Raw genomic sequence first — 69,654 nt, 5'->3', positions numbered from 1 at the left:
AAACTCTTATCCCTCACATTACATTATTTGTCATTTGCCTCTCGTTTTCCTGTCCCCCACTTCACCCTTGCCGTTTTATTTACCCTTCTTCTGTTCGTCTTTTCGTTTGTTTTGATGTTTTACTTTGCTCGTTTGCTCGTTTGGTTGGAATAGTTGTTTATTTATTGTTAAACAGAGAACCTAAGATCTATGGATCCTCATCCGCTTGCTAATTTTTTAAGAGATCCAATTATGATGAACCAATTGCTAGTGAGTTTTGTGCACTAGATTGTCTTTATGAAGTTTTGCTTGAAATTCGTGAATCTGAAAATTGTGATGAAATACTTTATGGAGTGATTCACGATGGATCTTTGAATAAAAATTATGATTGCAATGATGATAGTATAAATTTTATTAATGTCAATTGTGCTTATAATATGCAAAACCCTAAGCTTGGGGATGCTAGTTTTGCTATGTCTACTACTTGTTGCAATGATCATGATTGGGGTGATTCTTCATGATCTTGAAAATTTATTTAAGCCCCATGATGAATATGCGATTGATAATAGTGTTTGCAATAATATTGAAAGTGAGTTTGGAAGATTGTCAACTTTAGATCCCACATATTTGGAGAATGTTCAATCTTATGGTATTCTTGATAAAAGTGTGTTTGGAGAGGTCATGACTTTAGTTAATGTTAATCCCACTATTTTGGAAAAGTGTCAAATTTGCATACATGTGGATCGTGTTAAGAATATGTTTTGTGATAGCTATATTGTTGAATTTTTGCTTATGATCCTACATGTAATTATTATGAGAGAGGAAAATATGGTTGTAGAAATTTTCATGTTACTAAATTACCTCTCGTTATGTTGAGATTGCTATTGTTTCTTTCCGCTTCCTTGCATAAGCTAGTTTTTGCTTGCCTTGATAATTAGTTGGCTTATAAAATGCCTATGCATAGGAAGTATGTTAGACTTAGATGTGTTTTTCACGTGTTTTACGATGCTCTTTTTGCGCTTTAATTCTTATCTTTTATGTGAGCATCATTGAAATCTCAATGCCTAGCTAAAAGGGCTTTAAAGAAAAGGGCTTGTTGGGAGGCAACCCAATATTTATCCTTGATATTACTAATAAATAATCCATCTAGCTTCTGTTTAGATGTGGTTTTGTATTTTAATTAGTGTTTGTGCCAAGTAGAACCTTTGGGAAGACTTGTGGAAAGTCTTTGCGATCTTGCTGTAAAAAACAGAAACTTTAGCGCTCACGAGATTAGTTACAACTTTTTACTGGAGAGTGCTATTTAGTTGATTCTTTTTGCAGATGATTAATAGATAAATTCCTCACGTCCAGCAATTTATTTTCGAATTTTACTGGAGATACGGGAACATGTATTTCATTAATCTCATTGGAGAAATAAAATTACAATATCCTATAAAAAAAGGTGCGCTCCGTGGCCTACTAGCACGGCCAAGCTGGCTGTGGCGATTGTGTGATCTCCTGGTTCCCGAGGCCTCGGAAGACTCCCGGTTGATTACTCCCGTGGGTTGCTTCGCGAGATACCTCCGATTGAGCAGTGTGGTCGTCTTCGTCGTCTTCGCTTCGCGTTCTCCATGCATGATGATGCTGATGTTGGAAATATGCCCTAGAGGCAATAATAAATGGTTATTATTATATTTCTTTGTTCATGGTAATTGTCTATTGTTCATGCTATAATTGTATTGTCCGGAAATCGTAATATTGAAGACCACGTGTCCCTAGTAAGCCTCTAGTAGACTAGCTCGTTGATCAACAGATAGTCATGGTTTCCTGACTATGGACATTGGATGTCATTGATAACGGGATCACATCATTAGGAGAATGATGTGATGGACAAGACCCAAACCTAAGCATAGCATAAAAGATCGTGTAGTTTCGTTTGCTAGAGCTTTTCCAATGTCAAGTATCTTTTCCTTAGACCATGAGATCGTGCAACTCCCGGATACCGTAGGAGTGCTTTGGGTGTGCCAAACGTCACAACGTAACTGGGTGACTATAAAGGTGCACTACGGGTATCTCCGAAAGTGTCTGTTGGGTTGGCACGGATCGAGACTGGGATTTGTCACTCCGTGTGACGGAGAGGTATCTCTGGGCCCACTCGGTAATGCATCATCATAATGAGCTCAATGTGACTAAGGCGTTAGTCACGGGATCATGCATTGCGGTACGAGTAAAGAGACTTGCCGGTAACGAGATTGAACAAGGTATTGGGATACCGACGATCGAATCTCGGGCAAGTAACATACCGATTGACAAAGGGAATTGCATACGGGATTGATTGAATCCTCGACACCGTGGTTCATCCGATGAGATCATCGTGGAACATGTGGGAGCCAACATGGGTATCCAGATCCCGCTGTTGGTTATTGACCGGAGAGGCGTCTCGGTCATGTCTGCATGTCTCCCGAACCCGTAGGGTCTACACACTTAAGGTTCGGTGACGCTAGGGTTGTAGAGATATGTGTATGCGGAAACCCGAAAGTTGTTCGGAGTCCCGGATGAGATCCCGGACGTCACGAGAGGTTCCGGAATGGTCCGGAGGTGAAGAATTATATATAGGAAGTCAAGTTTCGGCCACCGGGAAAGTTTCGGGGGTTACCGGTATTGTACCGGGACCACCGGAAGGGTCCCGGGGGTCCACCGGGTGGGGCCACTTATCCCGGAGGGCCCCATGGGCTGAAGTGGGAAGGGAACCAGCCCCTAGTGGGCTGGGCACCCCCCATGGGCCTTTCCCCATGCGCCTAGGGTTGGGAACCCTAGGGGGGCTTCCCACTTGCCTTGGGGGGCAAGGCACCCCCTTCCCCCTTTGGCCGCCGCCCCCCCTTGAGATCCCATCTCCAGGGCTGGCGCCCCCCCCAGGGGGCCTATATAAAGGGGGGGGAGGGAGGGCAGCAACCTTACACCCTTGGGCGCCTCCCTCCTCCCCTGCTACACCTCTCCGTCTCCCAGAAGCTCGGCGAAGCCCTGCCGAGACCCGCTACATCCACCACCACGCCGTCGTGCTGCTGGATCTCCATCAACCTCTCCTTCCCCCTTGCTGGATCAAGAAGAAGGAGACGTCACTGCACCGTACGTGTGTTGAACGCGGAGGTGCCGTCCGTTCGGCACTCGGTCATCGGTGATTTGGATCACGGCGAGTATGACTCCGTCATCCACGTTCATTGGAACGCTTCCGCTCGCGATCTACAAGGGTATGTAGATGCACTCCTTTCCCTCGTTGCTAGTATACTCCATAGATGCATCTTGGTGAGCGTAGGAAAATTTTAAAATTATGCTACGATTCCCAACAGTGGCATCATGAGCCAGGCCTATGCGTAGTTACTATGCACGAGTAGAACACAAAGCAGTTGTGGGCGTTGAGTTTGCCAATTCTTCTTGCCGCTACTAGTCTTTTCTTGTTTCGGCGGTATTGTAGGATGAAGCGGCCCGGACCGACCTTACACGTACGCTTACGTGAGACAGGTTCCACCGATTGACATGCACTAGTTGCATAAGGTGGCTAGCGGGTGTCTGTCTCTCCTACTTTAGTCGGAACGGATTCGATGAAAAGGGTCCTTATGAAGGGTAAATAGAAATTGGCAAATCACGTTGTGGTCATACGTAGGTAAGAAAACGTTCTTGCTAGAAACCTACAAACCACGTAAAAACTTGCAACAACAATTAGAGGACGTCTAACTTGTTTTTGCAGCAAGTGTTATGTGATGTGATATGGCCAGAAGATGTGATGAATGATATATGTGATGTATGAGATTGATCATATTCTTGTAATAGGAATCACGACTTGCATGTCGATGAGTATGACAACCGGCAGGAGCCATAGGAGTTGTCTTTATTATTTTGCATGACCTGCGTGTCATTGAATAAACGCCATGTAAATTACTTTACTTTGTTGCTAAACGTGTTAGCCATAGAAGTAGAAGTAATCGTTGGCGTGACGACTTCATGAAGACACAATGATGGAGATCATGATGATGGAGATCATGGTGTCATGCCGGTGACGAAGATGATCATGGTGCCCCGAAGATGGAGATCAAAGGAGCATAATGATATTGGCCATATCATGTCACTATTTGATTGCGTGTGATGTTTATCATGTTTTTGCATCTTATTTGCTTAGAACGACGGTAGTAAGTAAGATGATCCCTTATAATAATTTCAAGAAAGTGTTCACCCTAACTGTGCACCATTGCGAAGGTTCGTTGTTTCGAAGCACCACGTGATGATCGGGTGTGATAGATTCTAACGTTCGAATACAACGGGTGTTGACGAGCCTAGCATGTACAGACATGGCCTCGGAACACACGCAATACACTTAGGTTGACTTGACGAGCCTAGCATGTACAGACATGGCCTTGGAACACGGAGGAACGAAAGGTCGAGCATGAGTCGTATAGAAGATACGATCAACATGGAGATGTTCACCGATCTTGACTAGTCCGTCTCACGTGATGATCGGACACGGCCTAGTTAAACTCGGATCATGTTTTACACTTAGATGACTAGAGGCATGTCTATCTGAGTGGGAGTTCATTAAATAATTTGATTAGATGAACTTAATTATCATGAACTTAGTCTAAAATCTTTACACTATGTCTTGTAGATCAAATGGCCAACGTTGTCCTCAATTTCAACGCGTTCCTAGAGAAAACCAAGCTGAAAGATGATGGCAGCAACTATACGGACTGGGTCCAGAACCTGAGGATCATCCTCATAGTAGCCAAGAAAGATTATGTCTTAGAAGCACCGCTAGGTGATGCACCAATCCCAGAGAACCAAGACGTTATGAACGCTTGGCAGCAGCGTGCTGATGATTACTCCCTCGTTCAGTGCGGCATGCTTTACAGCTTAGAACCGGGTCTCCAAAAGCGTTTTGAGAAATATGGAGCATATGAGATGTTCGAGGAGCTGAAACTGGTTTTTCAAGCTCATGCCCGGGTCGAGAGATATGAAGTCTCCGACAAGTTCTTCAGCTGTAAGATGGAGGAGAATAGTTCTGTTAGTGAGCACATACTCAGAATGTCTGGGTTGCACAACCGCTTGACTCAGCTGGGAGTTAATCTCCCGGATGACGCGGTCATTGACAGAATCCTCCAGTCGCTTCCACCAAGCTACAAGAGCTTTGTGATGAACTAAAATATGCAGGGGATGGAAAAGACCATTCCTGAGGTATATTCAATGCTGAAATCAGCGGAAGGGGAGATCAGAAAAGAACATCAAGTGTTGATGGTGAATAAAACCACTAAGTTTAAGAAGGGCAAGGGTAAGAAGAACTTCAAGAAGGACGGCAAGGGAGTTGCCGCGCCCGGTAAGCCAGTTACTGGGAAGAAGTCAAAGAATGGACCCAAGCCCGAGACTGGGTGTTTTTATTGCAAGGGAAGTGGTCACTGGAAGCGGAACTGCCCCAAATACTTAGCAGACAAGAAGAAGGCCGGCAACACCAAAGGTATATGTGATATACATGTAATTGATGTGTACCTTACCAGTACTCGTAGTAGCTCCTGGGTATTTGATACCGGTGCGGTTGCTCATATTTGTAACTCAAAACAGGAACTACGGAATAAACGGAGACTGGCGAAGGACGAGGTGACGATGCGCGTCGGGAATGGTTCCAAGGTCGATGTAATCGCCGTCGGCACGCTACCTCTGCATCTACCCACGGGATTAGTTTTAAACCTCAATAATTGTTATTTAGTGCCAGCTTTGAGCATGAACATTGTATCTGGATCTCGTTTAATTCGAGATGGCTACTCATTTAAATCCGAGAATAATGGTTGTTCTATTTATTTGAGAGATATGTTTTATGGTCATGCCCCGCTGGTCAATGGTTTATTTTTGATGAATCTCGAACGTGATGTTAGACATATTCATAGTGTGAATACCAAAAGATGTAAAGTTGATAACGATAGTCCCACATACTTGTGGCACTGCCGCCTTGGTCACATTGGTGTCAAGCGCATGAAGAAGCTCCATGCAGATGGACTTTTGGAGTCTCTTGATTATGAATCATTTGACACGTGCGAATCATGCCTCATGGGTAAGATGACCAAGACTCCGTTCTCCGAAACAATGGAGCGAGCAACCAACTTATTGGAAATCATACATACCGATGTGTGCGGTCCAATGAGTGTTAAGGCTCGCGGAGGATATCGTTATGTTCTCACTCTTACTGATGACTTAAGTAGATATGGGTATGTCTACCTAATGAAACACAAGTCTGAAACCTTTGAAAGGTTCAAGGAATTTCAGAGTGAGGTTGAGAATCAACGTGACAGAAAAATAAAATTCTTACGATCAGATCGTGGTGGAGAATATTTAAGTCACGAGTTTGGTGCACACTTAAGGAAATGTGGAATAGTTTCACAACTCACGCCGCCTGGAACACCTCAGAGAAATGGTGTGTCCGAACGTCGTAATCGCACTCTATTGGATATGGTGCGATCTATGATGTCTCTTACCGATTTACCGCTTTCATTTTGGGGCTATGCTTTAGAGACTGCCGCATTCACTTTAAATAGGGCTCCGTCGAAATCCGTTGAGATGACACCGTATGAATTATGGTTTGGAAAGAAACCTAAGCTGTCGTTTCTAAAAGTTTGGGGATGCGATGCTTATGTCAAGAAACTTCAACCTGAAAAGCTCGAACCCAAATCGGAGAAATGCGTCTTCATAGGATACCCTAAGGAAACCATTGGGTATACCTTCTGCCTCAGATCCGAAGGCAAGATCTTCGTTGCCAAGAACGGGTCCTTTCTGGAGAAGGAGTTTCTCTCGAAAGAATTGAGTGGGAGGAAAGTGGAACTTGATGACGTGATAGTCACCCCTTCCGTACCGAAAGTAGCGCAGCGCGGGAAGATGTTCCTGTGGTGCCTACACCGACTGGGGAAGAAGTTAATGATGATGATCATGAAGCTTCGGATCAAGTAGCCACTGAACTTCGTAGGTCCACAAGGACACGTTCTGCACCAGAGTGGTATGGCAACCCTGTCCTGGAAATCATGTTGTTAGACAACGGTGAACCTTCGAACTATGAAGAAGTGATGGCGGGCCCGGATTCCGACAAATGGCTTGAAGCCATGAAATCCGAGATAGGATCCATGTATGAAAACGAAGTATGGACTTTGACCGACTTGCCTGATGATCGGCGAGCCATAGAAAACAAATGGACCTTTAAGAAGAAGACGGACGCGGATGGTAATGTGAGCATCTACAAAGCTCGACTTGTCGCTAAGGGTTATCGACAAGTTCAAGGGGTTGACTACGATGAGACTTTCTCACCCGTAGCGAAGCTGAAGTCCGTCCGAATCATGTTAGCAATTGCCGCATACTATGATTATGAGATATGGCAGATGGACGTCAAAACGGCATTCCTTAACGGCTTCCTTAAGGAAGAGTTGTATATGATGCAGCCGGAAGGTTTTGTCGATCCTAAGAATGCTAACAAAGTATGCAAGCTCCAGCGCTCAATCTATGGGCTGGTGCAAGCATCTCGGAGTTGGAACATTCGCTTTGATGAGATGATCAAAGCGTTTGGGTTTACACAGACTTATGGAGAAGCCTGTGTTTACAAGAAAGTGAGTGGGAGCTCTGTAGCATTTCTCATATTATATGTGGATGACATACTATTGATGGGAAATGATATAGAATTCTTGAAAAGTATAAAGGCCTATTTGAATAAGTGTTTTTCAATGAAGGACCTTGGAGAAGCTGCTTATATATTAGGCATCAAGATCTATAGAGATAGATCAAGACGCCTCATTGGTCTTTCACAAAGTACATACCTTGACAAGATATTGAAGAAGTTCAATATGGATCAGTCCAAGAAGGGGTTCTTGCCTGTATTGCAAGGTGTGCAATTGAGCACGGCTCAATGCCCGACCACGGCAGAAGATATAGAAAAGATGAGTGTCATCCCCTATGCCTCGGCCATAGGGTCTATTATGTATGCCATGCTGTGTACCAGACCTGATGTAAACCTTGCCGTAAGTTTGGTAGGAAGGTACCAAAGTAATCCCGGCATGGAACACTGGACAGCGGTCAAGAATATCCTAAAGTACTTGAAAAGGACTAAGGATATGTTTCTCGTTTATGGAGGTGACGAAGAGCTCGTCGTAAAGGGTTACGTCGACGCTAGCTTCGACACAGATCTGGATGACTCGAAGTCACAGACCGGATACATGTATATTTTGAATGGAGGAGCAGTAAGCTGGTGCAGTTGCAAGCAAAGCGTCGTGGCGGGATCTACATGTGAAGCGGAGTACATGGCAGCCTCGGAGGCAGCACAGGAAGCAGTCTGGATGAAGGAGTTCATTACCGACCTAGGGGTGATTCCCAATGCGTCGGGCCCAATGACTCTCTTCTGTGACAACACTGGAGCTATTGCACTTGCGAAGGAGCCCAGGTTTCACAGGAAGACCAGGCATATCAAGCGTCGCTTCAACTCCATTCGTGAAAGTGTTCAAAATGGAGACATAGATATTTGTAAAGTACATACGGACCTGAATGTAGCAGATCCGTTGACTAAACCTCTCCCTAGAGCAAAACATGATCAACACCAGGACGCAATGGGTCTTCGATTCATCACAATGTAACTAGATTATTGACTCTAGTGCAAGTGGGAGACTGTTGGAAATATGCCCTAGAGGCAATAATAAATGGTTATTATTATATTTCTTTGTTCATGGTAATTGTCTATTGTTCGTGCTATAATTGTATTGTCCGGAAATCGTAATACATGTGTGAATACATAGACCACAACGTGTCCCTAGTAAGCCTCTAGTAGACTAGCTCGTTGATCAACAGATAGTCATGGTTTCCTGACTATGGACATTGGATGTCATTGATAACGGGATCACATCATTAGGAGAATGATGTGATGGACAAGACCCAAACCTAAGCATAGCATAAAAGATCGTGTAGTTTCATTTGCTAGAGCTTTTCCAATGTCAAGTATCTTTTCCTTAGACCATGAGATCGTGCAACTCCCGGATACCGTAGGAGTGCTTTGGGTGTGCCAAACGTCACAACGTAACTGGGTGACTATAAAGGTGCACTACGGGTATCTCCGAAAGTGTCTGTTGGGTTGGCACGGATCGAGACTGGGATTTGTCACTCCGTGTGACGGAGAGGTATCTCTAGGCCCACTCGGTAATGCATCATCATAATGAGCTCAATGTGACTAAGGCGTTAGTCACGGGATCATGCATTGCGGTACGAGTAAAGAGACTTGCCGGTAACGAGATTGAACAAGGTATTGGGATACCGACGATCGAATCTCGGGCAAGTAACATACCGATTGACAAAGGGAATTGCATACGGGATTGATTGAATCCTCGACACCGTGGTTCATCCGATGAGATCATCGTGGAACATGTGGGAGCCAACATGGGTATCCAGATCCCGCTGTTGGTTATTGACCGGAGAGGCGTCTCGGTCATGTCTGCATGTCTCCCGAACCCATAGGGTCTACACACTTAAGGTTCGGTGACGCTAGGGTTGTAGAGATATGTGTATGCGGAAACCCGAAAGTTGTTCGGAGTCCCGGATGAGATCCCGGACGTCACGAGAGGTTTCGGAATGGTCCGGAGGTGAAGAATTATATATAGGAAATCAAGTTTCGGCCACCGGGAAAGTTTCGGGGGTTACCGGTATTGTACCGGGACCACCGGAAGGGTCCCGGGGGTCCACCGGGTGGGGCCACCTATCCCGGAGGGCCCCATGGGCTGAAGTGGGAAGGGAACCAGCCCCTAGTGGGCTGGGCGCCCCCCATGGGCCTTTCCCCATGCGCCTAGGGTTGGGAACCCTAGGAGGGGCAAGGCACCCCCTTCCCCCTTTGGCCGCCGCCCCCCCCCCCCCCCCCCTTGAGATCCCATCTCTAGGGCCGGCGCCCCCCCACCCAGGGGGCCTATATAAAGGGGGGGAGGGCAGCAACCTTACACCCTTGGGCGCCTCCCTCCTCCCCTGCCACACCTCTCCGTCTCGCAGAAGCTCGGCGAAGCCCTGCCGAGACCCGCTACATCCACCACCACGCCGTCGTGCTGCTGGATCTCCATCAACCTCTCCTTCCCCCTTGCTGGATCAAGAAGGAGGAGACGTCGCTGCACCGTACGTGTGTTGAACGCGGAGGTGCCGTCCGTTCGGCACTCGGTCATCGGTGATTTGGATCACGGCGAGTACGACTCCGTCATCCACGTTCATTGGAACGCTTCCGCTCGCGATCTACAAGGGTATGTAGATGCACTCCTTTCCCTCGTTGCTAGTATACTTCATAGATGCATCTTGGTGAGCGTAGGAAAATTTTAAAATTATGCTACGATTCCCAACAGCTGATGGGTGTATGGGCTGTTGGAGGAATTGTTGTTGGGGTAGCATGGATCGCGCTCGGCTCGGACTTCTCGACGACCAGTAGCTTCTCGGGGTGTGCAAGGGGCTACGCCTTGCGGGAGAAATTGTCGGTAGAGACCAACGTCGGTGTACGACCGTCGCGTTGCTCATGCCAGCATGGCCTGTGTGGTCGACGCCTCGCCCCGACCTGACGCCGATTCCACGCCAGTCGGCATAGTCAAGGCATCGTCTCACGAGATCGTAGAGGAGCGTTGTTGTTGTTGAAGTTGCGTCGCCCTGCAGCCGCGCCTTGTCCTCGGGCGGCGCCAACTTGCTCGGCTCCGGCCTCCGAATGAGCGTGACGCCGGTAGCAGCGACACGGGGGTAGGAGGCCATCTTCCTCATGGCATCATGGTGTGGGACCCCGGCCTTCACTTCGCGTCCGGGCGCCGAGTGGACGTTGCCGTGCTCACGTGTTCCTCTTCAGAGCTCTACAGTAAGACGGGGTGGACAAGCAGGAGGTGCGGTGTTGTGCGTCTCCATCTTTGGCGACACCGAGCATGACGAAGTAGATCAGTATGCTGACAGGCATCGTCGGTGTCGACTTCGGATGGCATCAACTTCCTTTGACTCCGCCCTTTGATGAGCGTGTCGTGGGTGGCAGCGGCATTATAGCGCGGGGCTCCACCTTCACGAGCGGGACGCGGGCGCTGTTGTAGGGCGTCGTCTTCACGGTGTGGCGTCCTCTTTGGAACTCCGGCGTTCGCCGAGCGTCCGACGTGGCGGAGCGGATGACGCCTGGGCACGCTCTACATCTTCGCCTTTGATGGTGTATGGCGCGGCGAAACGGAAGACGGGCCGATGTCGGTGGAGTTTGTGTATTCGTCTTCAACGACCTCATCCTCGAGCGAGAGCTTCTGTCCATGTAGTTTTTTTTTTAATTTCTTTTATATGATTGGTGTGCACGCAATGCTCTCCCACCGGAAGGAATATACGTGCATGGCCCATGCATAGGCACATGCGTGGCCGGTGGCCCGTACATGAGCTTGTTCAGTGTAGCACCGTCGCGCCATGCAACAAAGTCGGCGGCAACGGACACCGTCTTCAGCGCAGCCATCTCGTGGTCACCGGCGGCATAGTGCGAGCATGTGCAGGAGTTAGCGGTGATGGGCCGCGTGATAGTGAACTCCGCGGCACCCGGCGTGACGAAGTGGAAACCAGTGGTGTGATGGAGAGCTCCGTGTCGTCCTCCCTAGCACTGGCTCGGCGACGTCGATAGCGACGGCGTCGTGGCAAGCTCCATGCCTTAGTTCACGGCACCGGCTTCATGAAGGGAGGAAGGTCGTGACACCAAACTCCGGATCTCCGCCTTGAGTAGCGTGTCTCCGGCGCGGCGAAGTGGGCGATGGGCCCAATAGAGCGGAGATGGCGACCTACGCGCCATTGACCTCCGAGGCGTCGGCCTGACAACATTCACGATGGGCGGTATCTCTGTGGGCTCCCCGTCGTCGTCCTCTACGCTGTCGTCGTGTCGAAGTGGGCGCGAGTGATGGGGGCGGCGTCAACCTCTATGGCACCGGCTTGGCGACGATGAGCTCCCGTGATGCGTCGTCCTCATTGAGCGGTGATGAGTAGGGGTGGCCACCGTGGCATCGACCTCCGTGACACTGACCTCAGTGGCGTCAGCGTCCATATATAGCGCGGGCCTGGTGAAGACGAGCTCCGGCGACGCGTCGTCCTCGTTGAGCTGTGATGAGTGGGGGTGGCTACCGTGGCGTCGACCTCCGTGACACCGACCTCGGTGGCGTCAGCGTCCATAGCGCGGACCTGGTGAAGACGAGCTCCGGCGACGCGTCGTCCTCGTCGAGCGGTGATGAGTGGGGGTGGTACCGTGGCGTCGACCTCCGTGACACCGACCTCGGTGGCGTCAGCGTCCATAGCGCGGGCCTGGTGAAGACGAGCTCCGGCGACACGTCGTCCTCGTCGAGCGGTGATGAGTGGGGGTGGCTACCGTGGCGTCGACCTCCGTGACACCGACCTCGGTGGCGTCAGCGTCCATAGCGCGGGCCTGGTGAAGACGAGCTCCGGCGACGCGTCGTCCTCGTCGAGCAGTGATGAGTGAGGGTGGCTATCGTGGCGTCGACCTCCGTGACACCGACCTCGGTGGCGTCAGCGTCCATAGCACGGGCCTGGTGAGACGAGCTCCGGCGACGCGTCATCCTCGTCGAGCGGTGATGAGTGGGGGTGGCCACCGTGGCGTCGACCTCCGGGGCATTGATACGTCTCCAACGTATCTATAATTTTTGATTGCTCCATGCTATTATATATTCTGTTTTGGATGTTTAATGGGCTTATTTATACACTTTTATATTATTTTTGGGACTAACCTATTAACCCAAGGCCCAGTGCAAATTGCTGTTTTTTGCCTATTTCAGTGTTTCGCAGAAAAGGAATATCAAACGGAATGAAACCTTCGGGAGCGTGATTTTTGAAACAAACGTGATCCAGAGGACTTGGAGTGGACGTCAAGAAACGAACGAGGAGGCCATGAGGCAGGAGGGCGCGCCTACCCCCCTGGGCGCGCCCTGCACCCTCGTGGGCCCCTCGTGGCTCCACTGACCTACTTCTTCCTCCTATATATACCTACGTACCCCGAAACTATCGAGGAGCACCACAAAAACCTAATTCCACCGCCGCAACCTTCTGTACCCCTGATATCCCATCTTGGAGCCTTTTCCGGCGCTCCGCCGAAGGGGGCATCGATCACGGAGGGCTTCTACATCAACACCATAGCTTCTCCGATGATGTGTGAGTAGTTTACCACAGACCTTCGGGTCCATGGTTATTAGATAGATGACTTCTTCTCTCTCTTTGGATCTCAATACAAAGTTCTCCTCAATCTTCTTGAAGATCTATTCGATGTAACTCTTTTTGCGGTGTCTTTGTCGAGATCCGATGAATTGTGGGTTTATGATCAAGATTATCTATGAACAATATTTGAATCTTCTATGAATTCTTTTATGTATGATTGGTTATCTTTGCAAGTCTCTTCGAATTATCAGTTTGGTTTGGCCTACTAGATTGATCTTTCTTGCAATGGGAGAAGTGCTTAGCTTTGGGTTCAATCTTGCGGTGCTCGATCCCAGTGACAGAAAGGGAAATGACACGTATTGTATTGTTGCCATCGAGGATAAAAAGATGGGGTTTATATCATATTGCTTGAGTTTATCCCTCTACATCATGTCATCTTACCTAATGCGTTACTCTGTTCTTATGAACTTAATACTCTAGATGCATGCTGGATAGCGGTCGATGTGTGCAGTAGATGCAGGCAGGAGCCGGTCTACTTTTCTCGGACGTGATGCCTATATACATGATCATGCCTAGATATTCTCATAATTATGCACTTTCCTATCAATTGCTCGACAATAATTTGTTCACCCACTGTAATACTTATGCTATCTTGAGAGAAGCCACTAGTGAAACCTACGGCCCCTGGGTCTATTTTCCATCATATTAATCTCCCGTCAACTAGCTATTTTTTTCACCGTTTATTTTGATTCTTTACTTTTAGTCTTTATCATAAAAATACCAAAAATATTATCTTATCATCTCTATCAGATCTCACTTTTGCAAGTGGCCGTGAAGGGATTGACAACCCCTTTATCGCGTTGGTTGCAAGGTTCTTATTTGTTTGTGTAGGTACGAGGGACTTGCGTGTGGCCTCCTACTGGATTGATACCTTGGTTCTCAGAAACTGAGGGAAATACTTACGCTACTTTGCTGCATCACCCTTTCCTCTTCAAGGGAAAACCAACGCATGCTCAAGAGGTAGCAAGAAGGATTTCTAGCGCCGTTGCCGGGGAGGTGTACACCAAGTCAAGTCAGGATTTGATCTCCCGACAACGAGCCATTTCTGGCGCCGTTGCCGGGGAGTCTACGCACAAGTCAAGACATATCAAGTACCCATCATAAACTCTTATCCCTCACATTACATTATTTGTCATTTGCCTCTCGTTTTCCTGTCCCCCACTTCACCCTTGCCGTTTTATTTACCCTTCTTCTGTTCGTCTTTTCGTTTGTTTTGATGTTTTACTTTGCTCGTTTGCTCGTTTGGTTGGAATAGTTGTTTATTTATTGTTAAACAGAGAACCTAAGATCTATGGATCCTCATCCGCTTGCTAATTTTTTAAGAGATCCAATTATGATGAACCAATTGCTAGTGAGTTTTGTGCACTAGATTGTCTTTATGAAGTTTTGCTTGAAATTCGTGAATCTGAAAATTGTGATGAAATACTTTATGGAGTGATTCACGATGGATCTTTGAATAAAAATTATGATTGCAATGATGATAGTATAAATTTTATTAATGTCAATTGTGCTTATAATATGCAAAACCCTAAGCTTGGGGATGCTAGTTTTGCTATGTCTACTACTTGTTGCAATGATCATGATTGGGGTGATTCTTCATGATCTTGAAAATTTATTTAAGCCCCATGATGAATATGCGATTGATAATAGTGTTTGCAATAATATTGAAAGTGAGTTTGGAAGATTGTCAACTTTAGATCCCACATATTTGGAGAATGTTCAATCTTATGGTATTCTTGATAAAAGTGTGTTTGGAGAGGTCATGACTTTAGTTAATGTTAATCCCACTATTTTGGAAAAGTGTCAAATTTGCATACATGTGGATCGTGTTAAGAATATGTTTTGTGATAGCTATATTGTTGAATTTTTGCTTATGATCCTACATGTAATTATTATGAGAGAGGAAAATATGGTTGTAGAAATTTTCATGTTACTAAATTACCTCTCGTTATGTTGAGATTGCTATTGTTTCTTTCCGCTTCCTTGCATAAGCTAGTTTTTGCTTGCCTTGATAATTAGTTGGCTTATAAAATGCCTATGCATAGGAAGTATGTTAGACTTAGATGTGTTTTTCACGTGTTTTACGATGCTCTTTTTGCGCTTTAATTCTTATCTTTTATGTGAGCATCATTGAAATCTCAATGCCTAGCTAAAAGGGCTTTAAAGAAAAGGGCTTGTTGGGAGGCAACCCAATATTTATCCTTGATATTACTAATAAATAATCCATCTAGCTTCTGTTTAGATGTGGTTTTGTATTTTAATTAGTGTTTGTGCCAAGTAGAACCTTTGGGAAGACTTGGGGAAAGTCTTTGCGATCTTGCTGTAAAAAACAGAAACTTTAGCGCTCACGAGATTAGTTACAACTTTTTACTGGAGAGTGCTATTTAGTTGATTCTTTTTGCAGATGATTAATAGATAAATTCCTCACGTCCAGCAATTTATTTTCGAATTTTACTGGAGATACGGGAACATGTATTTCATTAATCTCATTGGAGAAATAAAATTACAATATCCTATAAAAAAAGGTGCGCTCCGTGGCCTACTAGCACGGCCAAGCTGGCTGTGGCGATTGTGTGATCTCCTGGTTCCCGAGGCCTCGGAAGACTCCCGGTTGATTACTCCCGTGGGTTGCTTCGCGAGATACCTCCGATTGAGCAGTGTGGTCGTCTTCGTCGTCTTCGCTTCGCGTTCTCCATGCATGATGATGCTGATGTTGGAAATATGCCCTAGAGGCAATAATAAATGGTTATTATTATATTTCTTTGTTCATGGTAATTGTCTATTGTTCATGCTATAATTGTATTGTCCGGAAATCGTAATATTGAGACCACGTGTCCCTAGTAAGCCTCTAGTAGACTAGCTCGTTGATCAACAGATAGTCATGGTTTCCTGACTATGGACATTGGATGTCATTGATAACGGGATCACATCATTAGGAGAATGATGTGATGGACAAGACCCAAACCTAAGCATAGCATAAAAGATCGTGTAGTTTCGTTTGCTAGAGCTTTTCCAATGTCAAGTATCTTTTCCTTAGACCATGAGATCGTGCAACTCCCGGATACCGTAGGAGTGCTTTGGGTGTGCCAAACGTCACAACGTAACTGGGTGACTATAAAGGTGCACTACGGGTATCTCCGAAAGTGTCTGTTGGGTTGGCACGGATCGAGACTGGGATTTGTCACTCCGTGTGACGGAGAGGTATCTCTGGGCCCACTCGGTAATGCATCATCATAATGAGCTCAATGTGACTAAGGCGTTAGTCACGGGATCATGCATTGCGGTACGAGTAAAGAGACTTGCCGGTAACGAGATTGAACAAGGTATTGGGATACCGACGATCGAATCTCGGGCAAGTAACATACCGATTGACAAAGGGAATTGCATACGGGATTGATTGAATCCTCGACACCGTGGTTCATCCGATGAGATCATCGTGGAACATGTGGGAGCCAACATGGGTATCCAGATCCCGCTGTTGGTTATTGACCGGAGAGGCGTCTCGGTCATGTCTGCATGTCTCCCGAACCCGTAGGGTCTACACACTTAAGGTTCGGTGACGCTAGGGTTGTAGAGATATGTGTATGCGGAAACCCGAAAGTTGTTCGGAGTCCCGGATGAGATCCCGGACGTCACGAGAGGTTCCGGAATGGTCCGGAGGTGAAGAATTATATATAGGAAATCAAGTTTCGGCCACCGGGAAAGTTTCGGGGGTTACCGGTATTGTACCGGGACCACCGGAAGGGTTCCGGGGGTCCACCGGGTGGGGCCACCTATCCCGGAGGGCCCCATGGGCTGAAGTGGGAAGGGAACCAGCCCCTAGTGGGCTGGGCGCCCCCCCATGGGCCTTTCCCCATGCGCCTAGGGTTGGGAACCCTAGGGGGGCTTCCCACTTGCCTTGGGGGGCAAGGCACCCCCTTCCCCCCTTTGGCCACCGCCCCCCCTTGAGATCCCATCTCCAGGGCTGGCGCCCCCCCAGGTGGCCTATATAAAGGGGGGGAGGGAGGGCAGCAACCTTACACCCTTGGGCGCCTCCCTCCTCCCCTGCTACACCTCTCCGTCTCCCAGAAGCTCGGCGAAGCCCTGCCGAGACCCGCTACATCCACCACCACGCCGTCGTGCTGCTGGATCTCCATCAACCTCTCCTTCCCCCTTGCTGGATCAAGAAGGAGGAGACGTCACTGCACCGTACGTGTGTTGAACGCGGAGGTGCCGTCCGTTCGGCACTCGGTCATCGGTGATTTGGATCACGGCGAGTATGACTCCGTCATCCACGTTCATTGGAACGCTTCCGCTCGCGATCTACAAGGGTATGTAGATGCACTCCTTTCCCTCGTTGCTAGTATACTCCATAGATGCATCTTGGTGAGCGTAGGAAAATTTTAAAATTATGCTACGATTCCCAACAGTGGCATCATGAGCCAGGCCTATGCGTAGTTACTATGCACGAGTAGAACACAAAGCAGTTGTGGGCGTTGAGTTTGCCAATTCTTCTTGCCGCTACTAGTCTTTTCTTGTTTCGGCGGTATTGTAGGATGAAGCGGCCCGGACCGACCTTACACGTACGCTTACGTGAGACAGGTTCCACCGATTGACATGCACTAGTTGCATAAGGTGGCTAGCGGGTGTCTGTCTCTCCTACTTTAGTCGGAACGGATTCGATGAAAAGGGTCCTTATGAAGGGTAAATAGAAATTGGCAAATCACGTTGTGGTCATACGTAGGTAAGAAAACGTTCTTGCTAGAAACCTACAAACCACGTAAAAACTTGCAACAACAATTAGAGGACGTCTAACTTGTTTTTGCAGCAAGTGTTATGTGATGTGATATGGCCAGAAGATGTGATGAATGATATATGTGATGTATGAGATTGATCATATTCTTGTAATAGGAATCACGACTTGCATGTCGATGAGTATGACAATCGGCAGGAGCCATAGGAGTTGTCTTTATTATTTTGCATGACCTGCGTGTCATTGAATAAACGCCATGTAAATTACTTTACTTTGTTGCTAAACGTGTTAGCCATAGAAGTAGAAGTAATCGTTGGCGTGACGACTTCATGAAGACACAATGATGGAGATCATGATGATGGAGATCATGGTGTCATGCCGGTGACGAAGATGATCATGGTGCCCCGAAGATGGAGATCAAAGGAGCATAATGATATTGGCCATATCATGTCACTATTTGATTGCGTGTGATGTTTATCATGTTTTTGCATCTTATTTGCTTAGAACGACGGTAGTAAGTAAGATGATCCCTTATAATAATTTCAAGAAAGTGTTCACCCTAACTGTGCACCATTGCGAAGGTTCGTTGTTTCGAAGCACCACGTGATGATCGGGTGTGATAGATTCTAACGTTCGAATACAACGGGTGTTGACGAGCCTAGCATGTACAGACATGGCCTCGGAACACACGCAATACACTTAGGTTGACTTGACGAGCCTAGCATGTACAGACATGGCCTTGGAACACGGAGGAACGAAAGGTCGAGCATGAGTCGTATAGAAGATACGATCAACATGGAGATGTTCACCGATCTTGACTAGTCCGTCTCACGTGATGATCGGACACGGCCTAGTTAAACTCGGATCATGTTTTACACTTAGATGACTAGAGGCATGTCTATCTGAGTGGGAGTTCATTAAATAATTTGATTAGATGAACTTAATTATCATGAACTTAGTCTAAAATCTTTACACTATGTCTTGTAGATCAAATGGCCAACGTTGTCCTCAATTTCAACGCGTTCCTAGAGAAAACCAAGCTGAAAGATGATGGCAGCAACTATACGGACTGGGTCCAGAACCTGAGGATCATCCTCATAGTAGCCAAGAAAGATTATGTCTTAGAAGCACCGCTAGGTGATGCACCAATCCCAGAGAACCAAGACGTTATGAACGCTTGGCAGCAGCGTGCTGATGATTACTCCCTCGTTCAGTGCGGCATGCTTTACAGCTTAGAACCGGGTCTCCAAAAGCGTTTTGAGAAATATGGAGCATATGAGATGTTCGAGGAGCTGAAACTGGTTTTTCAAGCTCATGCCCGGGTCGAGAGATATGAAGTCTCCGACAAGTTCTTCAGCTGTAAGATGGAGGAGAATAGTTCTGTTAGTGAGCACATACTCAGAATGTCTGGGTTGCACAACCGCTTGACTCAGCTGGGAGTTAATCTCCCGGATGACGCGGTCATTGACAGAATCCTCCAGTCGCTTCCACCAAGCTACAAGAGCTTTGTGATGAACTAAAATATGCAGGGGATGGAAAAGACCATTCCTGAGGTATATTCAATGCTGAAATCAGCGGAAGGGGAGATCAGAAAAGAACATCAAGTGTTGATGGTGAATAAAACCACTAAGTTTAAGAAGGGCAAGGGTAAGAAGAACTTCAAGAAGGACGGCAAGGGAGTTGCCGCGCCCGGTAAGCCAGTTACTGGGAAGAAGTCAAAGAATGGACCCAAGCCCGAGACTGGGTGTTTTTATTGCAAGGGAAGTGGTCACTGGAAGCGGAACTGCCCCAAATACTTAGCAGACAAGAAGAAGGCCGGCAACACCAAAGGTATATGTGATATACATGTAATTGATGTGTACCTTACCAGTACTCGTAGTAGCTCCTGGGTATTTGATACCGGTGCGGTTGCTCATATTTGTAACTCAAAACAGGAACTACGGAATAAACGGAGACTGGCGAAGGACGAGGTGACGATGCGCGTCGGGAATGGTTCCAAGGTCGATGTAATCACCGTCGGCACGCTACCTCTGCATCTACCCACGGGATTAGTTTTAAACCTCAATAATTGTTATTTAGTGCCAGCTTTGAGCATGAACATTGTATCTGGATCTCGTTTAATTCGAGATGGCTACTCATTTAAATCCGAGAATAATGGTTGTTCTATTTATTTGAGAGATATGTTTTATGGTCATGCCCCACTGGTCAATGGTTTATTTTTGATGAATCTCGAACGTGATGTTAGACATATTCATAGTGTGAATACCAAAAGATGTAAAGTTGATAACGATAGTCCCACATAGTTGTGGCACTGCCGCCTTGGTCACATTGGTGTCAAGCGCATGAAGAAGCTCCATGCAGATGGACATTTGGAGTCTCTTGATTACGAATCATTTGACACGTGCGAACCATGCCTCATGGGTAAGATGACCAAGACTCCGTTCTCCGGAACAATGGAGCGAGCAACCAACTTATTGGAAATCATACATACCGATGTGTGCGGTCCAATGAGTGTTAAGGCTCGCGGAGGATATCGTTATGTTCTCACTCTTACTGATGACTTAAGTAGATATGGGTATGTCTACCTAATGAAACACAAGTCTGAAACCTTTGAAAGGTTCAAGGAATTTCAGAGTGAGGTTGAGAATCAACGTGACAGAAAAATAAAATTCTTACGATCAGATCGTGGTGGAGAATATTTACGTCACGAGTTTGGTGCACACTTAAGGAAATGTGGAATAGTTTCACAACTCACGCCGCCTGGAACACCTCAGAGAAATGGTGTGTCCGAACGTCGTAATCGCACTCTATTGGATATGGTGCGATCTATGATGTCTCTTACCGATTTACCGCTTTCATTTTGGGGCTATGCTTTAGAGACTGCCGCATTCACTTTAAATAGGGCTCCGTCGAAATCCGTTGAGATGACACCGTATGAATTATGGTTTGGAAAGAAACCTAAGCTGTCGTTTCTAAAAGTTTGGGGATGCGATGCTTATGTCAAGAAACTTCAACCTGAAAAGCTCGAACCCAAATCGGAGAAATGCGTCTTCATAGGATACCCTAAGGAAACCATTGGGTATACCTTCTGCCTCAGATCCGAAGGCAAGATCTTCGTTGCCAAGAACGGGTCCTTTCTGGAGAAGGAGTTTCTCTCGAAAGAATTGAGTGGGAGGAAAGTGGAACTTGATGACGTGATAGTCACCCCTTCCGTACCGAAAGTAGCGCAGCGCGGGAAGATGTTCCTGTGGTGCCTACACCGACTGGGGAAGAAGTTAATGATGATGATCATGAAGCTTCGGATCAAGTAGCCACTGAACTTCGTAGGTCCACAAGGACACGTTCTGCACCAGAGTGGTATGGCAACCCTGTCCTGGAAATCATGTTGTTAGACAACGGTGAACCTTCGAACTATGAAGAAGTGATGGCGGGCCCGGATTCCGACAAATGGCTTGAAGCCATGAAATCCGAGATAGGATCCATGTATGAAAACGAAGTATGGACTTTGACCGACTTGCCCGATGATCGGCGAGCCATAGAAAACAAATGGACCTTTAAGAAGAAGACGGACGCGGATGGTAATGTGAGCATCTACAAAGCTCGACTTGTCGCTAAGGGTTATCGACAAGTTCAAGGGGTTGACTACGATGAGACTTTCTCACCCGTAGCGAAGCTGAAGTCCGTCCGAATCATGTTAGCAATTGCCGCATACTATGATTATGAGATATGGCAGATGGACGTCAAAACGGCATTCCTTAACGGCTTCCTTAAGGAAGAGTTGTATATGATGCAGCCGGAAGGTTTTGTCGATCCTAAGAATGCTAACAAAGTATGCAAGCTCCAGCGCTCAATCTATGGGCTGGTGCAAGCATCTCGGAGTTGGAACATTCGCTTTGATGAGATGATCAAAGCGTTTGGGTTTACACAGACTTATGGAGAAGCCTGTGTTTACAAGAAAGTGAGTGGGAGCTCTGTAGCATTTCTCATATTATATGTGGATGACATACTATTGATGGGAAATGATATAGAATTCTTGGAAAGTATAAAGGCCTATTTGAATAAGTGTTTTTCAATGAAGGACCTTGGAGAAGCTGCTTATATATTAGGCATCAAGATCTATAGAGATAGATCAAGACGCCTCATTGGTCTTTCACAAAGTACATACCTTGACAAGATATTGAAGAAGTTCAATATGGATCAGTCCAAGAAGGGGTTCTTGCCTGTATTGCAAGGTGTGCAATTGAGCACGGCTCAATGCCCGACCACGGCAGAAGATATAGAAAAGATGAGTGTCATCCCCTATGCCTCGGCCATAGGGTCTATTATGTATGCCATGCTGTGTACCAGACCTGATGTAAACCTTGCCGTAAGTTTGGTAGGAAGGTACCAAAGTAATCCCGGCATGGAACACTGGACAGCGGTCAAGAATATCCTAAAGTACTTGAAAAGGACTAAGGATATGTTTCTCGTTTATGGAGGTGACGAAGAGCTCGTCGTAAAGGGTTACGTCGACGCTAGCTTCGACACAGATCTGGATGACTCGAAGTCACAGACCGGATACGTGTATATTTTGAATGGAGGAGCAGTAAGCTGGTGCAGTTGCAAGCAAAGCGTCGTGGCGGGATCTACATGTGAAGCGGAGTACATGGCAGCCTCGGAGGCAGCACAGGAAGCAGTCTGGATGAAGGAGTTCATTACCGACCTAGGGGTGATTCCCAATGCGTCGGGCCCAATGACTCTCTTCTGTGACAACACTGGAGCTATTGCACTTGCGAAGGAGCCCAGGTTTCACAGGAAGACCAGGCATATCAAGCGTCGCTTCAACTCCATTCGTGAAAGTGTTCAAAATGGAGACATAGATATTTGTAAAGTACATACGGACCTGAATGTAGCAGATCCGTTGACTAAACCTCTCCCTAGAGCAAAACATGATCAACACCAGGACGCAATGGGTCTTCGATTCATCACAATGTAACTAGATTATTGACTCTAGTGCAAGTGGGAGACTGTTGGAAATATGCCCTAGAGGCAATAATAAATGGTTATTATTATATTTCTTTGTTCATGGTAATTGTCTATTGTTCGTGCTATAATTGTATTGTCCGGAAATCGTAATACATGTGTGAATACATAGACCACAACGTGTCCCTAGTAAGCCTCTAGTAGACTAGCTCGTTGATCAACAGATAGTCATGGTTTCCTGACTATGGACATTGGATGTCATTGATAACGGGATCACATCATTAGGAGAATGATGTGATGGACAAGACCCAAACCTAAGCATAGCATAAAAGATCGTGTAGTTTCATTTGCTAGAGCTTTTCCAATGTCAAGTATCTTTTCCTTAGACCATGAGATCGTGCAACTCCCGGATACCGTAGGAGTGCTTTGGGTGTGCCAAACGTCACAACGTAACTGGGTGACTATAAAGGTGCACTACGGGTATCTCCGAAAGTGTCTGTTGGGTTGGCACGGATCGAGACTGGGATTTGTCACTCCGTGTGACGGAGAGGTATCTCTGGGCCCACTCGGTAATGCATCATCATAATGAGCTCAATGTGACTAAGGCGTTAGTCACGGGATCATGCATTGCGGTACGAGTAAAGAGACTTGCCGGTAACGAGATTGAACAAGGTATTGGGATACCGACGATCGAATCTCGGGCAAGTAACATACCGATTGACAAAGGGAATTGCATACGGGATTGATTGAATCCTCGACGCCGTGGTTCATCCGATGAGATCATCGTGGAACATGTGGGAGCCAACATGGGTATCCAGATCCCGCTGTTGGTTATTGACCGGAGAGGCGTCTCGGTCATGTCTGCATGTCTCCCGAACCCATAGGGTCTACACACTTAAGGTTCGGTGACGCTAGGGTTGTAGAGATATGTGTATGCGGAAACCCGAAAGTTGTTCGGAGTCCCGGATGAGATCCCGGACGTCACGAGAGGTTCCGGAATGGTCCGGAGGTGAAGAATTATATATAGGAAATCAAGTTTCGGCCACCGGGAAAGTTTCGGGGGTTACCGGTATTGTACCGGGACCACCGGAAGGGTCCCGGGGGTCCACCGGGTGGGGCCACCTATCCCGGAGGGCCCCATGGGCTGAAGTGGGAAGGGAACCAGCCCCTAGTGGGCTGGGCGCCCCCCATGGGCCTTTCCCCATGCGCCTAGGGTTGGGAACCCTAGGGGGGGGCTTCCCACTTGCCTTGGGGGGCAAGGCACCCCCTTCCCCCCTTTGGCCGCCGCCCCCCCCCCCCTTGAGATCCCATCTCCAGGGCCGGCGCCCCCCCACCCAGGGGGCCTATATAAAGGGGGGGAGGGCAGCAACCTTACACCCTTGGGCGCCTCCCTCCTCCCCTGCCACACCTCTCCGTCTCGCAGAAGCTCGGCGAAGCCCTGCCGAGACCCGCTACATCCACCACCACGCCGTCGTGCTGCTGGATCTCCATCAACCTCTCCTTCCCCCTTGCTGGATCAAGAAGGAGGAGACGTCGCTGCACCGTACGTGTGTTGAACGCGGAGGTGCCGTCCGTTCGGCACTCGGTCATCGGTGATTTGGATCACGGCGAGTACGACTCCGTCATCCACGTTCATTGGAACGCTTCCGCTCGCGATCTACAAGGGTATGTAGATGCACTCCTTTCCCTCGTTGCTAGTATACTTCATAGATGCATCTTGGTGAGCGTAGGAAAATTTTAAAATTATGCTACGATTCCCAACAGCTGATGGGTGTATGGGCTGTTGGAGGAATTGTTGTTGGGGTAGCATGGATCGCGCTCGGCTCGGACTTCTCGACGACCAGTAGCTTCTCGGGGTGTGCAAGGGGCTACGCCTTGCGGGAGAAATTGTCGGTAGAGACCAACGTCGGTGTACGACCGTCGCGTTGCTCATGCCAGCATGGCCTGTGTGGTCGACGCCTCGCCCCGACCTGACGCCGATTCCACGCCAGTCGGCATAGTCAAGGCATCGTCTCACGAGATCGTAGAGGAGCGTTGTTGTTGTTGAAGTTGCGTCGCCCTGCAGCCGCGCCTTGTCCTCGGGCGGCGCCAACTTGCTCGGCTCCGGCCTCCGAATGAGCGTGACGCCGGTAGCAGCGACACGGGGGTAGGAGGCCATCTTCCTCATGGCATCATGGTGTGGGACCCCGGCCTTCACTTCGCGTCCGGGCGCCGAGTGGACGTTGCCGTGCTCACGTGTTCCTCTTCAGAGCTCTACAGTAAGACGGGGTGGACAAGCAGGAGGTGCGGTGTTGTGCGTCTCCATCTTTGGCGACACCGAGCATGACGAAGTAGATCAGTATGCTGACAGGCATCGTCGGTGTCGACTTCGGATGGCATCAACTTCCTTTGACTCCGCCCTTTGATGAGCGTGTCGTGGGTGGCAGCGGCATTATAGCGCGGGGCTCCACCTTCACGAGCGGGACGCGGGCGCTGTTGTAGGGCGTCGTCTTCACGGTGTGGCGTCCTCTTTGGAACTCCGGCGTTCGCCGAGCGTCCGACGTGGCGGAGCGGATGACGCCTGGGCACGCTCTACATCTTCGCCTTTGATGGTGTATGGCGCGGCGAAACGGAAGACGGGCCGATGTCGGTGGAGTTTGTGTATTCGTCTTCAACGACCTCATCCTCGAGCGAGAGCTTCTGTCCATGTAGTTTTTTTTTAATTTCTTTTATATGATTGGTGTGCACGCAATGCTCTCCCACCGGAAGGAATATACGTGCATGGCCCATGCATAGGCACATGCGTGGCCGGTGGCCCGTACATGAGCTTGTTCAGTGTAGCACCGTCGCGCCATGCAACAAAGTCGGCGGCAACGGACACCGTCTTCAGCGCAGCCATCTCGTGGTCACCGGCGGCATAGTGCGAGCATGTGCAGGAGTTAGCGGTGATGGGCCGCGTGATAGTGAACTCCGCGGCACCCGGCGTGACGAAGTGGAAACCAGTGGTGTGATGGAGAGCTCCGTGTCGTCCTCCCTAGCACTGGCTCGGCGACGTCGATAGCGACGGCGTCGTGGCAAGCTCCATGCCTTAGTTCACGGCACCGGCTTCATGAAGGGAGGAAGGTCGTGACACCAAACTCCGGATCTCCGCCTTGAGTAGCGTGTCTCCGGCGCGGCGAAGTGGGCGATGGGCCCAATAGAGCGGAGATGGCGACCTACGCGCCATTGACCTCCGAGGCGTCGGCCTGACGACGTTCACGATGGGCGGTATCTCTGTGGGCTCCCCGTCGTCGTCCTCTACGCTGTCGTCGTGTCGAAGTGGGCGCGAGTGATGGGGGCGGCGTCAACCTCTATGGCACCGGCTTGGCGACGATGAGCTCCCGTGATGCGTCGTCCTCATTGAGCGGTGATGAGTAGGGGTGGCCACCGTGGCATCGACCTCCGTGACACCGACCTCGGTGGCGTCAGCGTCCATATATAGCGCGGGCCTGGTGAAGACGAGCTCCGGCGACGCGTCGTCCTCGTTGAGCTGTGATGAGTGGGGGTGGCTACCGTGGCGTCGACCTCCGTGACACCGACCTCGGTGGCGTCAGCGTCCATAGCGCGGACCTGGTGAAGACGAGCTCCGGCGACGCGTCGTCCTCGTCGAGCGGTGATGAGTGGGGGTGGCTACCGTGGCGTCGACCTCCATGACACCGACCTCGGTGGCGTCAGCGTCCATAGTGCGGGCCTGGTGAAGACGAGCTCCGGCGACGCGTCGTCCTCGTCGAGCGGTGATGAGTAGGGGTGGCCACCGTGGCGTCGACCTCTGGGGCGTCGACCTGGCGACCTCGACGGTGGGCGGCGTCATGGCGTGCTCCGTGTCGTCATCTTGGTCGAACCGTCGTGACGAGGTGGACAGCAGGTGGTGATGGCGACCTCCTCGTCGTTCGTTGTGACGCTCGCTTGGTGAAGACCATCCCCGGCAACGTTGACTTCATCTTCCGGTACGGCGGCTCCATCTCCGGCGGCGGTCCGATCATGCGAACGTTGCCTTCGGCAACGCTCCCGACTTATGTGCGTGCATGCTATATGCCAAGAAAAAACTAATTAAGAGATTTGTTAGATCAAAGTTTTACCCTTCGGGAAGGTGAGCTTCGCGTCCATGTTGAAGTTGTCGAGCGAGCTCCCTGTACGCCGTCCTCCTTTCTCTGTGTACACCGGCGTAGATGCCTGCGTCCTTCGTCCGGCCGGCGATCCGGCTCTGCGTGAGAGAGAGCTCTCTAGCTTTCTGCCTGCGTGCGTCTCTTGCGACTATACCTGAGTCTCGTGTGTGGATAGATGATGGATGTGATGCGGTGGATGGATGGGTGCTGGAGGTGTTATGCGATGGATGAGTGCTGGAGGTGTTATGCGATGGATGAGTGCTGGAGGTGGTGTGCGTGCGTCAGTTGCCTCTCCCCTTTCAAAATCGGATTTGCTAAAACTCATTCGAATGAGAAACAAATTGGTCTCATTCAGTTTTCTGACCGTCCGATCCACCCGCGCCACGATTCGTGCTTTGTCCTGTGGGGCGAGTTTTTTGTTTGTCGGGCCGGGAGCAACACGGGGGAGCGAGTTGTTTGTTTCGGGCTGGGCCGCCCCGTTTTTTGTTTGTGTTTGGGCCATGCTTTTAGAATGCGAACGGTCTAACCCTTTCCCATCGACTTGCAGCTGTTGTCACTCTCCTCGCGTCTCTTCCCCTTTCCCATCGGCTGCCTTCTTCCCCAGCAACGGCACTCTCACATCTGATTTCAGTGTAAGCGTGGAACGGCTTGGTGGCTTCTAGCGAGAGAGATGGCAGGGGAGGCCGGCGATGTGAGTGTTCGTCTTCTCTTCTTGTTCTTTTTTTTAGATTTGTTTTTTGCATTCTAGGGTTTGTTCCTCTGTTTTTGTTTTGAGGTAGTTCATCATTATCCTGATGGTGGTTGGGGGGGGGGGTGGTGTTTTATATGAGCGACCTACGTTAGGGCATGTTCGGTTAATCCCCACCGCAAGGGGATTGGAGAGGAATGGATGGATTTGAGGTGGATTTTGAGTTGTTGGGGATTTAATCCCTTTTCCAATCCCCTTCAAAACCCTTTTGAAATGCTATGAAACCGAGCAAGGCATTAAGAGGAATGTTGTTGAGTGTGGAATGCACACGTTTTTTTAGAGTGAAATAAAATGTTTTTTGATTGTGGCCATAGGTTCAGATCCTCTTGTTTGTTGTACTGTATGTAGCAGATAGCATCCATATTGCAGACTAGAGTTTTCTGTTTGTTCGTTTTGTTTTGTATTTCTGAATGTATCAGCTAGCATTTCAGCTTTTGTAATTTAGAGTATGTACATTCATAGCACGCACGTACGTACGGGGGAGTGTCGTACGTGCTGTCTGTCCTTGTTGTTGGCTTCACCGTGCCGCCGTGCCGTGAATCTTTCTTCTTCATTGATCTGCATCTAGCGGCTATGACTTTTCAAGTGTGCCCGCCTTGCTGGAAGTCTGCACCCTTAACTGTCAGCCACGCATTGCACGAGCGTATGTGCCGGTGCGTGCCGGTATGTGCCGGTGCGTACCGAGTTGAGTGCCACCTTCCTCTGCGATCCAGGCCAGGTGTGCCCTCCCATCACCCGCGCTTACTGAACCCAATGATATGAAACTAACCTTGCTATCCAGCCCGGTCACTTGGGTGGAGCTGGTGCACTATCCAGACCATGAGCCTTTGAAGATATCCAAGACCGGCTCCTCTCCAGCTGCCGACATTGAGTGCAAGTTCCTGCTGACATTGAGTTGTTTGTTTTGTTTTTTTTTCTGAATGTATCAGCTAGCATTTTCAGTTTTTCTAATTTAGAGTCTGTACATTCATGTACTTCTAGCTCATTTATATAGGGCAGCACTTCTAGGACCCAGTTTGTCATCTTCAGTTCCAGTCTGTGTTATCATTCATTTTCTTAGAATCGCGAATATAATTCTTCCATTTGAGATCATGGAAGTTATTTTTTTGCAGTGGGGATACTGAGATATTATATGTGTGCTTGTGGAGTTCATTCAGCAGAACTTCTGTTTGTTTGTTTTTTTGTCCTAGTATACGGTTGTTTTTTTGTTCTGTAACTACGACGCCTACCGCTTTCTCTTGAATATGATTTCACACATCGCTGTGATTCTTTATTCTTCTTTTTGGGCTTTTTTGCCTGAAGTTAGAACCATGCATCTGCGGCTGTTCTTTTTCCATCTTTCTGTTTAATCTTGATAAGTACTCTAGAATCTTATTCACACATCGTCTGGAATTTTGTGGGGCATCGGCTTGAGTCTGTATAATATCCACAGTTTAGTAAGCTGGACTTTTATGTTTATTGTTCCTGTCTGACAACGCCTTTTTTACCCGGTGTCTGATTTGTGCTGGAGCAGGCCCTTTTTTTTGTTTAGCCTCCTCATGCATGTATTTCTGGAAGCTTAGTTCGGTGATGCCCAGAGCAAGAGGGAATGTCTCAATTTTTCTCATGACCAAGTTTTTTTGCATTAATAAGTGCAGATACCAAGTGTAATTATAGAGCTTTTGCAAATTTGCTTGACTAAAAGAATACTTGTCTTTTTCTTTTTCTCTTCTCAGGTTTTGTCTTGTGAGCTATGTGGGAACTTTTGCCATGGTAGTGCTGACAACAACTTCAAGATCGACATTCGTGATGAGTTCCTGTCTAAAGCGGTAATTGGGCTGAATTTTTTTCCATGTGCAATTTTTTTTTCTTTTTGCTTCATATCAGCTTTTTCTTTAATAAGTATGTCAATTTTGTATCGCTGTTTAGAATGTCATCGTCGGTGATGACATGGGACTGGGGAAGACCATGCAACTAGGGTTTCTAGCTAACTCATTGGTTATACTGTCAGATCATTGATTTGTTTGTTCTTTCAGAATAGTTTGGTTGATTACGTCATTACTAGTTCTGTAATATCATAGTTTTTTAACGATTGTTATCCTGATTGTACAAGTTACGGTCAGAATGCTTTGCGTATTTTGCCATGGATGGTCGCGCTCTTTGTATTCAATGATGTCTTTTTTATTTTATGTACAGTTTCCTAATTATATTTTTCTTTTGTTTTTACATTTTTTGTAGACTGTCCCATGCAATGCAAGAGTCTACGTCAATGGTGTTACCGGGGACTACATGCGTTTTGAAGCCCATGGACGCAAGTACTCTGTCGACATTGTGAAGGGGGCACACAGGACCAGGATCAAGGGGAGTGGCTGGAAGAAATTCACTTCTGACTTTTCTCTTCAGAAGGGTGCTGTGGTCATTTTTGACTTGGACAGGCGTCCCCGCCAGGCATATGTTGTCGCTCAAAGTGTTGACTTGCACACAGTTGAAGGAAGCTCTTCAGACGGGGATGCTGATGAAGAGATGGTAGATGGAGGCATCTCAGATGTGGATGAAGACGGTGGCAACATAAAGATCGAGTATACAAGGGGTCTAACTCTGAATGATGCACAACAGGACATTCTCAATGAACTGGTGCTCAGCTTCAAGTCCAAGTTTTTAGGAGTGTCTTTTGTACACTGTCTTACTACAACTGACACTCAAGTTGGACAAATGGTATGTTTTGTTGTTTCTTTTTTATTAAATTTTTGCTTTTTGTGTTTACTTTATTTTGTTTATATGCATTCATTATTTTCTTAAATGCATGCAGTTTTTGTTGCGTTTGCTTCAAGCTTTTTTATTTTCATGTTTTTTGTTTTCTGTTCTTTGTTGTCGATACAGAAAGTGCCAGCGAGGGTTGCTACAAGCTTGAACATCCCTAAAAAAGGGTTGGCTTGTGTTCGTCTAAGCAGTGGGGAGGCAAAGACTCGTGTTGAATACAGCACGTCTACTGATGGACGTATAGCTTTCAACAAAAAGCAGTGGAGGCGTTTCCTTTCAAAGACTACCCTGGAAATCAATGACTGCATCTTCATGTTCTTCAAGGCCAGCAACAAGTCTTGCATGAATGTTACTGTTGTCATCAGCAAGCTTTAAGTTTCACTTTCTTTTTCGAGAAGCTATGTTCCTAGTTATGTAGTATGCTGATGCAAAACATCGCTGCGGTCTTTTGTTTATGCGGTTGACAAGAACCAAGTAACCCCCCCGGCTCGTCGTTTGCGATGTTTTATTATCTATGTGTGTTTCAAAACTATGTGGAATATGTGTTTCTCGTAATGATAAGTGATGTTATATATTTTTCATCAGTATGTTTCTTTAGGAGTAAAGGCGTTTATGTTTTTTTAATGTTTTCTTGTTATGATTTGTAACGATAAACACCCTTTGCCTGTCTGCACTATACATGCAATTTTGTTTGCCCGGTTCCTTTTTAGTAACAAAAATATTGTTTTCTCATAGATGCCTTATTTTTTGCAAGTAGTCATCTTTGAAAATCGTAGGTCTAAGAGAGTGCGGTCAAGGTCGTAGTTGAAAGTCTACCGTCTACTCACAATTTAGGGAGAGGGAGGGTGGGCGACTATGTGTTTTTTGTATGAGCTTGTTCTTTGAAGATTGTTCTTGAACATACCGAGTTTGCAACTCAAGCCATCAACTAGCAGAGTGCGTGTCTTGTTGAAGGTCCCCAGTTGTATGCGATCCATCAACTCACAACAAGGGGGAGTGTGTGTTGTTGATGGTCCCCAGTTGCAAGCCCACCATCAAATAGGAACTAGGAGGGGGATGGGGGAGTGTTTGTGTTTTCTCGAGGGGCCCCATTTTTTTGCTTGTTGATAATTGAGGCGCAACTAGGTGTGTGCGTCTGTGTCTTGTTGGTCTCCCCATTTGCAAGTTACTCATCGACTCGTAACTAGGGGTGTGTGTGTGTGTGTGTGTGTGTGTGTTTTATCGATGGCCCCCAGTTGCAAGTTGACATCGACTCGCAACTAGGGTGTGTGTGTGTGTGTGTCTGTGTTTTGTCGTGGATCCCTAGTTGCAAGTCAATAATCGACCCCCAGCTGCATCTAGAAGTGTGTGCGTGTGTTTGTGTTTTTTCAAGGGCCCCCAGCTGCATCTCAACCACCGACTTTGTAACTAGGGTGTGTGTGTGCGTGTGTCGAGGACCCCTAGTTGCAAGTTATCCATCGACTCGCAACTAGGGTGTGTGTGTGTCTTTGTGTGTTTTATTCGTGGCCCCCAAGTGTAACTGGGGCACCCAGTTGCATCTCAACCACCGACTTGTAACTAGGGGGCGTGTACGTGTGTTGAGGACCCCTAGTTGCAAGTTGCCCATCGACTCATAACTAGGGTGTGTGTGTGGGTGGGTCCCCAGTTGTAGTTTACCCAATTGAATGTTGATAATCAACTTTGCAACCACAGGTTTGTGTGTGTGTGTCCCTAGTTGCAAGTTACCCATCGACTCGCAACTAGGTTGTGTGTGTGTGTGTGTTTTATTCGTGGCGTCCAATTGCAAGTTGACATCGACTCGTAACTAGGGTGTGTGTGTGTGTGTGTGTTTGTATGCGTGTGTTTTGTCGTGGGTCCCGAGTTGCATGTCAATAACCGACTCGCAACTAGAAGTGCGTGTGTGTGTGTATTTTTGTCAAGGGGCCCCCAGTTGCATCTCAACCACCGACTTGTAACTAGGGGGGTGTGTGTTTGCTGAGGACCCCCAGTTGCAAGTTGACCATCGACTTGCAACTATGGAGGGTGTGTGTGTCTTTTTGTAAGGGTCCCCAGTTGCATGTCAAGCATCGACTCGCAACTAGGGTGTGTGTGTGTGTTTGTTGAGGACCCCCAGTTGCAAGTTCCCATCGACTCGCAACTAGGGCGAAGGGTGTGGTGTGTCTTTTTGTTGAGGGTCACCAGTCGCATGTTGACCATCAAACTCGCAACTAGGGGGTGTGTGTGTCTTTTTGTTGAGGTCACTAGTTGCATGTCAAGCATTGACTCGCAACTAGGGGTGTGTGTGTTTTGTTGAGGACCCCAGTTGCAAGTTGCCCATCGACTCGCAACTAGGGAAGGGTGTGTGTGTGTCTTTTTGTTGAGGGTCCAGTCGCATGTTGACCATCAAACTCGCAACTAGGGGTGTGTGTGTTTTGTTGAGGACCCCAGTTGCAAGTTGCCCATCGACTCGCAACTAGGGGTGTGTGTGTGTCTTTTTGTTGAGGGTCACCAGTTGCATGTCAAGCATTCACTCGCAACTAGGGGTGTGTGTGTGTCTTTTTGTTGAGGACCCCCAGTTGCAAGTCGCCCATCGACTCGCAACTAGGGGGTGTGTGTGTGTTTTGTTGAGGACCCCCAGTTGCAAGTTGCCCATCAACTCGCAACTAGGGGTGTGTGTGTGTCTTTTTGTTGAGGGTCTCCAGTTGCAAGTTCGCCATTGACTCGCAACTAGGGGGTGTGTGTGTTTTGTTGAGGACCCCCAGTTGCAAGTTGCCCATCGACTCGCAATTAGGGAGGGTGTGTGTTTGCTGAGGACCCCCAGTTGCAAGTTGACCATCGACTTGCAACTATGGAGTGTGTGTGTGTCTTTTTGTTAAGGGTCCCCAGTTCCATGTCAAGCATCGACTCGCAACTAGGGGTGTGTGTGTGTTTTGTTGAGGACCCCTAGTTGCCAGTTGCCCATCGACTCGCAACTAGGGGGAAGGGTGTGTGTGTGTCTTTTTGTTGAGGGTTCCCAGTCGCATGTTGACCATCAAACTCGCAACTAGGGAGGGTGTGTGTTTGTTGAGGACCCCTAGTTGCAAGTTGCCCATCGACTCGCAAGTAGGGGGTGTGTGTGTGTCTTTTTGTTGAGGGTCTCCAGTTGCATGTCAAGCATCGACTCGCAACTAGGGGTGTGTGTGTGTTTTGTTGAGGACCCCCAGTTGCAAGTTGCCCATCGACTCGCAACTAGGGGGAAGGTGTGTGTGTCTTTTTGTTGAGGGTCACCAGTCGCATTTTGACCATCAAACTCGCAACTAGGGAGGGTGTGTGTTTGTTGAGGACCCCTAGTTGCAAGTTGCCCATCGACTCGCAAGTAGGGGGTGTGTGTGTGTCTTTTTGTTGAGGGTCTCCAGTTGCATGTCAAGCATCGACTCGCAACTAGGGGGCCCTTAGTTGTAAGTTGCCCATCGACTCGCAACTAGGGTTGTGTGTGCCTTTTTCGAGGGTCCCAAGTTGCAAGTTGCTCATCGACTCGCAACTTAGGGGGTGTGTGTGTTTTTATTCGTGGACCGAGTTTGCAAATTGCAAGTTGACCATCGACTCGCAACTAGGGAGGGTGTGTGTGTGTCTTTTTGTTAAGGGTCCCCAGTCGCATGTTGACCATCAAACTCGCAACTAGGGAGGGTGTGTGTTTGTTGAGGACCCCCAGTCGCATGTTGACCATCGACTCGCAACTAGGGGAGGGTGTGTGTGTGTGTTTTTTGTTGAGGTCTCCAGTTGCATGTCAAGCATCGACTCGCAACTAGGGGGCCCTTAGTTGTAAGTTGCCCATCGACTCGCAACTAGGGTTGTGTGTGCCTTTTTGTCGAGGGTCCCAAGTTGCAAGTTGCTCATCGACTCGCAACTTAGGTGGTGTGTGTGTTTTTTATTCGTGGACCCAGTTTGCAAATTGCAAGTTGACCATCGACTCGCAACTAGGGAGGGTGTGTGTGTGTCTTTTTGTTAAGGGTCCCCAGTCGCATGTTGACCATCAAACTCGCAACTAGGGGAGGGTGTGTGTTTGTTGAGGACCCCCAGTCGCATGTTGACCATCGACTCGCAACTAGGGGGGTGTGTGTTTGCTGAGGACCCCCAGTTGCAAGTTGCCCATCGACTCGCAACTAGGGGGAGGGTGTGTGTGTGTGTTTTTTTGTTGAGGGTCACCAGTTGCATGTCAAGCATCGACTCGCAACTAGGGGGGCCCTTAGTTGCAAGTTGCCCATTGACTCGCAACTAGGGTTGTGTGTGCCTTTTTTGTCGAGGGTCCCAAGTTGCAAGTTGCTCATCGACTCGCAACTTAGGGGGTGTGTGTGTTTTTTATTCGTGGACCCAGTTTGCAAATTGCAAGTTGACCATCGACTCGCAACTAGGGGGGGTGTGTGTGTGTCGTTTTGTTAAGGGTCCCCAGTCGCATGTTGACCATCAAACTCGCAACTAGGGGGAGGGTGTGTGTTTGTTGAGGACCCCCAGTTGCAAGTTGACCATCGACTCGCAACTAGGGGGGTGTGTGTTTGCTGAGGACCCCCAGTTGCAAGTTGCCCATCGACTCGCAACTAGGGGGGAGGGTGTGTGTGTGTGTTTTTTTTGTTGAGGGTCACCAGTTGCATGTCAAGCATCGACTCGCAACTAGGGGGGCCCTTAGTTGCAAGTTGCCCATCGACTCGCAACTAGGGTTGTGTGTGCCTTTTTTGTCGAGGGTCCCAAGTTGCAAGTTGCTCATCGACTCGCAACTTAGGGGGTGTGTGTGTTTTTTATTCGTGGACCCAGTTTGCAAATTGCAAGTTGACCATCGACTCGCAACTAGGGGGGTGTGTGTGTGTCTTTTTGTTAAGGGTCCCCAGTCGCATGTTGACCATCAAACTCGCAACTAGGGGGAGGGTGTGTGTTTGTTGAGGACCCCCAGTTGCAAGTTGACCATCGACTCGCAACTAGGGGGTGTGTGTTTGCTGAGGACCCCCAGTTGCAAGTTGCCCATCGACTCGCAACTAGGGGGGAGGGTGTGTGTGTGTGTGTTTTTTTTTGTTGAGGGTCACCAGTTGCATGTCAAGCATCGACTCGCAACTAGGGGGCCCTTAGTTGCAAGTTGCCCATCGACTCGCAACTAGGGTTGTGTGTGCCTTTTTGTCGAGGGTCCCAAGTTGCAAGTTGCTCATCGACTCGCAACTTAGGGGGGTGTGTGTGTTTTTTATTCGTGGACCCAGTTTGCAAATTGCAAGTTGACCATCGACTCGCAACTAGGGGGTGTGTGTGTGTCTTTTTGTTAAGGGTCCCCAGTCGCATGTTGACCATCAAACTCGCAACTAGGGGGAGGGTGTGTGTTTGTTGAGGACCCCCAGTTGCAAGTTGACCATCGACTCGCAACTAGGGGGTGTGTGTTTGCTGAGGACCCCCAGTTGCAAGTTGCCCATCGACTCGCAACTAGGGGGGAGGGTGTGTGTGTGTGTGTTTTTTTGTTGAGGGTCACCAGTTGCATGTCAAGCATCGACTCGCAACTAGGGGGCCCCTTAGTTGCAAGTTGCCCATCGACTCGCAACTAGGGTTGTGTGTGCCTTTTTGTCGAGGGTCCCAAGTTGCAAGTTGCTCATCGACTCGCAACTTAGGGGGTGTGTGTTTTTTATTCGTGGACCCAGTTTGCAAATTGCAAGTTGACCATCGACTCGCAACTAGGGGGGTGCCGCGTATTTATGTGTTTGTTAAGGTCCATAGTTTTTGCGAGACTACCATCGAGCCACAACCAAGGACGAGGCGGAGAAGTTGCTTGCCGAGGATCGACTTGCAACTAGGGGGAGGGGGAGGGGGAGGGGAAAAATTGTTTTCTGTACGAATTCTTTTTTTTTTTTTGCAAGTCAACCACTGAAAATCGCAATTTGAGAGGTGCCGGTGTGTGTGTTTGTTGAGGAACGTTTTTCAACCAGTTCCAAGTTGATGCTCGACTCACATTCTTTTTTTACAACTATTTTTTTTTGATAGATTTTTTTCCTTTTTTTAATGGAACAAAACAAATGATTTTTTACTTTGTAAACAAATATTTTTTTGTATCATTTTTTTTTCTTGCATGGTATGATCTCGTGTATGTTTTTACACACAACAACCTCTTGTGTAGGAGCACAAAGGACGTTTTTTGAACTCTACTGTATTACTTTTTTTCTGGAGGGTTTTTGTGGAAGATGCCAATGTTTTTGCAATAGATAACCTCAGGTTGTGCGGCTCTGCTTCTATCTTTTTTTTGGCTGGCACTGTTTGAATCGGTGGGAGAGAGAGAAGGGGGAGACGAGGGCGAGCACATCGAAGACGATGGCCTGCGATGTCGCCGCCGACGAGCCACCCGCCATCCCCACCGCGCTCGACAAGGCCCCCGCCGTCTGCCCCGTCCAGGAGCCCCGCGCGACCGACAACTCCCCCGCCGTCTGCACCGTCCGGGAGCTCCGCGCAGGCGACGCGCCGTCCGCCATGGGCAGGGGCCCCGATCTCTGCGCCGGCGACACTGAGCATGCGGCACACGATAGAGTAAGACCAAGCCCACATCACGCTATCTCTATGATGTTTTTTTTCGTTTGCATGCAGGGTTCCAGTTTGGTTCCGCTCCGTTCAACTCCGCGCTGCGATTTCGTTCTGCAGAATGCGTCGCCTCGCCGCGATTTTTTGTGTAGGTCACGTTGGAGTAGTGGGTTGGGCAGCAGAGGGGTGAGGATTTCGATTCATTGAGCCGGAATCTCTATTTGATAGATGTCTGTCTCTGTTAGAGAAATTGTACGGCAAGTCTGAATTTGTTAGATTCAGAGTGTGGTTATGCGGCAAGGGTGGGTGCTTTTTAGGTGTTTCTCCCTATGAGGGGATTTTTCTGGTGATCAAAGTGTTTGAACAGACTAGCTGTTTCGCTGTTTTGATTGGCTTATGTTTATGGAACATTTATTTTGTCTGTGTAGATGAAGGGCTTGCACCCTAGTTGAGATGGCCGAACTTCTAGTCTGGAAGACCATGCATGCTTCTTCTTTTTTCTCAGTCAGCTCTGGGTATAACAAACAGAGCCAGCATACTACTTTCAGCTTTGATGAATTGTTCAAGCTTGATGAAGGGCTTGCACCCTAGTTGAGATGGCCTGATCAGTTGAGGCTATTTTTGGCAACCTTGATGAATTGTTCATCAAATTAAGTCATCCCTAGTATATATATATCAGTTGTCTATGCTTTGCCTTCTTCTTTTTGTACTTATTTATACCTCTTTTGTGCTTAAATAATGTTCTAATTGACTGAAACATTTTCAATTTTTAGTGAACTCTCCCAAAAAAAATCTGAAACTAATGTTCCTATGTTAATTCGTATCACTACCTTTGACTGTACAAGGAGGCATATATCAAAATTCAGAGCAGCCTTCCATTTTTTTTGTTAACTGTTTTTGATTGGCAATCAAGCAGATCATGCTAAAATAAATCTGGTCCCTTATTCAAACCAAGGTAGCTGACGTAGTCGCGTAGCGACAGTACTTCTAATTGATCAGTAGGAGTAGTTCAGCACTGGTGTTGTAACCAGATGTGTTCCATGCTTCTGGGTAGTAGTTTATGCTTTTTTAGTTCCTGATGTTTTTGGTTTAATTAGTAGTGTATTTTTTTGAATGTGCACCCTAACTTTAACTCAGTTCTTTTTTCTCAATGTTTGGTTTAGTATTTTTCATGTGTCACCATGCCACGCATTTTTTGTTTGATTTTTGTAAGTTTTAAGAATGTGCTTTTCAGGAATGTTTTTTGTCGATGCTTGATTTTGTAAGTTTCAGAGTGTGGGATTCAGAATGTTAGCACATAGTTTTTAGATGTTTTATTAACAAACCCAATAGATCTGAATGTATGACAATTCTCTTTTTAATATACACAAAAACTCAAGTTGCCTGAGTGAAGCTGAGTGTGCCTCAATGACATATAAGAGTGTCTACAAGTATGTTTATGTTTTTCCTTCAGCTTATTGCTATGTAGACAGTATATTCGAATGTACACAATTAACAAACTTGGAGTTTTTTCGCTGGCTGCTCATGTTCTGGTTTGGTGTTCCATTTTCACACTATGTCTACTAGAGACTGTTTTTTGCTGCTGCTCATGCATTTTTTGTCTAAATGTATGTTTTATCTTAAACAGGAGCTTTTAAGCAAAGATACAAATCCTGACCTTTTGGAGACAAACAACAGTAGCCAAGAACATGATTCAGGGGATGACACCATGAATGACAAACATGAACAAAGTATAGTGGATCTGACAGAAACAGACGCATCTGACGGCATGCTGTTTGACGGCTTGAGAAGAATTGTAATTATGTTTTGAACTAGTAGAAGCTAATTTTTATTTTTGTGTGTCGTTTTTTGTAAGTTCAATTTTCCGACAGAAACTTTCCATTTATTTGTACAGTTAGAGGAAAGACAAGAGAGGAAGCAGGAAAGGAGTGCTTTGAAAGAGAAAAGGAACAAGGTATGCTTTTTCGGTTTTTTTTCATTTTTGTAACTTCTGTGAGCCATAACCAATTTTTTTTCTAGAGAATAATACTTCTTATCCCCATTTCCAGAGGAGAAGGCCAGAGGAAGGAAAACCCAAACGACACATTAACAAAGAAAGAGCAACTGCATACAGCAGATTTAGCATTGGATATTTCGCAAAGATTGTTGATGTTGTGTGCAAAAGCAATCATAGGATGGAGGTTGTTAGGAATGGTGGTTTTGGATACTTGCTTGAGCTCGATGATTGTTATGTTCCATGGCCATTCGCACAGTGGGTCGCGGACAACATATCCACAAAAGATGAAGCAATTGTACTTGGTGGGAAATCAATTCCTCTCAACCCTGAAGCCGTATCATTAGTTCTTGGTATACCAGCAGGCGGAACAAAGATCACAGTGCTAGACGAGGAGTTTGGCAAAGCGGAGTTTCTATCACTGTTTGGGCTAACAGATCTTCCATCCATAAGTTTCTTCAGGAACAAGATTATAAATGAAGAGCTGCCTGACGACGTTTATCTTCGCTGCTTCTTGACTGTCGCACTAGCAACCTTCCTGTGTCCCACATCCAACACAAAGCCAAGCACCAAATATTTGGGAGCACTTGTGGATGTGTCAAAGTCAAAAGATCTTGATTGGTGCTCTTTTGTCCATACATGGAATATCACCTATGTCAAGAAGTACCAAACAGACAAGCTGAAGCAGAAACGGATAACAACCACTTTGGGAGGCTGCATTTATCAGCTAGCAGTATGCGCCTTCTTTTTGTTTTTATGAAACTTTTTGTTAATTTGATTTTATTTTATGAGCACTGTGTTCTCATCAAACATTCTCAAGGCTGCATTTGTATTTTTGTTGTTTATTTTGCAGGTTCGGTGTCTAGACTTCAACAATTTTGGATCAATAACAATTCCACCAGCACTACCCAAGGTTTGTTTTTGGAAAGGACAAACCATTAAACATTTCAGCGATATGCTAATTGGGAAAGATGGATTATATGGAGCTCTTCAAGTAATTATCATACTCTGCTATTTTTTTGCCTCTGTTTTATGCGTATCTTTTTGGTTTCTTACATCTACTCCTTTTTTATGTTTGTTTATTGTTTTCCATTTTTTTTGTCAGATAAAAGATGAGGCAGAAACTTGCTATGCAGAAACTGACGGTGCATGGGCAAGCACCGCCAAGAACTCAAACATCCAAAAAGCTCTACAAAGGGTCTTAGGCAACTCTTTTTCAGATAAGGTAAAATGCATGAGAGTTGGTTGAGAGAGCAACTTCAACAGTCAATTTAAGCTATTTTGGTTTCCCCTTTTTATATTTTTTTATATTTTTGTGGAATTTTTTTCTGCTTGTTAGATCAAAGAAGATATATTCCTCAATTTCCAGGAGCGTGTAAAAGATCAAAACCTGACCACTTGTCTGATAGCAAAACAAGTGTTGCTGGATACTTTGAACATTGTCTCTTCTTCTTTTAATGGCTCTCAACATACAGAGAAGTTAGAGTCATCCGACAAAGATAATGGGTCTGGCAGTACTATTAGAGTTGATTCTAATGGGATTGAAATTGGCAGTGGTATGTTATTACATCATTTTTTCTTGTTCTAATTCATGTTGTGTTTTCTGTAATAAGACCCCCACTATATTTGTGGCAGATCGAAGAGGCAGGAAGAAGAGAATGAAGACGAGTACACAGGAGTCAATAACTTCAACAAGTAAGTATGTATTGTTGCAAGATAAAATAAAGGTATTTTTGTTCTTATTTTTTAGTCTTTTTAAATCCACATTTTTCGTGTGTAATTTTCAGTTCATTTTTTTTCTGTACCAAATTTATGACTATGCCCATGGTCACACCTCCAGCAAAGTACACCTGAAGTTGACACACAAGGAGTCAAAGCTGAATTGCAACCAGTACCATGGAATGGTCCTATAAATGAGCCCAAACATCAAGATGAAATGGTTAGTTTCATATAAAAACAGAAAATCTAACGTTTTTTTATCCTTTTTTCTTAATTTTTTGTTATTTAACATGCAACTCTGTAAACTAATTTGCCAGGAAGTAAATTCTGAAATTGGTAAAGGATGTACACATATAGTTGGACAACCGGTGCGTGCTGAATGCATTGCACTGCAACAAGAAGCCCACGAGGTTATATGTCATGTGTTTCTTTTTTGTCAACACATTTTTTTTCTTTTTTAGCTTGGTGCATATAACACTGACACCAACCACTTCAATTTTTTTTGTTGTGTTGCAGGGAGAAAGCATGAACAAGGTTGGCCCTGCTAAACACAACCAAGACACAAATATGTTGGATGGACATAGCAACATCCTCGAGCGCAGTGTCAATGCTTGTCCTATTGAAATAGAAGCACCACAGAAAAGCACTAGCCTGAACTACATGCTATTATCAGCTAGATTGGCAAAAGCAGTGATGAGCACGACACAAGTTAACAATTCAAAGGAAGTATCCACCAGAGATGTACAGACAACATTCACAGGGTTACAACATAATACTGTTAACAACAATAAAACACAGGTACACCCCCTGAGGAATTCATTTGACGTTTGTCTTAGTGTCATCATTCAAAGACGTTGTTCTGTCTGTTCTTTTTTTGTATAGACCAACTGAACCTATGTTTCTTCTATGAACATAGCATTGCATAGACACTAGTACCATGGAGCAACGAAATGAGAAGCAAGCAGTGGTTTCTGAATGTGTGGAACATCAAAACAACATTGACAAAGGTGTTTTTCCAGGGAAAAACTTTCACACATTTCAGAATTACAAGAAGCACTCCTGAGCACGTGTTTCTTGTTTTTCTAAAGTTTTTTTGACTTGCTTTGTTTCTTCATTTACTTGTTTTTTGTTCATTCGTTTCAGATCAAAACACTGCGAATAATGTCAGCGATTACAAGAAGCGCGTTGAACTTGATATAGATATCAACATAGCACTATCAAACAGTACTGCCTACATTTTTTCATTTTTCTATTATTGATCAGACAATATTTTTTTGTCTTTTTTTGCATGCTTTTGCTGGCAGTGATTTTCTCATTGTTTTGTGCCTTTTCTCTTTTTCTTCTTCTTTTACATGACAACGGGATAGACGATAAGCAACAACATGTCAAAGAGTTACAGGACACTTTGCATCCATTAGATATTGCAAGGCAAAAGTACTTCTTCACAGATGATGCGACACCTAGCTGCAGAATTCTTCCAGACCATGATGATTGTGGGAATCAAATAATAGAGCCAGAATTGTGGCGCCCATTAGAGATGAACTCGGAAGAATATAATTCTCAAATAGAGGTAATTGTTTCTCCATAGCCCCTATTGCCTTTTTTTAGTTGTCATTTTTCTTACACACCCAATTATATTTCTACAATTGTAGGAAGCAAAGAAAAAATATCCATGCAATGCAAGCAAGGATGAGCAAGAAGTGCAAGGAGATTCCTCCATACAGTGTGCGCAGAGACAACCCGTGTCCACAGGCATTTGCAAGTACAGAGACTTTCTTCCACAGTTTGAAGAAAAGGATGGCATCATCGACTTGGTATGTCTTTTTTCCAAAAAAATTATCTTCGTTTCTCGCTTGCTCTTTTTCTGTTTTCTAATCTCCTTAGTTTTTCCTGTGTTTCATTATAATATACAACAAAACATTTTTTTTCAGACATCGCCTGTTGCACGCATGTCACACACTTGGGGCAGAGCAACAACATACTACTCCCGAATGGGCAAATGGAACAATGAGAACGCTGAAAGTCCTACACAAAAGCACAAGAAGGTATCATCATTTTTTGTTATGTTGCTTATGTTCTTATTTCCTCTTTTTTTTTTACTTTTTTTATAAATTCTGCTCTTTTTTTAAATGTGTGTGAGTCTGCCCTCTAAATGTGTGTTTTTGGTTTCTTTTTTGATTGATTGCTGAACACGTCCTCTCAACATTATTTGCCACTTTGCAGAGATATTCAACAACAGCAATTTTAGGGAAGAGGCTTTTTTCAGATGAGTTTGATGAAAATGATGAACAAGAAGGCACTAAACACCAACCAATCCCTGTAAGTGACTACCTACATGTAAATTTGTTGAACAACTTTCTTTTTTATGTAGCTCTTTTTGACACCTACTTCTCTGCAGCATCATCTTTTTTTGCTGTCACACAAACTAACCATAAATTGTGTGTGTTTATGATTTTTTGTAGGTGTCTCCGGATGTTCAAGTTTTGGGGGAAAGATCATTCAATGGTTCATGCTCTAGTATGGTAAACACGGCGGACAATTTATACAACACGAAGCTATCATTAGGCACTTCATCAAGTGGTAAAGAGAATTTGCCTCCAAAAAGGATAACACACCCAAGCAAGTGGCTCTCCTCACCATATGATCACAACGAGAGAGGACCTCTTCAGCCACATGAGATAGAGCTACACAGGGGCATAGTGGCACTAAGCAAAGTTGAACCTCACAGAAGGTTTTTTTTCTACACTTAGATTTCCCACTTTTTTCCCGTGATTAAATGGTTTCTGATATTTTTGTTGCCTTCACTAACAATACTGGTTCTCAACCACTTGCAGCAAAGTGGTTGTGTTGATTGACAAAACAAGCCTTTTCCTTGGACAACTTGGCGATTCATTTGGTGTGAGTGGTCACGTGGAAGCATATGTTTTCAATGTTTTCTGTCGGATGCTCTTTCGAGAGAATCATCCAAGGAGATCAAAAACGCACTACTTCTTCACTACACTAGGTGTAAGTACAAAGAAATTTCATATCCAAGCACAACTCAACATATTTTCAACATAGGGTTTTTTTTGTACAACACTTTACTGGACTTCTTGGGTGGAAGATCAATAATTAAATTTTGTTCTTTTTCACAAATCAGGATTATTTTCTTGAAAATTGGAAATCTGAAGAAGGAAGGAGGGAAATGAAGAGAAAAACACTTAGAAGCTTCAATGGAGCTGGGAAAGCATTGCCTCTACACGAAAGTGATCGTGTATGCTTCATTACACCAAACTATATTAATTTTTTTATTTTTGGGTTTTTATTATCCTTTGTTTTTAAAATTTTGCAATCAAATTGTGTGTCCAAAAAATGCAGATCTTCTTTCCGTCAGTACATGATGAGCACTGGTTCTTGTTCGTTGTTGACATTATAGCAAGAAAGTTTTGTCTTCCTAGATTCATATTATGAAGGGAACACACCATTCCACATCGGGATCAGAGATTTGATGGTTAAAACAGTTTTTCTAATCTTTTCTTTTTCTGTTATTTTTTAAATTAAGTTGGTAATGCAACACCCATTCATTTTTGTGTTCCTAAACATATTCATTTTTCAATTGTCTCTAGATAAACAATTTCATAAAAACATGGGAAGATTCTAATCTGAGAGGAATGAGTTTCAGAAAGTTTGGTGTAGAGTACCCAAACATGCCAAAGCAAATCGGAAGGTAAAAATAAGCTAATTTGTGTAAATATAAATTCAGAAACTACTGTTTTTTTCATTTTACTTTTTGATATTTTCTTTAATTTTTGTTGTTAAATTTTCTGCAAAAAAACAGCGACGCTTGTGGGATTTTTGCTCTTAACTGGATGCAAACTTGGGCTTCGCGAAATCCTATGCAGCGACAGTTCACAATGAACGACGTAGCAAACGCAAGGGTCAGATTTGCTGTTGACATTCTATTTAGTATTCACAACACAGAGGATCAAGGCAAAATACTCGTCAAGAACTTCGCATGGTAAATTGGTATGTTTTTACTTCTTCCATTGAAGCAAAGTTTTTCTGCTTTTTTTAGCAATGACTTGTGATACAAAATTGTTTATCTTTTTCTCCTGTCTTTCCAATTTTTGTGTATTTTTTTTTTTGCGTTTGCCACTGTAAACAAAGTTCCTTTTGTTATTGTATGTCATTTCCAGGTTACTAACTAGTTCTTTTTTTTGTACTTCTTCAGAAGGTCAAGGAGGCCAACCAACTGCAACATTCTCTGTAATGGATGGAGGAATACTACAATAAAGGACTTTAGCAAGATGATCAAAAACAATCACAAAAGTTAAACAACATCACAAAGTGTCCGGTGTACATGGAGGAACGATATGTTTTTTTCTTTTTCATTTGAAAGCAAATCCAAGTTGTATAGCAGTGTCGTAGAAACTGGTCATTAACCAGAAAACAATTTGGAATGTCCCATTTTGCTTTCAGCTCAATATCGAAACATCGGTTTTAGAGTGTTCTTTTTCTAATTTGTTTTATGCTTTTAAGTCTGATTATTTTCAGTATCCCTCTTTTTCTAAAAATTTTATGTCGTCTATAGCGGCACTAACGAGAACATTTTTTTGCCCTTGTTCTTTTGTTTCTATCATTTCCCCCCAACATTTCTTTGGTGCAGGATTTCAAAATTCTTTGGCACACGGAATCTACTTCTACACCGCAAGCGAAAAAGTGGATGAAAAAATTTCAAGGAACCTACTGTGTTAAGGTCAGTGTTGCTACCCCAACAGTAAAGCAATTTTTTCCCTGGTTTTTGTCTACCAGTCTACCAGTACAACTGAAATTTATAACTTATGCATTTCCTAAAACAGTCTTAAAATAGTAGCAAACGTGCTATCATGCATGAACAATCATAGTTCCTTCTTGTTTTTTGTTCAGTGGCTCAACAAACAACCAAAACTTGAGTGCATTTACATTTTTCCAGTCATCACTTGCATATTTTTTTGCCTTCTTGAACTTCCAGCACCCAAATTTTCATTTTTCTTTTGTTGCCTTCCTCCTCGGGTTTGCACCAGCTGGTTGCTTGCCCGTAGATGTCCCAGATGAGGCTGCAATTTTTTTCATCAAAATGAATAAAATGAACTACAAGACCTTTTTGTAATGCTGGAAAAGTTAGGTAACACCAAAAAGAGAAAAGTTTTTGATGTGAAACCTGAGGTTTGTTTGCGACTGACTTTCTCTCTCTGAGCCAAATTGACATCTTCAGTACTTGCAGTACAAGAACTTTTATAATGATCAGGCTTCCCACACCGACTGCATGTGACTTTCTGTTTAGATGCCAAACTTTCCATGAAAGTTTTGTAACGTCCTTTTTGTGGACGCCCTTTTGACACTGCAACATCAGGATCTTGAAGTTTGTCTCCATAACCATCAGGATGCGGTGCTGCATCAGTCTCTGTTGTGTCCTTGTCAACATTTGCTTGTTGCGCTTCTGCAAGTTCATCCTCTTTAGTCATCTCATCCAACCTTTGTTGCACCCTTTCACATTCTGCTACAACATACAGATATTTTCTGTTTGTTGATGCACCGTCCGAGGCCATCTCATTGAGCCTGTTGGATAGAAGGGTATACCTTAAGTGTTGACTTCCAGCAGTTAGTTCCAAAGGAACATTGAAACGGATGTCCCGTATGTCCTTTGTATTTTTTGGCCTCCACCTGTCTATGTAATATTTTTCTGGCAGCACAGGCATGTTGAGATGAGAAAGGACTCTCAAGACATGGCAACACACAATGCCATCTTTCTGAAATTTCCCATAGATACAACTGAACAACTGTTGCTGCAAGTTCACAATCACAACAAATCTTCGCGTTCTGAAATCCTTTTCAGCTAGCATTGGTGTCTTGTAGACTTCATATTTCACATTTCTCTCAACCTCTTCAACATGCAAATTCAGCACAAACTTTATATGCTTTTGGAATCTGTAAAATATCTTTCTGTTGTACATTTTTGCAGCTTGTATCTCAAGCTCACTTCGTGCCCAGAATGTCGGCGAAGTTGTTCTTGTGATAGAGTCTTGCTCCCTCTCCTTATCTTGTATGGTTTCTGAAATCTTCTGGTACTCTTGGAGGAAGCTGATCACATTGTGAGTTGACGTGATGTTGTCCTTGAAAATGGCGTTGGTGCCTTCACTACGCGCAGTAGAGTGAATGAAGGGGAAGAAGTCCGTCTTGAAATACACAGGGACAAACCTTTTCCTTTTCTTCCACATGATTTGGAAATACTTCACATGCCCAATGTTGTATCTCTGGATCATCTCTGTCCACAATTGCTCAAACTCAGCCACCGTCAGAGAGTTGTGAATGATGTCACTGAAATCATCATGCAGTGTTTTATTTGCTGCAAAAGTCCTAGTACATTTTTCCTCAGCCTTCTTTTTAATATGAAACAAACAACGCCTGTGGCAGATATGCGGGAAAACTAAAGGGATAGCTGTCTTCATCCCAGCATCCTCGTCTGTTATGATTGTGGACGGAGATTTCCCACCCATGCAATGCAAGAATGTCTCAAACAACCATTGAAAGGTGTCAGCTGTTTCATTCTCTATGATAGAGCAAGCAAACAAACAGTTCTGGCCATGTCCTGTGACACCAACAAAGGGAGCAAATGGGAGGTTGTATCTGTTTGTCTTGAATGTTGTGTCGAAGCTGAGGCAGTCTCCGTACAGCTCGTACATTTTCCTAGAATACCCGTCAGCCCAGAAAATGCACAAAACTTTACTTGCGTCATCAGAGACTTTAGTTGTTTTGAACGCATAGTAAATTGTGGATCTTCAGCTTGTCTCTTCCTGAAATATGTTAGCACCTGCATCATGTCATCTTGATTGCTCTCTTTGCCAATGGCTGTTCTAACATTGCTTACATGCTTTTTGGTGTAAGGAGTGTTCCCGCCTCTCAAGTCACTTAGGATTGCTATTATTTGTCTTGTTGGTAGCTTCACAGCATTGAAAGTTCGGATTAGGAGTTTCTCCTCCTCTGTCATGTAGTTATGAGAACGAAGGTATTTCACTTCTGTGTGAGGACTCAAATCATGGTTGTGTTGTAGGTTTATGGTTGTTATCACCCACTTCTCATCCTTCTTGGTGACAATGAGCTGAGCTTTACACCCTGTTATTGCAATGGTGTTTGCTTTTTTCTTCCTTGCGTTGCGATAGGGCTCTTGTCCTGTTTTCTGTTGCCTTGTGTCACGTCGTTTCTTCTTCCTATTCTCTTGTTCTTCTTCATCAATTACTCTTCCTGACCGATTGCACTTGAAAGTTACCCGAGTTGCTGCACTGCCTCCTTGTTTCTTGCCACAATATCGAGATGCTTTGATCACAGAAAAACCAGCAATTGAGGCATACTCATTGTAAAAGTTGTAAGCTGCATCATCTGTATCAAAGACCATGTCCACATGGGGTACGTGATGGCTGCGCACTTCTTGGCTAGCACTCTGAGCGGCTTCTATACTGTCATTTTCAAGGAATATCAGTATATCATCCTGTGTTAATTTTTGAACTTCGCCAGCTGCACCACTGTTTTCTTCTTCTCCAGCAGTTGTAACAGTAATCTCAGAGGCTTTTTGCAACAACACTGGAGAATGATCATCCTCGGAATCAGAATCATTGTCAGAAGCAATCTCATTTGACACCATAGAGCCGTTTTTGATTCCTCCTGCTTCTGTCTGCATTTCATTGTCCCAGTTCAAATCATTCAAGCTTTCTGAAAAACGGTTGTCAACAAAAGGTTCAAGCTCTATATCATGTTGGTCATCGACTCCAGATATATGCTGAGCTCCACCCCCAGTGTGTGCTTGTAATGGATCTTCTGAAGATCTACTGTATCGCCCAGTTATCATGTACATATCGTTCTGTAGAGAGAGTTTTTTTATAGTTATACACAGCAGTCAAACAATTTTTATTCAGGGAACATAGACACAAGTTTAAGCAGGAAAAAACATACCTCAGTACGAACAAGGCAATCTACTTGCGATTGTGAGGATGCATATCTAGCACCCTGAAAATTAGAACAGCTCTAGTTAGTTCTGTTTGTTTGATGTTTTTTTTTTCTTTTTTGGGTTTATTTTTGTAAGTTAATACAGTTTTTATCCACGACAAGCAAACAGGAGTATGTTAGTAGAGAACCTCTTCTTCAGCAGCAAGTAGGAGTTGCGTGTATGACATGGGGGCTTCATAAGCGACTTTGTTTGCCTGCATCATTATTTTTGCCAATTTCTTGTAAAACAATCGTAGTGGAATTTTTCTTTTTTTCTTCCATTTTCTCTAAACTGTAAACACTTACAAGGGGTTGGAGCGCAGTACACACTAGGTTGGAGTCACCCACTGAAGTATGTGGACCCAGGTTCACAGGCAAGTTTACCTGCACAAAGAAGTTTTAACATTCACAGAAATGTCTACTGACAATTTTCAAAAGCAAGGGTTTTTTTTCAAAGTGCCCAGAAATACCTGTGTATTGCCTTGACTATTGAAGATACCATACATAGCTGCACTCACTGGAATGTTCAGGGCATTCCCTTGTGTTCTGTTCATAGAAGCATGAGGAAGCATCTGATTTTGCATCCAGGGGTGTGTATGATGCAGCCCTTGGTTCCAAGCACCAGAAGTCAGCCACTGTTGCTGCTGGGTATCTTGCCCCCCCCCCCCCTGTGTTTCTATGTTTTCCACATAATAGTAGAAAAGATCAGACATCAAATTTCTGTAACCAAATAACCAGAATAGTACAAGCAAGATTCAGATGTTCATTAAAATTTCATTTGCTTTTTTTGTAGGCACTAACCTGAGAACCAAACAGAGAAGCTCCATAAGCATCAAGAACAGCTGCAATCAATGTCAAGAGTTTTCTTTGTCAGGTATATGAAGGATGCAGCACCTAGGAAGAAAGCTCCTTGTTTTTTTACGAATTTGCAGCTATGGGGGTTGTTCTGTATTCACTTTTTGTTTTTTTCCCTTTTTTGTGTTTTTCACAATAGAATTCTGAAGAATACAAGAACAGAGACAAGAATCCGAGATCTGGAGAGGGGAGAGGCGTGCATACCCTGGTGAGTGCTTTGTGCCCTCTGATCTCTTCCTGCATCCATGTTTTTGCGTGCTGCGATGAGGGTTTGTGATTTTCGTGGATGGGGGCTGGCGGCTGGGGCTGGAGGAGGAAGGAGGAGAAGTGGGTGGGTGTGTGCCCTGGCGGCTTCCTCTGCTCACAAGCTTCCTTCCTCTGCTCACATTGCCATTTTGGAGGGGAAAGGTGTGTCCCCTGGCGGCTAGGGCTGGAGGAGGAAGGAGGAGGAGTGGGTGGGTTGGGGTTGAGGGTTTGTGATTTTCGTGGATGGGGGCTGGGGCATGTGCTGCGATCAGGAGAAGAACAGGGAGGAACAAAAAGCAACAGAGCTTTTTTGCTCCTGTACAGCGGGGCCCGGGCTTTCTTTTGTCTTTTTTCTGCTTTTAGTCAAAAAGGCCCAACAAGGACAATCAACCCAAAAGGGCCCACAACCTACAAATAACAACAGAACAAAGGGCCTGGATTGTATTCGGCCCAATAGGGCTTTGTGCGGGGGAGAAAGGAGCCTGGCTCGGGCGTGCCAGGTGATCGGGCTGAGACAAATAGCGAACGACGTCATCACCACGTCATTCGACTGAGACCAATCTATTTCTCAGTCGAATGAGTTCCAGGCGCTCCCTAAATTGCTACACTACGGGCAGATTTCACTGAAATAACAGCTACGGACTGATGTGGCACAACTAGAAAACAATGCGAGCCGCAATTCCCGGGAAGAAAAAAGCTGAGCACCAACCGTCTGATTCCACCTTCTCCCGTAGATGATTCCGTATGCCTGCGGTCCGTAAGTGTAGCATCGTTGGTGTATTTATAGGCAGGAGGTGGGACAACCCGGCGGCTGGCGACGGGCCAGACGTCCCGATTTTTCTGGACTAGATAGGGATGCAATCTCGCCTCGAATCTTATCATCTCGCTGATGTTTATCTTTCTTTTTCTTGACGCGTACGCCTGCACGCAAAATAAACAAAAACCATCTTGTGCGTACCTAGCTACCCGACTGCCGGTGGGCCGGGTTCGTTCGATCGCCATCTTCACACTTCTCTCCAGGGTTTGCTGGTTGAAACAATCGCAGGTATTCAAGTATGTATACACGCGCTCGCCGGCTGGTATATACAGGTACTCAAAGAAATACACATACTGTATGTTATTCTTGTGGGCACGTCGTAGACGTGGAACTCAGCCTTCTAGATTGTAACCTGCATGTGTGTATAAGACTATGCCACGGAGCATCAAGTGCAAGTATACATTGGTTAGTACGTGAGCAAGCTTAAAATGCAAGCATGCACGTACCATTGCATCGAGGATTGCCTAATGCGTGTGTGTACGTATACACCCAATATAAAACATAGATGTGTATAACTTGCACTTAGAAGGAAAAAAATACATTTATACTTATATCTTCTGAAAATGGTAATCACAAAAATACGCCGAACACGTCTCAGCACGCGTGCGAACCTGTACGCGAAGAGCTGCGCCCCCTCTAGCACACTAGATCGGTAACGCGCCTTGGCGCGAGGGTGCCTCTCCCGACGTTGTGGTTATATAAATAATGTTCAAGTTAGTAGTAATCCAGGTTTAACATACTTACTCAAACAAGATATAACAAAATAAAAGTAAGAAGAAACATTCACATTTGATAGAAGCAAGACATTATGGAGTTCAACATCACCATGAGATTATCACAAGGCAGCATCGAGTTTAGTGATATTTATGTACACATCATTATTGAAGATCAAGAAATCTTATAATTTCATTAGAAATGATAAGACATTTTTTATCCATATGGTACATGCAGTTAGAGCTATAAATAAGAACACAGGTCCATGCTCAGTATCTTTCACACTTAAGGTAATCTTCATAATGTCAATACCAAATTTCAATTTTGTGGCAATAACAGTTGCAAAAAAATTCACAGAACATCATCTCCTAAGAGCATAGAGCCTAACACTACATGCTGAACCGAATGCGAATTTCCTGAATCAACATATCACTAAACATTCGTGTCCACTAACATCATAGCATGACCACACCAAGCCATAGTGGTAGTGGAGACACTGATTTTACATGGTATAGTAGTAAACTATATTAGATAGATAGATAGATGGATAGATAGTTCCGCCCAGACGCCTTGTCACCCAAATTTCTTGCAAGACTTGCAGCAACCGACTTGTTTTAGCGTAAACACCTGGTGATGCAAACAGTGATATAAAAGAAATGACAGTGCCATACAATCGTTATGCACCCAGAATGATAATGGTTCAATAAAAACATCAAGATACATCACATCTCTTCGCACATATCAATGTCATACCAATCTATGGCATACGGTGCATGTCTAAAAGGTATAACAAAACACAATAGAAGTGCAGACAATAGCAATTCAGTATACTGGAATGAGTAGTGGCTTAGCCCTAGGAATGTAAAAGGCAGTAGACATATATAATAAAGGGGCATTAATATGCATTTGTAGTAGTTTGTGACACATGATAACGGGCAATAGATCGCACACATAGCTTGCTTTCACATTTCACACCAACTGAGCACAAATCAAGGCATGATATGCACAAAAATAATAGAGAAGCCAGTGAGGGAGAAGGGATGGCTCACCAATGCACCCCCCAGATCCAAGCTCCAACACTTCGAGGCCCTTTTGGATTTTCATGGAAAACCATATAGACACATATAAATAAATAAACTACAAAAAGAAGATGTTATATATTGTAGTACTAATTCCAATCGAGGCATGATTATATTATTGGAGGATGTTGAACTCAACGGGTTATATTCTTATTGATTCCTTCTGATTGTTTATTTGCTGAAAGCCCACCGGTCATGAAATCAACTGCGGGTGATTGTTAATTACAATACTGTGAATAAACATAAAAGGTATATTTTGCCTTTATTAATTATTAATTTTGACTTCATATTCACAAAGAGTAATACCTAGTTCCATTCAAAGGTTGATAAAAGGCAGAGTGCTAGCTGATGTGAATAAACTCAGCAACCTGGTTGTACTTAAGCTATAATTTATCTTTATTTTTAGTTGTGAAGCTCCAGTTTATACAATAAAATATGTGTGGCAGAAAACGAAAGCCGATGCATCATTTAATTCATATTTGCTTCGTAATACTCCTATTTGGCAGAGCAATCAGCCCAAGTATAAGCCGAAAAAACACAGGATGTGCCACAACAGAAGGTATTAACTATGTGGCGGTATATACTATTTCCAGTTATGTTCAAACTTTCTTGCCCCAATTTTCAAGCCTAAGCTTTCAAAGTAAGGGTTGATGAAAAAACTACTGGAACAATGTATAGTGTAAGTAGTCCGGCTACCATGATTATATATTTGGTCCGTATCGTTTTACCTCGTGAAAATTGAGAATTTGTAGGTAGCTTTCGTTGAGGAAGCAAACTTGCACTCACCAGTTGTGTTATAAAATGTTACTGCTGTGAATTACAGCCCTCCCTCCCTCCCTCCCTCCCCTCTCTCTCTCTCTCTCTCTCTCTCTCTCTCTCTCTCTCTCTCTTGTGTGTGTGTGGTGTGTGTGTGTGGAATAAAGTATTTGTGGCAATTAAGAAACAAACGCCAATCTGCGTTCATTATTAAGAAATATCCTCTAAACTGGTATGTTTCTTCAGGCCTACTGTTTGTTGATTCTTCAAGAAGTGTTGATCTATGCTATGAAGTCAACATATTTTAGCTATGTAAAAGCTTAAATAGTAGCATATTTTGATAGGGAATTACAATAATGGTGTACCTATGTTTAATGATAGGAGATGAGGGTAACAGAATGGCTGGGAACTTGTAAGAAAAGCCATCAGAGACAAATCTTATGATCGTCATAAAGCTTTACTAATAAGGAAAATCCATCAGAAAAATAGTACCAAGCTCCTCTTAAATTTGAAGAGATATTCTAGGAAAGCAAAGAGAGACATTATAGCTATATTTAGTGTTCTGAAGCATTTGGAAGAGATCCAGTAATATTCATCCCACTACAAAGTTGCTCACTTCTACCATAGAACTATCAGATATAGCAGGTACAATTTGAAAAATGAATAGTAATGTTAGCCCAAGCTCAAATTATTTACGTAACATAGGAACCAGTTCATCCACAAATTTTGGATAGGTATGAAACAAATACAACTTCACATTAAACACAAATTTTGGATAGGAATAACACAAATACAACTTCACATTAAAAATTATGAGGTGTACCTCAGGTGAGTAGATCCTGTGATCGACTTCTTCCATCCCTTTGGAAAATTCACCAATCTTTTGCAGAAGAAGTGGAGGCGTTTCAAAATAACAACTTCTGACTACCTCCTCCATCGATAAAAGAGAAGAAGAAATTATATCATAAAATTATACAGCGAGTCAACTGCAACAAAATAGAAAATTACGAACCATTAGCAATAGTTTGGAACCCTGGATTACATGATTGTGTAAATTCAGCACATGACACCAGCAAGATAATTGATTTATTTAGATAGTGGCACCAACAGACATAGCCTTACAGATCAACAATTATTATAATTAAGGATATGAACAAACATGGGACTCAGGAACCAGCAAGGCATCATGTTGTGTTTCCCACAAAGACCATGAAGCATGAGCAACTAATCATAGAAGCAGACACAAACTTGGTAACCTAGACACAACATGGGATGAAGGGAGAGCACAAATCCAAGCAAATGCAGAGCAGTAAATGTCAGCTGTAAAAAGGAGCCAAAGCTTCAACAATGTTGTGAAACATATTTTGGATTAAGTAAAATCAATATAAGCATCAACAACATTGATCTATTTCTCAAAGTTGTCCCAGTTTTGAAGGCGATGATGAACTGTTTGAAGGTACTGACTCGAGAACATGTGTGAGGCTTCCGAAAACATCTGAAAACGAGCTGCCATAATCTACACACATCCAGCAGCACCATGAATTCAGTTGCAGAAAGATACCACAGGGAAGACACAACCGTCCAAGAAATGAAATATGCAGCACCACCATTGAATTATCCAACAAAAGCATAGGATAATACAATCTAAATAATAATGACAGAAAGGTTCAATCCATTGGCATCATATGGTATTAGCAAAATAAGCAAGATCAGACCTTAAACAACAGAAGATATTAAAGCGTTCAGGGTAATAATCAAGCCTTGTGACTGGCAACTGGTAAAACAAAAGCATACATTAAAGGCAGATATGAAAGACATGCTAATCTCACACAAGAGCACTCACGACAAATCACTAAGTAAAATGCGATGTGTTGATACAACCAAAGACATATGTGCAACTGAATTATGGTATTTACAACCCGCTGGCACTCATGCCTAGTTTTATTGATCCATACATGATGTAGGTGCAGCGCCACTGACCACTGCAACATCGTGCAGACAACCCGCCTAGAGGCATGGCACCCGCGAGCACCGTCGCATGTGCCACTGTCAAACACTATTGTACTCATATCCATATCATAGAGTCGTGCCACCTCTGTTTCCATCATCGCCAAGCAGGACGTCGACCACAAAAATCTAAGTTTAACTATCTGAATAGTAGCTACAGCCTCAAGTTTGGCACAATTGAAGAAGAAACGGGGAGGAGGAGCGAGCTGTGGTGAGCTATATTAAGATTCATTTAGATGCAATGCTATTGGAGGAACAACTAACTAACTGATCATGATTTTGATCTATCATGACAATTCAATAGCCACCCCTTTCTTATTTTGTTCTCTCGTTCATCTTCAGTTAGTACAGGTCACTGATTACTATAGGTTCATCACCCCAAAAAAAAGTCATAATCTTGTATATAGCCACAAGGAATTAGAAATTAGCAGAAAAAAGTACCATGGAACTACTGGAACTACATACAGAGAGAGATAGAGAGACAGACCACCATCGACAGCCAGCAAAGATACTTAAACCCGGGCTCCTTGTCGCCGGCGGCCACGTTCCTGGCCTTCTTGGTCAGCTGGGCCACGCGCTTCTTGGTCGCCGCTGCAGCGTGTAATTAAGCACAAGGAAACCTAAAACCATGATAGCATAGCATGGTGAGGAATCTCAAAATGAAACAACACAATCAGCCTAAGGTGCACACACTTAAGTTAGTCCAGTTGCAGAATTCATCAAAATGCAGCTGTCTGCAATCACGGATTTCTTCTCCTATGACATCATGTCATTGCTATAATTCACCAATCACCATACATAGCAGGACCAACCAGACAAGATTAACATAGCACCAGGGATGCCAAACAGCAGAACAAGTAAAACAAGTGCAATCAGGGAGATTATCCATACTAACCATAAAGATTTTTAACACAAATACCATCGAACGCAAATGCAATACCCATGATGGCACATTGCATCACGATTTAATCTAATAATCTAATCTAACTATGAACTGTGATGTGCCCAAAACCTGAAGCATTTATTGATTTATGCATCACAAATCCCATTGAATAAGTTTGCTTGACCACAAATTAGAAACACATTTGATGTGAAAATTGAGAAAGAAAGCACTACCTTTTGATACACCTGAGCATCTCCGGGCAGACCTCGGCCTCATTATCGCCGGTTTGAATCCTCTTTCGGAGCACCTCGTTCCGCCAGCGGAGCCTGTCCACGGTCATCACCCCGCACCACATGATCCCCTTGGCCACGTTCTCGGCGCCGGAAGCGTTGGACCTGGCCACGGCGCTGCCATACTCCTCGACGTTTGGCGCGACGGCAGTCCAGTACGCAGCGGCTTCGACCTCACCGAGCACCCCGTCGGCCAGCCACTCGTAGCCAGCCATGCAGTGGACGGAAAACCTGGTGTAAGCGCAATGTTAGAACTACGATTCGTCAAACATAACAATATAGGGCATATCACGATCATATCCAATCTAACCCAATCGCATCTCAAATTTATAGGATAATCATTGATTTATTATGGTATGTGAGATATAATTCATACTCATCTAGGAAGGTCGTGAACAACCAAGCAACATATCCTGAAGTCAACGGTCGCATATATTCCTCCCATAGGATTTCCCTGTGCTGAGCTAATCTAACGAGCATATGACTGCTCGCAGAACCGAAACACTCAGCCACACATTCAACAATCTCCGTCCCTGGTAACTAAAGTGGAACCGCAGAAACAAAACGACATCAATTGACTGATCCAGTTCCAAGTCCCAAACTGGTAGAAGGCCGCACTGGCTCTGCTCTCATTCAGAAAGCGCCACCCTGATCACGACCTAGTCGTCCTAAACTCGAGCCAATCCAGCAATAGCTAGCGAGGCGCGCCGAGGCACAGTATACAGTAGGAGGAACAGGGATCGCGTCACAGGACCGGGTTCAGAATCGGGATAAACCGAGCCGAGAAGGGCGGCTCAGATCGCTCAACTTCCAGATCCCGGATGTGTTTGCAACTTGCTCAAATAGGTTGCTAGTTACCTTTGGACCTGAATATCGTGTACTGGTATTTTAAAGAGACCAAAAGTTCAATAAAAAATTAACTGATAGTCAGTTATATAAGGATCAAGTTTCCGAGATTAAGAAATCAACAACTTGTTGGTCGACCTCTCGTTCGCACACATGTAACTTACCTGCAAATTGACAGACATCAATGCTAAACTTTGGAAGAAAAAGACTGCTACCAGTACTGTCAGGTTGTGTGATCCTTTTGCTTGCAAACTCAATCTATGGTGCTTCATATAGCTTTAGGATCTGAACCAAAGCTACAAGAGAGTTCAACCACTGAAGATAAAATAGGTGTGAAGTTTTCTCTCCCTTGTAAATAAGTTTCGGAGATTCTTTCCATGTTCCTATCTAACTTTGGATGCAAGTCTGAATGTGTCATTGTAGAACTGCAATTATTGACTTACTGCAAACTTACACTTGGTTGAACACTTTGAACTGCAGTTTTTTGCAGCTGACACCCAAGTTGTCGTCGTCACTGCAGCTCAAGCTCTGGCTGTCCATTGGCTTCCTGATGCATGTCGGCATCCTACTGAACAGGTTCTCTCACAACATGAAGAGCGCCAAGGCCGTAATTACTCCGAATTTCTTCCTTTGTGAAAAAATGATACTGCAAGGTAGATCATTTTATTGTACAGTCAGCTCTCCAAAAACATCTAAATTTCAGTGTACAATCAAAATCCAAATCAATGTAATATGCAATCAATGCACGGTTCAACACCCAAAGCAATGTACCAAATACATTCTAGCAGTAAGTATAGCCAGAATGTATAAGAACATGTGTTGCAAAGAATTGCTATTATAGCCTAACATTTCTATAGTTGCACACATCACATGTTACAGATAGATAAGATGCCCACATACAATAGAACAAAAAATAAATAACAGGGACAAAAGCCTTTGATTTTTCCCTAATAGATTGACTTAAGAGCACGGAAATGCTCTACTTGTAATGATAGTTGATGCAGGTCTATGAGGTTGCCAATAGAGTACCTTGTAACTCCACACTTAGTCTGACAAAATGATGATGTCCGCCTCACGGCTTCGGTTCCATGTCTCAACAGAGCTGGCAGAATTGAGAATCACAAATCATGAGAAAGGGAATACACGGAAGACGTCGTGAAAATAAATTTGTCAAAAGTACAGGGATCAATGAATCTTCTATGGAACAGAGAATTACACACCACTTAGTTTGTCAGAATCTTCTATGGTTTATGTATTCATGATCAAAGCTTAATTGTTAGTATACATCTACATAGTACACGGATGAAAACATGGGAGCATACCTCAATATCATTTCAAGTATACTAATAGAAAATAGCCGCCCATTATATTAGAATTTGTGTATAATGGATAAACTGAATTTGTTATTTATTTTACAGAACCAGTAGAGGATGTTCATACATCCAGTCAAAACCTGAAACCTCAGCTCATCAGAATCAGATTAGCTTTACTCTCGAAAAGAATCAGATTAGCTTTGTCCTAATCGATTGAAACGACCACAAATCCCAGCAGAAATATTAGTAGAATAAATCTAGTCACAGAATGGAGCGCAGGCAGGATGAGGATCAGACGCAACTTACCCCTAAACCACGACTGATTGGGCTTGCTCTACATGTGTCACGAAAAGAGACAGATCAGGAGGAGTGGGATGCAGGGAGTGGCTGACCTTGAGCGGCATTGGCCTAGCAAAAAGGTGTGCCGGGTGTTCCGGTCTCGCCAACCCTCGTCTCTAGTCTGCTCTCCTGGCCCCAGCCTGCATCTCGCATCTGTTGCTTGCTCAGGCCCAGCACGCCGCCGCAGCGCCGTCCCCCTTCTCCCTTGGTCGTCGCCGTCGCCCGCTGCCCCGCTCGGCCAGTCGGCGGGCCCCCTCACGCCACCACCGAAACAGAATCGGGGAGACCGGAGACGTGCTCCTCCGCCTCCGCCTCACACCCCATCGAGTCACGGCTGCTTGCCTGCTTCGAGCCTTCACTTCACCTGCTCTCGCCCACTCACTGTACGACGTCCCCGGGGACGAGCTCGCGGACGGGGAGGACGGAGCCGAGGGAGGCGGCCACGGGAGAGTGCTGCGCGTTGCCGGCAGCCGCCGGAGTAGGCCGGGACCGGCCGGCGTAGGTGGTGGCGGCGAGAGCCTGCGGGAGAGAGAGAGGGAGGGCTGGGTTCGGTTCTGTGGCCCGTGCCCAGGCGCCATCCTTCCTCCTCTCGCTGGTGCTCATGATCGCCGTGTCCAGGTGAGGAGGCTGGGGGCGGCGCGAGGGGGAGCAGCAGCGACGGGAGAGGAAGCGGGAGGTGGCGTGAAGGGGAGAAGGGAGGGGATGGAGGCTAGGGTTCTCACCCAATCGGCTCTCATCCGACCACGGGCCAACCAGCGCCCAACACGCACGAAGAGGCAGGGCGTGAAAAGACGAGGTTGCCCTCGGCGGGGCGCGCGATTTACGTGCGGTGGCACGAGATCTTTACCGCGGGAGTAACTATTCATTGCTACAGCTCCTTTTTTTATCCGACGGCCCAGCTCTTCCAGCGGCTTGATCCAACGCCCGAAAACGCATCAAGCAAACGGATCCGACGGCCCATGATCGCTGAGCTCTGAGAGCGCCCGGGAGCGACTGAATCTCTTATTTCTCGATGTGCCTCCTGTTCCGCGGAGGAGACTACTGTGCATATCTTCACCTCGTGCGGGCGCGCGGTCTTCACCTGGGATCGTCTTGGGCTGGGCCCCTTCCACTCGATTGACGGGGTTCTCTCCTCGCTCCCGGGAGCCTTTGACCTTGGCTGCGCCATGGAAGGACGGGCTCCTTGTGCTGCTTTGGCAGATTTGGAAAGCCCGGAACAACGCCACGTTCAACGGCATCGACTGCCATGCTTGCGACATCCTCTTGAGGACGGCGGATGACCTGCTGCTGTGGAGCCGCCGCTACGACGCCCCTGATCGCGAGCTTCTCCTGGAGACGCGCGCTTTTTTCCTTTCGGTCCTGTAACTCGCCCTCCCCCCTCTTTTTGGTTTTTCTCTTCTTAGCTTGTAGTTTTTTATCTCTTCGATGAAAAACCCTGTATGACTGCCGAGTCTTTCGAGTAATATAACAACCGGTGGGGCCCCCTGTCCCCGTCATCCTCGAAAAAAAAGGGACATCTCATTACTGAGGTGGTCTCTCAGTTCAATTTGCATATTTGCCTTTTTGCGAACTCAGTATTGAATAATAGTACAGTAGCTAGTATGCAAACTTGTGTAAATGACTAATAATTATTTTCACATTTCATGATTATTATTAATTATAAGCTGGCTCTTCTTTTTGCTATTAGACCGTGTCAATGTTCATTTCCTCATCGTTGTTCTGTTAATAGGAAAAATCTTTGAAGAAGAAACGATTGTGGAAGGCGAAACCATTAGTTCAAGCAGGTTTGTGTTCCTGTGTGCTTTTGTGTAAATATCTCAAATTTGAATATAGCAATCATCTCCATTTTTCATTCCTAGGTGGCCATGTACAAGTTCATATGCGAACCCCACAAATTTTCTCCGAGACAAGAACAACCATGAGAAGAGGGATTCTCCATCTTCAGCAGCAGATTCCTCTGCCAAGAACGATTCTTCGTCTGTGGTAGCTGAAGCTTCACCAAAGAATAATTCAAGTGTTTTGGCCACAGAAAACAATCTAACACCTGGCATGAGTAGCCACGCCCGATCGTCCCCTCCTCCCCTAACCCTAACTGCGCCACCAGCCGCCCCTCCCCGCTTCTCCCCCGCTTCGCCGCCGCCGGAGGGGACACCGGCGAAGCCCGCGTGGTCCCCAGGGAAGATGGCGGCGGGGCGTACTCGCCGTTCTCGCGCAGATCTCGCGGCGGCCGGTGGCGCGCGGTGGTGTTCCGCCGGGGGCTGGTGCCTGCTGCCCGTGAGGCGGCGTCCCTCACGACGGCGGGGCTGCCCCTGAACGGCGCTTGGTGGTGGCCACGTGGCGGCGCGCGGGTGGGCCGGGTCTGGGCTTCCGGTCTGCGTCCTCGTCGTGGCAGCGCTTGCCGTTGCCCTCGGCCATGAGGCGTGGTCCGGGACGGGCCTAGCACCGGTGGTGCTGGCCAGGACGCACGCTGGCAGCACCCTACTTCATCTCGCGTCGTCTCATTGGCCAATGGTGGTGGTCATCTTCGTCGCCAAAGATGGCCGGCCAGAGGCTTGGTGATCGGATCTCGAGATCCATCATCTAGTCCCGGCTGCGAGTTGGGGAGACATGGTTGCCGGTGAAAACCGAGCCATTGGCAGGCGATGGCGGCGTTCTACGCCGTTACCTTGATGGAGGCATTGTCGTGTAACTACTGTCGACCCACTCGTGCTGCTCTGGGGAAAACCCTAGGATCTGGTGTTCCAGATCGGACGATGGCGGCACTGCGGCGTCGTTTCTCTCTTGGGAGCATCGTTTGTGGAGCAGCGCTGGAAGTTAGAGGCAGGAGGTGGAGCGGCTTCGTCTTGCACGGAGCTTCGGTGGAGATGTCAAGTCATGCTTGACAGACAGGTGCTACACTTTGTCATGCCTGATCGGCAGGTGCTACGCACGACAGATCTTCCAAAGACTTCAAGCTGTGTCGGCTGGTGGTACTTGGCAGCATGGTGCTGAGGTGTATCAGTGGCGACCGCGACGTGCACAGCTGTTTGCGCGCAGGGAGGAGGTGCCGTTGGGCGCCGTGGTGGCGTCGACGATAGCTAGACCGACCAAGGTTGATGCATCAGTACAGTTCTGAAGATGGAGCGGTGGCAGTTGGCGGCGGCGGCCTCTGAGAGCACGCCGGACCGGCGAGATCCATGCCCGGCAGGCATCCTAGATGGGTCCTCAGGTCTTAGATGTTAGGTTTGGCTGCGATGTCTGTTTGGTATTAGGCCCAGGCTATCTGCGCCCCTTCATCAACTGGATAGGTGTAGCGACAGTTTGTTGCTTAGACGGCGGCTTTAGTCTTACTGTGGTATTACTTTGTAAGGTCTTGTGAGAATAATTAATAAAGTGGCCGTATGCATCGCCCAGATGCAGAGGCCGGGGGTCATCCTCCTTTTCTAAAAAAAACACCTGATGGGACAACCATCCATTCAATCTGAATACATGCAACAACCCGAAGCATGCAAGTTGTCATGAAATAAAAATCCGTCCAGCAGATGTATGTTGGCGATGCTTTATTCATTTCATTGAACCAGTTTCAGCAGCATCTGTTGTGAACAATTTGTTGTCTTAAGTCTCGAGGTATATGCTACCTGAAGCATGCAAGTTATCTTTTAAAAATAATCTGCCCCGCATGTTAGGTGATGCTAGATTCATTTCACTGAATCTGTTTCAGCAGCATTTGTTGCGAACAATTATTTTATTCTTGATATTTTACTCTGAGTATCACTATGCACTTTGAATTTAGTTTTGTGATTTCCAAATGGTGGCGTAATGTTTTCTATTCTTCATCTCTCTTGGTTTTTCGGCGAACACTCATCATCTCTTGTTTATGTTAAATTTGAAAGCTTGCGTTTTCGTTTCCCTGATTTGCCTGTGCACTGTTATAGCAATTGTAGGCCAGTGTCCACTCGTTCCATTCACGTGCTAGCCATTTGTAGAATATCCTTCACAGAAACACGCTCAGAACTGTTTCTGCAATCAGTTATGGGTGCATAGACATTATTCTTATCTACATAACCATATACAGAACTGTAGTTAGCCTTATTTACATGCAACTGGATGCATAGGCAACATCTGAAAGGTGACTATTGATAGATCAATCATCACCACTGCAAAGATAGTATATTGTGCTTGCCTTTTGAACTATGCATCAATGGTCTTGCCTTTTGAAGCAATTCAGGCCACTTTTGCATGGTCCCCGTGACGTCTGGTCCATTTCGTGGACACATACGGAAATCCTTAAGAAAATCATTATGCGTCCCACAAAATGGTGAGTATAAGTTTTAATATCGCTTCGTGGTGATCCCGCTCCTCTGAGTTGAGCACCCAGTCCGCCAACAGTGATAAGTAGAGTTTGTGGGTCCTCTTATAGCGGCGGGCAGCGGGAAAACATAGCGGATGGCGGAAAAAAGTGGCCGCAAATTGCCACGGGCCAGCGCGGGAGGTGAAACTTCCCTCCCACCTGAGTGATTTAGATATATATAGAAGATTCCAACAAAATAAGCTCAAGAGCAGCAAAGAAAACTGGATGCATTTGCACGCCGCTCCTTTATCTACGGTATGATCGATCAAATGAGCAAGCTAGCTGGCGATCTCTTCGATCGTCTGATAATATGGAGCTTCGTCCATAACTTCTTTTTTTTTTGAAACATCTATAGTTTTATTCGTACTCATAACCATTACAAACACAATGTTTTACATTTAAAATCCAAGTATATACAAAGTAACTGTTAGGGATCGTTGCAGAATTTTAAATTTTCTACGCATCACCAAGATCCATCTATGGAGTTTACTAGCAACGAGAAGGAAGGAGTGCATCTACATACGCATGTAGATCGCGAGCGAAAGCGTTCAAGTGAACGGGGTTGATGGAGTCGTACTCGTCGTGATCCAAATCACCGATGACCGAGCGCCGAACGGACGGCACCTCCGCGTTCAACACACGTACGGAGCAGCGACGTCTCCTCCTTCTTGATCCAGCAAGGGGGAAGGAGAGGTTGATGGAGATCCAGCAGCACGACGGCGTGGTGGTGGAAGTAGCGGGGATCCCGGCAGGGCTTCGCCAAGCGCAAGCGGGAGGGAGAGGTGTCACGGGAGGGAGAGGGAGGCGCCAGGGGCTAGGGTACTGCTGCCCTCCCTCACCCCCACTATTTATAGGGTTCCTGGGGGGCACCGGCCCCCTGGAGATCCCATCTGAGGGGGGGGGGGCGGCGGCCAAGGGGGGTGGCTTGCCCCCCAAGCCAAGTGGGGCGCCCCCACCCCCAGGGTTTCCAACCCTAGGCGTAAGGGGAGGCCCAAGGGGGGCGCACCAGCCCACCAGTGGCTGGTTCCCCTCCCCACTCCAGCCCATGAGGCCCTCCGGGACAGGTGGACCCTTCCGGTGGTCCCGGTACAATACCGATAACCTCCGAAACTTTCCCGGTGGCCGAAACTGGACTTCCTATATATAATTCTTCACCTCCGGACCATTCCGGAACTCCTCGTGACGTCCGGGATCTCATCCGGGACTCCGAACAACTTTCGGGTTTCCGCATACTAATATCTGTACAACCCTAGCGTCACCGAACCTTAAGTGTGTAGACCCTACGGGTTTGGGAGACATGCAGACATGACCGAGACGACTCTCCGGTCAATAACCAACAGCGGGATCTGGATACCCATGTTGGATCCCACATGTTCCACGATGATCTCATCGATGAACCACGATGTCGAGGATTCAATCAATCCCGTATACAATTCCCTTTGTCAATCGGTACGTTACTTGCCCGAGATTCGATCGTCGGTATCCCAATACCTTGTTCAATCTCGTTACCGGCAAGTCACTTTACTCGTACCGTAATGCATGATCCCGTGACTAACTCCTTAGTCACATTGAGCTCATTATGATGATGCATTACCGAGTGGGCCCAGAGATACCTCTCCATCATACGGAGTGACAAATCCCAGTCTCGATCCGTGCCAACCCAACAGACACTTTCGGAGATACCCGTAGTGCACCTTTATAGTCACCCAGTTACGTTGTGACGTTTGGTACACCAAAGCACTCCTAAGGCATCCGGGAGTTGCACGATCTCATGGTCTAAGGAAATGATACTTGACATTGGAAAAGCTCTAACAAACGAACTACACGATCTTTTGTGCTATGCTTAGGATTGGGTCTTGTCCATCACATCATTCTCCTAATGATGTGATCCCGTTATCAATGACATCCAATGTCCATAGTCAGGAAACCATGACTATCTGTTGATCAACGAGCTAGTCAACTAGAGGCTTACTAGGGACATATTGTGGTCTATGTATTCACACATGTATTACGATTTCCGGATAACACAATTATAGCATGAACAATAGACAATTATCATGAACAAGGAAATATAATAATAATAACCATTTTATTATTGCCTCTAGGGCATATTTCCAACAGTAACTTATGTGGCTAAGAATTCAATAATATCTTTGCTTTGTGGTATCAATTTCCGCAAGATGAAATACTCACAAGACTTGAGTAAAGAGACTGCAATTAGATTGGGATAGCCATAATGCCCACTCATTCATCTACACAAACTTGATTACCAGTAAAGGTTGCTTAAAGTTCCTCAAGTTGCCCATCCAAAGAGACGGGAAGCCTTGTAAATTTGAGTATACTTTTTGGTAAAAAAATCTTTTTTGGTAAATTTGAGTATATAGCAAAAAAAACTACCACATTACGGGCTAGGTCTTAAAAAACTACCTTTTTAAATTTTTTAAAAAACTACCACAAAATTGGTTGGCTGTTCCAAAAAACCCAAGTGGCTGAACCGTTAAGTTTTAAGCAAGGTTACGACATGTCTGGCCCACCTATCAGGTTGACTGTTAGATTTGACCGTTAGGTTGACCGTTGACAGGTTATGACAAGTGGGCCCCACATATTTTTAAAAAGGCAATCAGGTCCCTACAAAAGAATTAAAAGCAATTGGGTCCCTATATTTTTTAAAAAGCAATTGGGTCCTTTCCAAAAAAAAATAAGAAACCAATCAGGTTGCGCCGGCGACGAGCTCGCCGGAGCCAACGAAGAGACCCACGCACGTAAGCCGGCCTTGCTCTGGTGTCGGAGCTCAAGGGTGTGCCGACTGCTGCACGTGGCGGAGCTGCTGCTCCTGTTGTTCCGCCGCCGTCGACTGGCCTTCCGTGGCAGCATCTCGAGCTCCTAGGCACGATGGCTGGAGCTCCTAGGCATGGCCGGCGGCTACTCCAGCTGCTGGATGTGGCGGCCCGAGCTCCAGGGCATGGTTGGTGCGCGGCTGCCCGAGTTCTTGGGCGCGGTGTACCAGCAGCACGTAACGACGAAGAGCGGCGGCGAGCAGCACACAACAGTTGCACGAGGGGGCGGCGGCGAGCAGCAGCACATACCGGTGGCGAGCAGCAATGGCAGCGGCGGGCAACACGTACCGACGGCGGACAGCGGCGGCGGCGAGCCGCAGTGGCGGTGAACAGCAGCAGAAGCACACAACTGTGGTGGAGCACGCCGCGACAGCCGGGGTGGGTGTGGGGCTGCTCGCCAGCGCGGTGCTCAGACGGCGGGGGCGGGGGTGCGGCTGCTCGACGGGGTCTTGAAGAGAAAAGGGAAGAGTAGAAGAAGATGGCATGTGGGCCCCACCCGGTCATAACGGTCAACTAACTGTCTACATAACGGTGTTGACTTTTTTTGCCACGCGGAGCTGACGAGCAGGCCCTTCATGTCATAATCATTCAGTCACTAAGGTTTTCAAACAGCCAACCAATTTTGTGATAGATTTTTGAAAAATTAAAAACAGTGATAGTTTTTCGTAGATCTAGCTCATAATATGGTAGTTATTTTTGCTATATACTACACACAGAACCAAACCATAAAAAACAGTCTGACACGGTAATGTAAACTCTGTCATTCCAGGTACGTATGAACGGATCCAAGCTAGCCACAGCTAAGACGATCAACTGATCGATGCACTACATTCTTGGTGTGATTCAGGTAATTAAGTTGTGGTTATGGATCGGCCATCCCGTTGCATGTGTCGTGGGCATGCGCAAATTATAGAGAACAAATATGAACACAAACAGATATATAGGTTGTACTTTACAGTGCTTCACAGTTCACACAGATAGATGGCAATTTTTGACAGATAGACGGTAAAAAAAAGACGTGGCTAGCGGGCGCCCGAGCGCCCGTTGGTGGGATCAAGCGCTTGTCCATATATGGAAGGAGCAGCCAAACGTGCATTATATCTTGTCCATAGGTGCATTTATTTGGGGATTTAAAAAGTTTAAAATACTGTAACTTTTGATGTAAGCGTCAAAATCCAGTTTCGCTTTCACGGTTAGGTTTCTCGTGACGAGTTCTTCAAAACTAGATCTCATATCAATAGGTTTCGTTAAACTTTTTTTTCGAGGCAACTTTAGGTACAATGAAGGCAACTTTAGTGTTATAGGAAAGCAACTTCATTTTCTTGCCTTGTAGATGTGCCTATAAGGTTGGTTTGTGTAAAAAAAAAGAGAAAATCACACAAAACATGAGGCACCTTTAGTGCTACATATAAGCAACTTCATTGCGCACTATGTGTATCAATGAAATTTTGCTATCATTATCCCAACTTGCTTATCGTGTTTGCTCAGTTGCCTACTGTGGATGGTCAGTTGCCTACCACTGATGCCCAGTTGCCAACAATACTATGAAAATTGGCCTACCATTGATGCACGGTTGCCTGCTATTGGTAATTAGTTGCCTATCATTGCTGCTTAGTTTTTTAACTTTGCAAATTAATTGCATAGAATATTTATGGAGTTGTTATCACAAGGCAATTAATGTGTACACTCGGTCTAACTTGGTATCTAGACAAAAGCAATGATATAGGGAAAAGTCTAAGTTCTCCATTGATGAGGTTAGTGGAGGCAAAATAAGGACAATGACTTTCAGATTGTTATGCACTCGAGTACCACACAAAAATCGTTAGCAACTTTTGAGGTGTTTTTGTGCAACTCTAGTGCATTCCACAAGTAACTCATGTGTTTTTTCCATTATTATATCTGAAGATCTCAATAATTTTCGCGGGCAACTCGTGCAAAAATTATGAACAACTTGCATATGTTTGTGGGCAACTGTCTGATCCATCCCTTATATATAATAAATTCTCATCACCCTAGATGCAAGTTCTCATATGCCCCCACTTATGCAACTACTCAACACCCATGACCTGGATAGCCAACATTCACACGCTCAGTAGTATTGCGGGGAGACTCCCCTAGAAAAGGAATGCACAAGGCAACCATCCATCCCAATATAGTTTTAAAATTTGGAATCATGATAGATAACTTAGATCCCACAAAAACTTTTAAAGATTGTAGGCAAATGTGACGCCCGGGTAATTAGGCTACAGTAATCCCACGTTAATGATGCCACGTCACCACGGTTACTGTTGTTAATCTCGTGTTAGTTCAAAATCGATTCGAAATTCAAACTTAAAATAAAGTCAAACGGTAAAGATTTTAAAATATTGAAACTAAAATGTTGGGGTGTTGCCAAATAATGCATAGGTAATTATTGTGGAGAAACCACCCTTTTATAAAATGTTTAAAGGCTCTAAAGTAAATAAAACAGCAGCTATGACAATTAATTAAATGCCTTTTAAAAATAATAATAATGCAAACTATTTTAATTAGTTGTCAAACTTTTTGGGGCAGTAGAATAAATTATAACATTAATTTAGGAGTTGTATTTATATTTTATAAAACAGGAATTAAAAGAATAAAATAGAAAAGAAAATAGATAAGGAAAAAGAAAAACAACTCCCCCCCCGACTGGGCCTTGGCCCAGTTGGCCGTGTGGCCGAGCGGCCTGCCGGCCCACCCCCCGCGCCCCTGGCCTACTAGGCCCCCACCGGTAAACCCTAGCCGTAACCCCCACTTCCCCCACTCGTCTCCCCTCTCACTCCCTCGTCTTCCCCCTCTCGATCCCGATCTGGATCGGGATGGGGACGAACCACCGACGCCCGCCGCTAGACCCTGTCGCCCACGACGACCATCGCCACCCACCGCAGGTCGGCTGAAGCTCCTCCGCCGGACCGCCGCATCGCCGCCCCGCATCTGGCTCCATGCATCGTCCCCGCGGACCCCGATCCCGTCGCCCCCGTCGCTCGCCCGGAGCCACGTCGTCGACCATCGACAACTCGCCGGACCGCACCCTCGTCTCCGTCGCTCGTCCCCATCCTCCTCGCCGAACGGCTCGTCCTCGCCTCCTCCCAGGCTTGCTTCATCGCGCCTCGCCGCCCGATCCCCTGCAACGCACGTGAGGTTCCCCTCCCTTCTCCTCTTCTCGTCCGTCGCCGCGCACACCGTCCCGTCGTCGCGCGCCCCGCTAGCTCACTCGCGCGCTGCGCCTGCTGCTTCCCCGTGGTTCGGGCCCGCCTCCGACGTGGCCACCCCACATCCTGCCTCTGCCCGTCACGACTTCGCGCACGTGTTCGCCATCGCCCGACCGCGCTCACCGTCGTCTCCACGCTCCGGCTACACCCCGCGCACGACCGCGACACGCCTTCTCGCCTTGCTGATCGCTGCGGCCCCGCTTACCTCTTCTGTACCTGAACGCCGAACCACGTGCGCTCGTTGTGGCCGCGTTCGGCCGCCGCAACTCCACGCGCCCCCTGGCCACCTCTGCCCAGCACCGCCACCGACCCCTGCGCCGTCGCCGCCCGCCGGCGAGCGCGTACCCCGGCTCGCCGTGCCTTCCCCCCCTTGGCCGTGCCTGAGGC

General features: G+C 46.0%; 4 protein-coding genes across 18 annotated transcripts; 2 read left to right on the top strand and 2 right to left on the bottom strand.

Annotated features, from left to right (window-relative positions):
* Nucleotides 1–12,452: 12,452 nt before the first annotated feature.
* Nucleotides 12,453–30,889, top strand: LOC123120181 (uncharacterized). The gene is made up of 4 exons (XM_044540176.1): nucleotides 12,453–12,530; nucleotides 29,491–29,583; nucleotides 29,993–30,469; nucleotides 30,635–30,889. Exons 1-4 carry the CDS (start codon nucleotides 12,453–12,455, stop codon nucleotides 30,887–30,889), a joined length of 903 nt encoding a protein of 300 aa, XP_044396111.1.
* A 5,838-nt stretch (nucleotides 30,890–36,727) lies between these two features.
* LOC123119231 (uncharacterized) lies at nucleotides 36,728–45,223 on the top strand. 8 transcript variants are annotated; one of them, XR_006458540.1, is made up of 24 exons: nucleotides 36,728–37,021; nucleotides 38,640–38,807; nucleotides 38,907–38,966; nucleotides 39,061–39,738; nucleotides 39,859–39,999; nucleotides 40,111–40,230; nucleotides 40,345–40,561; nucleotides 40,641–40,732; nucleotides 40,846–40,944; nucleotides 41,042–41,134; nucleotides 41,241–41,522; nucleotides 41,641–41,731; nucleotides 41,868–41,948; nucleotides 42,092–42,294; nucleotides 42,377–42,538; nucleotides 42,656–42,769; nucleotides 42,948–43,043; nucleotides 43,187–43,455; nucleotides 43,559–43,730; nucleotides 43,864–43,977; nucleotides 44,082–44,214; nucleotides 44,330–44,430; nucleotides 44,542–44,729; nucleotides 44,935–45,223. XR_006458540.1 is itself a non-coding variant. In XM_044538951.1 (24 exons), the coding sequence occupies exons 3-23, from the start codon at nucleotides 38,721–38,723 to the stop codon at nucleotides 44,723–44,725; spliced, it is 3,456 nt and encodes a 1,151-aa protein (XP_044394886.1). In that variant the 5' UTR covers nucleotides 36,749–37,021; nucleotides 37,441–37,527; nucleotides 38,640–38,720; the 3' UTR covers nucleotides 44,726–44,729; nucleotides 44,935–45,223. The 8 variants fall into 8 exon arrangements, 5 of the variants coding, with proteins under 5 accessions (XP_044394883.1, XP_044394882.1, XP_044394884.1 ...); XM_044538951.1 differs by lacking the exon at nucleotides 44,082–44,214 and adding an exon at nucleotides 37,441–37,527 and having other exon boundaries at nucleotides 36,749–37,021; XM_044538952.1 differs by lacking the exon at nucleotides 44,082–44,214 and adding an exon at nucleotides 37,441–37,527 and having other exon boundaries at nucleotides 36,749–37,021; nucleotides 38,884–38,966.
* A 371-nt stretch (nucleotides 45,224–45,594) lies between these two features.
* Nucleotides 45,595–50,548, bottom strand: LOC123119232 (protein FAR1-RELATED SEQUENCE 5). 2 transcript variants are annotated; one of them, XM_044538953.1, is made up of 8 exons: nucleotides 49,782–50,548; nucleotides 49,524–49,564; nucleotides 49,193–49,398; nucleotides 49,029–49,106; nucleotides 48,872–48,937; nucleotides 48,690–48,743; nucleotides 45,904–48,597; nucleotides 45,595–45,799 (listed from the first exon to the last, which is right to left on the bottom strand). In XM_044538953.1, exons 3-7 carry the CDS (start codon nucleotides 49,304–49,306, stop codon nucleotides 47,293–47,295), a joined length of 1,617 nt encoding a protein of 538 aa, XP_044394888.1. In that variant the 5' UTR covers nucleotides 49,307–49,398; nucleotides 49,524–49,564; nucleotides 49,782–50,548; the 3' UTR covers nucleotides 45,595–45,799; nucleotides 45,904–47,292. The 2 variants fall into 2 exon arrangements, with proteins under 2 accessions (XP_044394888.1, XP_044394889.1); XM_044538954.1 differs by having other exon boundaries at nucleotides 48,690–48,937; nucleotides 49,782–50,543.
* Nucleotides 50,549–51,581: 1,033 nt separating this feature from the next.
* Nucleotides 51,582–59,618, bottom strand: LOC123119233 (senescence/dehydration-associated protein At3g51250). Of its 7 annotated transcripts, none has more exons than XR_006458546.1 (8): nucleotides 58,921–59,617; nucleotides 58,245–58,317; nucleotides 57,670–57,861; nucleotides 56,313–56,600; nucleotides 55,684–55,816; nucleotides 54,013–54,175; nucleotides 52,404–52,491; nucleotides 51,582–51,981 (listed from the first exon to the last, which is right to left on the bottom strand). XR_006458546.1 is itself a non-coding variant. In XM_044538955.1 (4 exons), the coding sequence occupies exons 3-4, from the start codon at nucleotides 57,777–57,779 to the stop codon at nucleotides 56,309–56,311; spliced, it is 402 nt and encodes a 133-aa protein (XP_044394890.1). In that variant the 5' UTR covers nucleotides 57,780–57,861; nucleotides 58,245–58,317; nucleotides 58,921–59,616; the 3' UTR covers nucleotides 55,855–56,308. The 7 variants fall into 7 exon arrangements, 1 of the variants encoding a protein (XP_044394890.1); XR_006458543.1 differs by having other exon boundaries at nucleotides 52,404–52,443; nucleotides 58,921–59,616; XR_006458544.1 differs by having other exon boundaries at nucleotides 54,013–55,816; nucleotides 58,921–59,618.
* Between the last annotated feature and the right edge of the window lie 10,036 nt (nucleotides 59,619–69,654).

Source organism: Triticum aestivum, chromosome 5D (genome assembly GCF_018294505.1).
Source record: "Triticum aestivum cultivar Chinese Spring chromosome 5D, IWGSC CS RefSeq v2.1, whole genome shotgun sequence".
Classification (NCBI taxonomy): domain Eukaryota; kingdom Viridiplantae; phylum Streptophyta; class Magnoliopsida; order Poales; family Poaceae; genus Triticum; species Triticum aestivum.
This window is presented reverse-complemented; position numbering and strand designations above follow the sequence as displayed.

What these genes read in the sequence shown, in the direction of transcription:
- LOC123119232 (XM_044538953.1), bottom strand. Translation starts at nt 49,306, where the DNA reads ATGCAAAATCAGATGCTTCCTCATGCTTCTATGAACAGAACACAAGGG. An exon ending in TACTTGCTGCTGAAGAAGAG is followed by an intron (nt 48,744 to 48,871) that starts GTTCTCTACTAA and finishes TCTAATTTTCAG; the next exon opens with GGTGCTAGATATGCATCCTC. An exon ending in ATTGCCTTGTTCGTACTGAG is followed by an intron (nt 48,598 to 48,689) that starts GTATGTTTTTTC and finishes CTCTCTCTACAG; the next exon opens with AACGATATGTACATGATAAC.
- LOC123120181 (XM_044540176.1), top strand. Translation starts at nt 12,453, where the DNA reads ATGAGTGAGGGTGGCTATCGTGGCGTCGACCTCCGTGACACCGACCTC. An exon ending in GCGTCCATAGCACGGGCCTG is followed by an intron (nt 12,531 to 29,490) that starts GTGAGACGAGCT and finishes TTCTCTTCTCAG; the next exon opens with GTTTTGTCTTGTGAGCTATG. An exon ending in ATGAGTTCCTGTCTAAAGCG is followed by an intron (nt 29,584 to 29,992) that starts GTAATTGGGCTG and finishes CATTTTTTGTAG; the next exon opens with ACTGTCCCATGCAATGCAAG.
- LOC123119231 (XM_044538947.1), top strand. Translation starts at nt 36,809, where the DNA reads ATGGCCTGCGATGTCGCCGCCGACGAGCCACCCGCCATCCCCACCGCG. An exon ending in AAAGTTGAACCTCACAGAAG is followed by an intron (nt 43,456 to 43,558) that starts GTTTTTTTTCTA and finishes AACCACTTGCAG; the next exon opens with CAAAGTGGTTGTGTTGATTG. An exon ending in CTCTACACGAAAGTGATCGT is followed by an intron (nt 43,978 to 44,329) that starts GTATGCTTCATT and finishes AATTGTCTCTAG; the next exon opens with ATAAACAATTTCATAAAAAC.
- LOC123119233 (XM_044538955.1), bottom strand. Translation starts at nt 57,779, where the DNA reads ATGCCGACATGCATCAGGAAGCCAATGGACAGCCAGAGCTTGAGCTGC. An exon ending in TTCAAAGTGTTCAACCAAGT is followed by an intron (nt 56,601 to 57,669) that starts GTAAGTTTGCAG and finishes CGCTTACACCAG; the next exon opens with GTTTTCCGTCCACTGCATGG.